The sequence below is a fragment of the Amblyomma mixtum genome, chromosome 2 (assembly GCF_055824585.1).
Source record: "Amblyomma mixtum isolate Tamu chromosome 2, ASM5582458v1, whole genome shotgun sequence".
Lineage (NCBI taxonomy): Eukaryota > Metazoa > Arthropoda > Arachnida > Ixodida > Ixodidae > Amblyomma > Amblyomma mixtum.
This window is the reverse complement of record NC_143013.1, coordinates 300,730,134-300,800,031: the sequence shown is the minus strand read 5'-3', so window position 1 is coordinate 300,800,031 and position 69,898 is coordinate 300,730,134. Positions and strand designations below refer to the sequence as shown.

The 69,898-nt window shown below is 47.4% G+C and overlaps 1 protein-coding gene and 1 pseudogene across 2 annotated transcripts; both read left to right on the top strand.

Moving 5' to 3' along the window:
• The first annotated feature begins 734 nt into the window (after nucleotides 1–734).
• LOC149364668 (peptidyl-prolyl cis-trans isomerase NIMA-interacting 1 pseudogene) lies at nucleotides 735–1,611 on the top strand (annotated as a pseudogene).
• Nucleotides 1,612–54,292: 52,681 nt separating this feature from the next.
• LOC149364667 (uncharacterized) lies at nucleotides 54,293–61,016 on the top strand. 2 transcript variants are annotated; one of them, XM_089574650.1, is made up of 3 exons: nucleotides 54,293–54,583; nucleotides 54,653–54,963; nucleotides 60,901–61,016. In XM_089574650.1, the coding sequence occupies exons 2-3, from the start codon at nucleotides 54,676–54,678 to the stop codon at nucleotides 60,976–60,978; spliced, it is 366 nt and encodes a 121-aa protein (XP_089430776.1). In that variant the 5' UTR covers nucleotides 54,293–54,583; nucleotides 54,653–54,675; the 3' UTR covers nucleotides 60,979–61,016. The 2 variants fall into 2 exon arrangements, with proteins under 2 accessions (XP_089430776.1, XP_089430775.1); XM_089574649.1 differs by having other exon boundaries at nucleotides 54,295–54,963.
• The last annotated feature ends 8,882 nt before the right edge of the window (nucleotides 61,017–69,898 follow it).

Below are 69,898 nucleotides of genomic sequence, written 5' to 3'. Positions count from 1 at the left end.
CCTTCCCTTGGAATTAAGTCTGTTACGCTCAAGGACCAGTGGTTATCTTGCCTTCGCATTACATGTCCTGCCCAAGCCCATTTATTCATCTGGTCGAATTTCGATGGAGGCGAAATTCTAGAGGCCCGTGTACTGTGCGATGTCAGTGCACGTGAAAGAACCGCAGGTGGTCGAAATTTCCGGAGCCCTCCACTACGACGTCCCCCATAGCCTTAGTCGCTTTTGAACGTTAAACCCCCCGAAACCAGAAACCAAACCAGATTTTGACAAGGATGTCAGTAACTCATGTTTGTTCCCTCACCCACTCTACCCTCTTCCTGTCTCTTAACGTTACACCTATCAATTGTCTTTCCATAACTCGCTGCATTTTCTTTAACTTCTTCTTCTTCTCTTCAGTAACTTAGGCTGAATCCTTTTAGTTAGTACCGGTAAGTACCGTAACATACAGCTGGACTGGACGAGACTCCTTTCGAGACAGTACTTTTGTTTTCTTGGTGAAAAATTGGTTTTAAGGAATGGAAAGCGTGCAGTAACTGTCTAATTTCGCAGGATATGCGAGACAGTTGCTGCGTCATTTCCTTTTCTCAAAACCACAAGATCTGCACGCTATATATAAATACGTCGAAGAAGACGACGACGACCGTCGGTTGCTACGGTAGCGTTACTTCCGGTCATTCTTGTTTCCTGTTTTGAGTACCCTTCGTTTTCTCCCCTTGCAGCACCTCATGGTTAAGATGGCAGGTAATTTGCCGAGTGGTTGGGAAATGCAAGTGAGCCGATCAACAGGCCAGCCGTACTACGTTAACCTGCTGACAAATGAAAGCCAGTGGGAGGTTCCAACCCAAGCTGCACAGGCTGCGCCCTTGGGACAGCGGCCTCAGGGCGAGGTGCAGTGTTCGCACCTGCTCGTCAAGCACCGGGACTCCCGTCGGCCCACTTCCTGGCGCGAAGCAGTCATCACCCGGAGCCGAGACGAGGCGGTCGGCCTCATCGAGGCCTACCGCGAACGCGTCGTGTCGGGTAAAGCGACCTTCGACGAGCTTGCTCGCCAGTTCAGCGACTGCAGCTCGGCGAAGAACAAGGGCGACCTGGGTATATTCGGTCGCGGCGCTATGCAGAAGCCTTTCGAAGACGCCGCGTTCGCGCTTCAAGTGGGTCAGCTGTCCGAGCCAGTGTTCACGGAATCTGGCGTCCACATTATACTCCTAACTGCCTGAGAGATTCGGCTGTTGCAGCTGCAGGGCAGGTACTTTTGCGCACGGGCCTGATTGTTTGTTGGCTGCATAAAAGTTCTATGCTTGCCACCTCATTAGTCTGTTCTGTTGTGCTGCTAAACTGCCGTTCTTTAAAGTGCACTGCTTGCTTATGAACAGGAAATAGGCCAGGTCGCACATGTTTTTTAAATATTTTTATTTCTTAAGCTTTCCTTTAATTTACATTCGCTATTTTTCGGGAAGAGATCAAGGAAGAAACAGTCAGGCAATATTCGCGAAAGCCGCTTAGTTTGTGGTTGGGATGTAGAGACAGCTTGCTGCGGTTTAGAGACAGCTAGCTGTGACCAATATCTTACGTCGTAGCCTTTATGCTATTAAATCAAGCAGATGCGCGTGTGTGTTCATGTGACAAAATTCGAGACTCGAGGATATTCTCAACGTTCAATGCTGTGTCTAAATAAAGTTGTTTCTATCACATGCAAGATTTTAGGAGCCGAGAAGCGTGGAAAGGGAAGGGTGAGGAACCGGTAGAGCTTCCACGGTGATAGTTAGAATGCAGGGAGAGGACCTGAAGAGAGTCAAGATAAGCATAAGCAGCGTAAGTTGCCAAGGAGATAACTAAGAAAAAAAATGTCAAAGGCCAGGTGAGCTGGCTGCATTATCTAGAGACCTCCGGGGCTTCAGGAGAGCAGTGGGGAGACTGCGTTGTTCAGCTCGGACTCAGAGGTACAACTTCTTGCGACGGGCAGGGCCGAAGTTTTCGCTGAAAGGCTGTGCTACGTATCCGCCTAGCGTCCAGTCTGGAATTTCGTGAGATTCATAGTTTTCGATGAATAAAGTTGTCCTCCTATTACTACGAGGTGTGGAAACTAAAAAAAAAAGAAATCTTGCTATGGTGAAGGCGACCATAACGACGAGAAGTGGAGAAGGAAGCGCGCAGCGTTTCTGGCTCTTGCTTAATTTTGTTGCCTTTGACCAGCTTTGACCTCGGCTGATAAGACATGGGTAGTCGCTGCGTTTACCGTATCATATGTATGTGTGTGCAGTCGTATCAGGGCAGAAAGTTGCAGTCGGTGGAGCTGCCATGCAACCGAAACGAATGTTGGATGCCGAGGAAGAGAGAGAGAAAATTCATAAACTACAGCCCTCCCTTTCCCTACTCGATCGACCTTAGATGCCGCCCTCTTAGCATTAAGCCCACGACCGGTGACCCTTCGGTGGATCCCTGGTCACATGGGCATCCCCGGCAATGAGCTGGCTCACCAGCTTGCCTGCGAAACTATACACCGGGCGCCGGGGATCCCTTGGACGAGCCCACCGACGGAGCAGGCGGTCAGGGCTTACAAACGTACTGTCGACGAATACTACGCGCAGCAAAAATTGGATTTAGCTGATTTACCACAGCCACATCCATCCTTATCGATCCGTGAAGCTCGCATTCTTCGCCGAATGCAGTTTAATCTCCTAAATACACCAGCCAAACTTTACCTATACCGGCACACTTCCACACCTCAGTGCCCAAACTGTCCACACACATATGCAGACATAGAACACTGCCTTACACAATGCCACGCAGCCTTCCAGTCCCCCGCCTATCCCTTCCCCCCACCCCCACCGTGGCCCATCTGGCTCGCCTCCCTGGATCTGAGACTGCAACATGCCCTCGTCGCCTTGGCCCATGCAGGATGTACTGAACGCCTAACAGAAAGGATGTTCGAATAAAAATGTCACACCACCACCATCCCGTCGTCAAGAGTATATGTGAACATGAAATACGCTGCAGGAGAGGCGTACTGTAATCTAGGAGGGCTCATGAATACCAACAGCCGCACAAAAGTCTAGAGAAGCGTCCCTCATCAGCCACTTTTCGTTCGTTTATCTTTTCTTCACTAGCGACAGCGCGCCCGGCTTTTATTTGTCGCTTTTTACGTATTGAGAGGCGTTAGAACAGCGGTCGACATGTGCCGAAGAGGAGGGGACGGTGTTAGTACGTGCTACCCAGAACGCTGGGACATCCGCCACGTCTGGACGCCGCCGTCACCACCTCCGCAGGCCACCACCACGAAGAACAAAAAATTAGTCATGGTCACTGGCCGTGCTGATAGATGGCTTCGCAGGACCTATGTTGCAGGGTTCACGTTGAAAATTGTTTTTTTTTTTTTAGGAAAGGAAATGGGGCAGTAATTGTTAAAGGCTACAGATTCAGCGCTCGTTTTTGCGTCTAACCTTTTTCTTCCTCGTCTATTTTGGTGCGTTTTGTTTATGAGACTCTTGGCACTCTTGGCTACGCTCGCCGCGCTGTCAACGCACAATCGACGGAAATTGCCCGTTGACGGCTAGTTGTAAATAGTATGACCAACCGCTGCGGCACGATTCCGCACGTGGTGGCGCTGTGTGTAGTTTATTTTTACGCAATTTTCTGGCTTATAATAATTCTGTTTTCTAAAAAAAATAGCATATTTGCTATCGCACGACGCTTATCTATCAGTCTCTCATAGCCTGAGTCGCTTTGGGACGTGAAACCCCATAAACCAACCAACCAAACCAAACCAGTGACGTAGTACTCTCCTTCAGTGTCCCTTTAAGGTTTTGCACCTGCGCCTTCTGCGTTTCGCCTCCATCAAAACAGGGCCGCCACGGTTGGTTTAGGCCCTGGGTGCTCCGGCTGAGTAGCCCAGGGCGCTCGGCTACTGGGCCGGAGCACCCGGGTTCGAACCCGACCGCGGCGGCAGTGTTTCGATAGAGGAGAAACGCAAAAGAAGCCTATGTGCTGTGCGATGTCAGTGCACGTCACAGATCCCCAGGTGGTCGAAATTATTTCGGAGACCTCCACTACGGCACCTCTTTCTCTCTTTCCTCTTTCATTTCCACCTTCCTCCCTTCCCTTACGGCGTGGTTCGGGTGTTCACCGAGATATGTGAGACAGCTAATGCGTCCTTTCCGTTCTTCAATATCAATTTTCATTTTTTTTACGATGCAGACCGGCAGAAACCAAGAGTATTGCTTTCATACTTGCATGAAAAAAAAGAAATTGTATCCCGATTAGAGATCTTCAAATCCCGGCTGAAGATATCTGCGAATATAACATTTGGTAGCTTTGGGGGACAGTAAATGTTGAGTATGTGCAATGGGCGGTCCTGTTTGCGTAGCGGAATGATCGCCACCTTTACATAGGAGAAATTAGCGCTAAGATCCACGTCAATCTGGGAGGCCGTGCAATGTTTATGTACGCAGGGGCACCTCTGCGCATCTTGCTGGTACACAGTGTAATTGGCGAGGGTGACGTCCTTTCCTGGCTCCTGAAGGGCCACCACAGCAGGTAATTCTGGGAAAGTTGTAAGGAAAAGGCGTAGATCGGCTCGCTTGGTGCGTGCCTTGAATCCGCGATAGTTCCACTGTAGAATTTGTATAGGGATCGGATTGGTTCACGGATGCTTCCTATTTCTAGATGCGCCCGCCATGATCAAGGATAGAGTTGAGAGTTTGGAAAGAGGAGGTTTGAGAGCGAAGGAGATTTTGTAGAAAAATGAGGCAGAGCTGTGCCTCAGTAACTCCACAAATTGTTTTAAAAAATTACGGTTTTTATCTGACTGACCCTCTGAATACAAAATGCTCAGGAGGTCGCTTCGATAAAGCTAAAGGAATACCGCGGCGCAAAAAAAAACAAAGACGAGAGGATGCAATAGACAAGACAGGCGCCAACTACCAACTGATTTATTATCTCGAAAAAGCGCTTATAACCATATGAAAAGATGCACAAAAACAACAAACACAAGAAGCGAAGAGAGGAAGCAAACAGGTTAAACCGCAGGCATAAAACCGTTCAAAAAGGCAATCTCTTCATCTTTTAGAGACACTGTCGGCTTGCTCACACACAGGGGGCCTCGTTGCCTAATCAAGTATGCCTCCATTATCTCTCTTTCCAACTTATATGTCTCTGCAGCCTTTAACTATGGCGCTTCATAAACTAGCTCAAATCAAAGTGTTGCTTCGATAAACATTCAGCCATCTGCGTTTTGTGACCATGTTGCGCCATTCACGCCGCACGCAAAGTAATCTTTCCAGAGGTAAATGCAGACGGGGAAAGAAGAGTAAAAATTTGGGACAGAGGTTCAATTTGGTGGCGATGCTTTTTACGCTTCAGATCGATGTAAAGGAAACCTGGCAGCTGCCATACTATCTCCATTTGAGGTTGCTTTCTCTTTACTGCATACTCGTTAGTTTCTTAATTTGCTTATCACACGTCCAACTCTGGGAGCACAGCATAATGTCCACGGCCGGTAATCTAGACCGAATGAAGATACAGGCCATAGTATTGGTTCAGGGGAGCTTGTTTGCACAGAAAAACAATACCACAAGGTGAAATGGGGAATAGAAGCGAGAAACAGTTGCTGCCAACCTGAATTGCTCTTCAGTTTGAGTCTTCGGCTAGTAATCGTTGACGGCGGCTCAGAGTATTTCTTTGCGCGGCAGGGCGATGTGTGATACGTAGCCTCGAATGGGCAGAGCAGAGTATACTGAAGACAATAAGCAAAAGAGAGAAACCTTTGGTGAGGATTCCACCAGTGTACGCGTGAGAACGAACCTACCAGAGTTGGATGATTTGTTTGTTGCAGAATGTGGCCAGGCTTTCTAGTTCAATTACTCTGACCTAATCAGGACCCCAGCGGATGAACACCAACAGTCACGATTGCCTCAAGCAATCTCCTTTCGAGCCACGCTGGTGGATCGCAGGAAAACCCGATCTGTTTTTTACAGCCTGCAACCACTGCGCATCTCGTTATCAGCAGGGGTTGTACAACTAATCAAGCTCATCAGCTTGTATTTCGCGCTCGACTATCCGACCTTATTTTGACTGCACCGGTTCGAGGAATGCACACTTAATTTTACTGGAATGTGCGCCATAATGATTGGTAGTACGATTCTCTTCTCTTGTCTTTACAGTGGGCCCATCTACCAGACTCAACGCCTTTTCTTTTTTGGTCGAGCGTCTACTATGCAACCAAGTGTGCACCGTGCGCAGACACAGACACATTGCGGCTCCGTTTCGACAACTGCAATGCGTAGAGGTCGCGTGTTTCCTTTACGTATCGTTTACGCAGTGAGCAAGGTCATATTATAGAGAGTCCGAGGTGGACGATTGCGAAATAAACAACAGAAGAGCAGCTGTGAGGGGAAACGTAGCGAATTTGAGAACCCCCTGATATGCGCTTATGTCATTGCGGTTACCTATAGGGTTTAAAACGCACTAAAATGCTACGACTGTACCAACCGGTACACAGTACCACTTTGTTGGCCCTTTGGGTACGATTAAACTTCCTGCTTTTTCTGTTGTTCATTTTGTGCCTCTCGTTTTAACATATGACGCCTTCTTTGACATGGCGGCTTGTACCGAAAACTTGTATGCTAAGCAAGGTTTCTTGGCCGACGCGAGGGATTGCGTTTCGCGGTTGTCTTACGCGTGAAAATGAATCGCGTGTGTCGCTTCCATCGTCGGAGCGTTTGAAGGAAAACAAAGGGGCGGGGAGAGAATGCACAGAGAGCTAAATGAAGCGAAACTGGGGAGGGGATGACGATCGCTTGAAACAAGCGAGGCGAGGAGATTAATCTCGCCGCCTGGGCAAGCACGGAGAGCTCGCATCGATCGTAACGGAATGCAAAGCGACGAATGAGGCGGGCACAGTGTCGGCACCGCGGATTTTGCGATGGATCATGCATCTAGTATAGATAAATAGGCGCTTGTGCGTTTTGTGACAAGCACGCGCACGAAACAAAACTGGAATAAAACCCTGCCTCTCTGCTAGTCGCTCCCCCGAGCGGCTGCAATACCTACGTTCACGAATGGACAGTGCAAAGGGTGTGACTCGATGCATGAACGCATGAATGTTCGCGAGCAGCCATTTTGCAGTGCGGAGCTCAGCGCTGTGGAAATTAGAAGGTTGAAGCGGGTTCTTGTTTTGTTCCTGAGTGTTGATATTTTTGTGATCGCCTTCGGTAGTCTGATTTTTTTTCATTCTGATTTTTCGCGGGATTTTTGCATTTCCCTGTCATTACTGTCAAGAAACGTATGTGCGAACAAAATAAATATATGGTCATCGAGGGGGATTCGGAGGTTGGCTCTCGTTTATAATCGTCCTATGTCTTTTTGCACCTACAGCTTACGGCACTTATATTCACACCTCTTATCTTTCTTTTGTGGTGACTGCATAATTAAACGGAACAGATTTTCTTTGCACAACGAAAACTTTCAAACAGCCTCTGTGTTAGCTGTTTTAAATGATAATGCCCTTTTATGCAATAGAACTCTGTGACCAATGCTGCGCTGGTTGGGCGCTTAGCGTTTGTCAGTCCCATTGTTCCGAACATAGGGCGGGCATGCATTGTTCTAGGTGGTCTTGCGTGTGCCTGTCTTTAATGTCGTTCTGCTGCAATAGCACACCCCCGTTGCGCCCCAAACTCATCCGCCAACGAAGTCGCGTCCGGTTTTCTCGCTCAGAACAAAAGAGGTCGGCGCCATTTGTTGCCGGATGCATTTTGTGTGACACGGAGAACTTGCATCCTCCTAATTTTAACGTGTCCGGGTCTTCGAAAAGTGAGGATTCGGAGCGCAGAAAAGTGATTTCTAACTTTAGGGCCAGCGGTATTTCTGATACTACCGCACGTGCCCGCAGTTACACAGTTGAATACGGATGCACACTTTTGACCTTGGTCCTTTGCGACGAATATGAGCAAAACTTACCCACCAAATTTTAGTGCTAGTTGGAGAATAAGGAGCCGATTAATGAGCAGGCAGTACCGTCGTCGTCGGTGTCTCCTCGACAGGCGTAACTAACTTTTAATGCGACAGAACGCACAGAGCGAATGAAGTGCTCTGTGATGCTTACATGCTATGCCTAACAAAAGACACACGCAAGTATTTACAGGGTGGCTGGCAAAGCTGAATCTCCCTCTCCTCCATTTTCAAGGCCCGCGCTAACAACTCATAATCCTTATAGCTCCATTCCCACAATGCAAGATCCGTGCACGAACCCGTCCACTGTTTTCTGATCATGCTGCCTCTGTTGCTCGGTATCTTGGGCCGTGAAGCCTATAAGCGGGACTCAGTCCGTGTCGCCGATGGATGCATCTCAGTCGTGTGAGCCAATGGACAAAACAGCAAGATCTGCTGTGACAGAGACAGGTGCGGTAAAGAGTCGTGTCCAGTTACAGGTCCGGAAACTTTCTCGAGATATACGCGCCCGATGAAGTGCACGTCACTAATAACCAAGATTGCCGTACCTCTTCAGCGAGCAGGCCGGTAGGATATACCCTGAACATCCGCTGCTAGTCTTTCGTTTTGGTTGGGCAAAGCGGTTGCCACTTTTTGTTTTCCATTAAGATGCGAATTTATTTAACCGTTTCATAGATTTCAAGCGAGAGCACGTTCAGTAACCACACTAGCTCTTTGCGCGATGTTCCCTTAAATCTGACGCTTGATCTATTTAGGCAGTGCCCTTTATCAACGGCTGGGCTGCCTCTGAGAGCGACAAGGACAAATTAGAAAACTGGGCTTATGTTTTTTCTCTATGTAGAGATTATTATAGATGAAAACTAGCGCGTACTCCAGTGCAGGCGTAATTTCTCCATTTGAAGATGATTTCGACAATGAACGCCATTCATGTACTGCACGCCCATTCGATGATATTGCGTTTGTGTCGACCAACCAGTGCAAGAAAATTTGGTTGTAATGACAGCGACATCTGCGGCTCAGATCTTAAGCAAGCTGGTTTAGGATGCCGAAGCTGTAGAATACCTAAAGTCTGAATCTACTCTGAAGATTACCGAAGAATCATCGAAAGTATATAGTGCCGAGTTAAGTGGGCAGCCAACATAAATAGTCGGAAGGATTAAGCCTACACCACCACGATAAACCATGAATGCCAAAACAGAAAGTAATCAATCATGCAATCTCTAATTAATGGTGCGCTCCCGCATAATTACGCAAGCACCTGTGCTCAAGGCCATTAGATGGTGGGAGCGGGAACATGTCGTTAATCTCCAGACGTACCAAGCGGTGCGCACTGAAGGAAGAAGCTTTTAAATTTAGAGCCACCAGATGTAAAGGTTTCAACACTGCTCAGACAGTTTTCAGGCCTTACATACTTTAAACTGTTATTGCGAGATGCTCTCCTGCATGTCACCCCCCCCCCCCCCCCCCCCCCCCCCCATGTTCCTGAGGCAGCGAAGTATGAACCGATATTTCATGGCAGGCCGCAAGGGTGTCGTTTAGGGGCACTTAGGGACGATTGAGGAACGCTGTTGAAAAGGTACTTAATTATCCGCTGTGCGCAATTTCGCGCAAACTCGCGCGAATGCTCCTCCTTGGAACGCTAAATTAACCTCAGAACAACGAGGTCGTTTCGCAATGTAGCCCTAAGCGAAGAGTCAGGCGCGGAATTCTGGCGCAGTTGCCGCACTGCTAGCAATGGTTCCTTAATATGCCGCGCTCTGCGGAGGAGCTCGAAGAGCAAACCAAGTGGTTGTTTGTGGGCTGACGACATTCTTTGGCAAGAAGATTGTGACTGTTATGACTAAAGGCCCCGTCGTCCAATGTCTGCACTTTTTCTATAGAGGCATAGTGCATGCCTACGGGCTGATAAGTTTTGACAAATTTTCATCAGCCGCTAAGTATAACGAATGTACTATGTAGCGCGTACAGCGCTATTTAAAAGTCAGCAGTGTTAAACAAAGAGAAAACGGGGCAGCACTTTTTAAGCGAAAAAACTGCTACGTTTTACTCTCCAGCGTTCACACATATATGCAAAAATGACAAACCTTTAGCCATTAAACGTTAAGCCCCGCATAAATCTCGTTTTTATTTGCATGCACTCGTTATTTCTCATTGTTGTTGTTGTTCTTACTAATTGCTGAGAAACTGCTTCGTTATCTTTTACTGAACCTTCGTGCCTAATTATTTATGCAAAAGCATAATAACCCTTGCGGCACGTTTTCTGCGCAGTAAGAGTTGGCTCTATGTTACTGCTTGCCTTTCATTAAAATTTTCTACCTGGCCATTCAAATGAAATGAAATCTTTATTTGCCATGAAATACAGATGGGGGACTGTAGAAAATAAAGCTGTCCTTGGACAGCTTGACGGTCCACAAACCCTTATTTCGGCAGGGTGTCGGCAGCAATTAACATATTCTTGATATCTAAACATATACATACATATTTAATATGATACGGATATAGTACTCATAGCAAACGAAAACAGAAAACAACAAATAAGAAGAGAAAAAAAACAGCGTAACTCACCGCTACAAGTCCAAAAGAAAACAACAGCAAGGCTAGATAACATTACATAGAAACCAAATACATCTGCCGGAGGTCCTTGTAGGCTGCCGTGAAGGGGTCAAAACGGACCGAATTATAATAATTCAAAAGCATTGGTATTGTGTACTGAAGGCACTGTTTCCCGTAACTTGAACCTGACATCGGTACTGATAAAACCTCGAAGTGTCTTGTAAAGTAACTTGGAGTTCTATCCTGTAATTGGGATATAGGTTACGTATATTGTTTATTCGTATATTACGCCCAGACGAAGACAAGTCCCCTTGTCAAAACGTTGGCTCGAAACCTGAGGTATTCCCCTCCCTTGTTCATTTTGTGATCGCCAAGGACCATCTACCACACCCTCTCTCTACCATGTATATTATATACGTATATTATATTACGTATATTACGTATGTTCCCTTCGCTTCTTTCTTCACAACGCCTTTTTTCCTCTATGTCGGGACTATTGCGGATGCTGTGTGCAGTGCACAGTTTGCCCGGCGTTTGAAGTTGTCTTCTTATACAATACTCGAGCCCACATCCACGTATTATTTTCTGTGCGCGTACGTGCGCTCTTTTTTGTCTATTTGTTTTTTTCGGGTTAAATATTCGCACACATTCGAAGTACGCAAAAAGAACGAAGACCACTGCTACGGGCCATAGTGTAACCACAGTGTTTTTTTTATGTTGTATGTAATAATGGTAGTATTCATATTGAAAAAAAAAAAAAAGCAGTGCACGAAAGGCAGAAGACCAGAAGAAAGGAAGGCACAGGACGAGCGCTGTCTTGTTTCTTTCTTCTGGTCCTCTGTTTTTTGTGCGCTTTTTTTTTTCCAATATGAGCTTATACCAACTCGCCCAACTGAACATTCTACTAAATGGTAGCATTAACGACACACGTCAAGATTAGAAAGCAACGCAGCCGAACAGGAACACTCTCGACGAGGTATTAATGTGATTCACCCGTAGGAATAACATTATCTAAAGAAGAAAAACACCAGCATGCTTCAGTCACCTAGCTGGCACTGACCTGCAGGTGAGCTGAACGAGATTCGTAACACGGTTATTAAGCTGTGATATCAAAATTACCCCAGGCGATGCCGCTTTTCCCTGGAGAGCTGCTTGCGATCGTCGAGCGCAACACGACATCAGGGCGATATAATGTTCCTCCGTGACAGCTTATCTAGGAGAAGTGTGACGCTTTCTTGATGGGAACGAGACAGCTCATGTCGTATAGATCATAGTCCTGGCGTATAAATGGGCGCTTGGAGAAGCTAGCGCTCAAAACCTTCTCTCGGTTTTGCCAATCCGCCGTTTGTCATGCCGCACACAGCAAGGATGTCTCGCTCGGTGACAGCTTAATACGAGTTCCGTGCACTTGGGACGCAGAACTATCTGTCTTTATTTTTCGGCTCTTCAGTCTTCCTTCTTCAAAATAGCAGCAGCGGACTATGTTTTGATGATAATGATGTCCTCAAGCTTAACGGTACATACCCACGGTGGGGTATGGCCATACTGGTTGGTTGGCCTCCAATAAAATGGCATATACCCATTACGTGGGAGTGGCCAAGACAAAGTCGGTTAACTGCTGGAAAGAGGAGCGTTTATAGAGGAGGAAAAGGAGTAGTAATAGGGTATGACCAGAATGCTTAGCGGATGTTTTATGCTGCTCATCTTCTTTTTTCATCTTCATTGTTCTTTTTTGCCTCTTGTGCCCATTGTTTTTTTTTCTCTGCTGCTGTTTGAACTTTCAACGTTTCGTCCTTGGGCTAATTAAAATTGGGCCGATCGAGTAACTTCTGTGTAAGAGAAATAAAAGAGTACAAAAAACTGCCCAGCCAACGTTTTTAGAGCCCGCAATAGTGGCCACGAACCTTGTACAGTAAAAAAAAAAAAAGAAGAGGTCGCGTTACCGTGCAAGTAAAGTATAAAGCTCCTCGTGCGTTTTCACATGAAAAAATAAAATAATAAAAAATCGAGGAGAGCGGAATGCTTCTTGAGGGGAGAAACCAAGGCCATGCAGAAATGAAGACAAGTTAGACGACATGGAAGCTAGACGGTATGCAAAAATTGGGTTTTGTGCGAAGTAGGCTTGTGGAGAGTCGCGTACATAATACACCGTACAGTAATGGCCTCTGTTGCGCTTTAAGTTTACAAAATAATTGAAGAAATGGTGATCACTGGTTCAAGCGTAAGAGGAAAAGGAATGCAACAGTTGACTCAAGTCGAGGAATAACAAGAGGCTTGATAGGCGAGCTGAGAGCGCGGAAATTTCGTGCACTCAGTGGAGTATTATTTAGCTACCCTTGACCAGCGGGGAGAGGCTTCCTCGAGGCTTCAAAATTTCTCCTTTCATGTTCCTTTAAGAAAAACCGAGGACAAATTAAGGTGAGTCTGAGTCGATAGATCAGCGCATTGTAACGACACATATGATACTTTAACCGAAAACAAAGCTTTTATTAGCCAGATAAGGCTTAAAATGGAAGCATAGGTGTGTGGCCACCATCAGCCCATTTCGCAAGTAAAGTGCGGTGCGTCGATACAGTCAGGAGAGATGCTTCCCCCTTTCTGGTATTCCTTCAGGGCGGCGAACTGGACTACAGATGGCGACAGTGGCAGTAGACGTTGACAACAAAGGCTGTTGTGTGCGTGGTGACAGTGATAGGCCAGGTAATATCTTAAACTCCGTAATTAAATCAATAATTAATGGTCCCTATGGTGAAGAAGTTGATGGCAGAATAATGACAAGGCTAACCCCACCTGTACCTTAAAGCAAAATCAATAAGCCTCATCCGCTGAATAAGATCAATGGACTTTGAGATACGGTCACTATACTTATTGTACTGAAGGCGTTTGCGTACTTGACGGCAAGACCCTTAGCATTGCTGCTGCGTGGCATCGGCCCTAAACTGAATGAAAAGATTACAGCTGATGAAAAGAAAAATGAAGTTTAACAGTGCCAGTGTGAGAGCGCGTTTCGGGGCGAACACTTTCACTTTCCACATAAAAACTCTTCGGGTCTGCTTGCCGGACACATTAGTCACTTCGCTTGGCTGTGAGTGCAGTTCGAGATTGAGAATTAATGAGAGTAAGAGCACGCGATGCGATCGGGGCATGCGCATCATTCAAAAAGAAAAGCAGGGAAAGTGTAGTAAATAAGTCTAAAACACACGATAGGAATGCCGCAAACACTCGCATGATCGACAGGAAAGTATCGAGGCAAAGTGGTCTGCGAATTCTTGAGCTGCACAGCATGACCGGTGGTCACGGACGATCGCGCTAGTTCTATGCAGCAACGCATACATGTTGAACTTACGCAAAAACTTTACTACTTGTGTAAGCGTGGGCAAGCAGTACATCTATGACAGCCTTACAATAGATATGTTTCCGATAGGTATAAATTAATTGACACATGATCGAGAATATATTGTGATCAGAAGCATCCCCCAAGAAAAAAAGCGTAGGGAACTTAAAGAAACAGCAAGTAAAGCTGCAGTGTGTTTGGATCTCTTTGATCAGCTAGCCCCCAGCTTGCACAGAACTAGCGCAACGGGGTACGCCGCTTTCAGCTTAACACAAGACTGCGAAAATTGCGAGCTGCACAAGGCAAATTAGAAGTGGAAGAGACAGCTTGTATCCGGGATAGACGGGGGAGTGGGGGTGAGTTTTCTGGAGGGAGATCACAGGGAAGCCGGTCCGCAGGGGCCATTCACTAATGGCTGGTTTAGAAACCACGAAAATGTGGCTCTTCGCTCGTGTTGACGATAGCGAAAGGCTCAGCAGGAAACCTCGAGGCTTTCGAAGCGCGCGATCATTTCCGGGCGTTTTGTTTTCGGTTGCACTTCACTGGGAAGCGGGCTTCTCTTGGCGCGGCCATTATGGCGCGCAGAAAGTTTGGCGCGAGATTGATGGCCTGCAGTTCGCCTCTCAGTTTAGCTTCTCGCCAAGTTTGAATCACTTGTAATGGATGTACTGCGCTTCACTGTTTGTGTGCATCTTTTACCAGTTGTCTATGCTGTGCAGATTTGTTCTCGGAGCAGCATCTTATGTCTGAAATATTGTGCGGCTGCAAATGCTCAAAGATTCACTTGAAGTAATCGGGAGCAGAAGAAATGGGAATAGGGCTATCGCAGTAGAGACAGTTAGTTTGAAGATGCTTAAAAGAAATGGTACAAAAAAAAAGTGGCACAGTTTTAACGCAGTTAAAATAAGTAGACATGCGAAAGCATGTGTTCATTCTTCTCCACTTCTGTCTGGCATCTGCATGTGCACGCAGCCGCGTTTCTCGCTCTTCATCATCACACCCTCTCTCCACTCGGCTGCAGCTGACGCGACGCACTCCTCCCATATTGGCTACAGCTAGCACGACACTTCTTCGAACTAACCCCAGCGTACCCGAGTCACTCCCAGGCTTCACACAAGATTATTGGTTGGGTTTTACCCGGTAAAATAGTGCTTTCGCACCAAAAACAATGTAGCCTGATTCATAACGTGGATTGTGAACCGCGAAGTCCAAGCATAGTTATCTCCAATAACTAGTGTCGTCAGCAAAGTGGCTGCATCCACGAGATGTGCGAAAAAGGCCAGCCTTAAAAACAGCTTATGCATTCCATATTCAAAGTGAAGAGGACGATAAATGCGATGGGAAAATTTTTCTTGAAGTAAATGAAAACATCGTGCAGGTGATGGACTAAATCACCTTGTGAAACACTTATATTTTCTGACATTTTCACAGAAGTATAAAGACGAGAGGCAATAATTGGCTTTGCATGCTGCAATGCTCGCAGTATAGCTATACGATTGCCAACAGTGAAACGAGCGCAGTTTTTCTGCACGCGGTTTAGTTAAGTTTTAAACATATAGGCTTTTCATGTTATCCGTGTATTGTACTAAGGCGCGGGATGACGCTGCGCTAAACTTAAAAAAAAATGATATAGGAAAAATTAGAACACATAGGAGAAGCCAGTTAGTGCTCATGTTTTAGCTTAAAAAAGAAGAACAGCCCTACCTCATCAGTCTTCCAAGTCTTCTAAGTCTTCATGTTCGCTGCGCACAAGTCAAGCGCAAAGAAGAAATTTGCAAGCTGCTGTGTTTCGCTAGCTCTGTAGTGGAATATTTAGACGTAAACGTAAAGCAAACCTAAGTTTTCTTTTTTGCCTCAATGATAATTAAGTAGCATGAGTTTGATGCTTCTCATGAGGACAAGGCAGTAGGCAGCTGCTAATGGCTAGACTGCTAATTTTCCATCGAGAAGCAACACAAATAAAAATTAAACTATTTCCCTGCGCTTTGCTTAGCTTAAATGGCCGTTGGGTTCTTTCAAGCGTATATCCAAGCTTATCTTATAGCAAAGGAAAAAAAGAAGCACCGAAATGTCTTCCTCAGGAGCTCGACAAGAAACAGAATGATTCAAGTAGGCGCCTACTTTACGATGCGTAAAAGAAGTGGTTTTCGCCACATTAATTACGCCGTTACCTGAATCATGGCTCAATGGCGGGAGACGTCCGTTGCACGGCCATTTATGAAAGGCGACAGCCAGTGGCATTGGGAAAAGATCATCAGCCGATGCACCGAAGGCGCCATTTCGCGCATCTTCGTGTCTGCGCCATGCACATTTCCTTACGGAGTTATTATATCCCACATCATAGCCCGTGAAGAGGTGCTGTGCTTGTCAGATTAGAGTCGCTGCACCGCTGACCTCTTTAGCGCTACGGATAATACCAGCCTCAGATGATGAGAGCTCAGATGATGATGAGAGATGATGAGAGATGATGAGAGATGATGAGAGATGAGAGCTTCAGATGATGACATCAGTAACCCCGGCCGCGCCAGACTTTTGTTGGAGCGCGGGTGCAAACAGCGCTCGTAAAGTAAAGTCATGCAGGATGGCTCCGTCAACAGCCAACTGGGTCACAAATGCTAAAAAAAAAAAAAACCTGCGCGCTAATATGGCGGCACCCACACACATGCACAGTCGAGACTGAAGCTATAGACCAGAACACGAAAGTAATTTGGGTGCCGCCACTGATGACGCTGATGATGATGCCATGGCTCTTCCCTTTGGAATGGGTGGTCACATCTGGTGTGTTGAAAGCGTTGTGGGGCCATCTGTTGAACGCGGAGAGACACACAACTTTTGAGCTGCCACGTGAGTTAGTAGTATTGTTATATATTATGCTATTGTTTTATGTTATATTGACTTTCCTTTTCCTTTACAGGGCGCTCATAGACAGAGTAACGTTGGTGCTCTGTAGTCACGCACGCACGAAAAATAAAAGGCTCTTCGGGTATAAGGGGGTCATTCACGCTCGTTAGAGGCGTTAGTTTTATTCTAGGGCACCTAAATAAAGAACTGGGAATTAAATGAAAAAAAAAAACGCTCTGTGTGAGCCTCATTTAGCTTCCTCAACGAGTTTGTTTACGCGGCGGGAGGCACTACTCACTTCGTCTTCTCGTGTACTTGTGTTTCTCGCGCACTCTTCCTTTTGCGGGAACTTGGGCGTGCAGTGCTGAACGGCGCGGCGGCGAGGTCGTTAGCGATTCGGACGGAGGAACGTCGGACAAGCCCCGTCTTGACTTCTCCAACGCTTCGCGCGCAAAGCCTCTTGGCCTCCGTCCCTTTTACGCGAGGTGCAAGGAAAGGGGAATTCACGCTGACTCATGCTTTCCCAAAGGATTACCGCACCGAGAGGCAGCGGTGCAGGAACTGCATGGGTTACACTTCTTCGGGGACCGCTTTGCGGCAAGGCGGTTTGCTGCAGGCGTGCCATTTAGAAAACACCCAGGAAAATTCAGCGCGAGCTGAACGAATTACGCTAGCACGGCTTCTTTTAATAGTGCCGCGAACTTTTTATTTATTCGTTTACACAATTTGTGATAGCTTATCTTGCAGTATTCGTCTGTACCGCTACGTAAGTATCTCACCACGATTCAACGCAGTGCTTTATCTATGCGTGCGCTGAAAAAAAAAAGAAGGTGCCGTTAAAAAATTGCGATGTGCTCTTACTGTGAATTCAGAGGGCTGTATTTTTTTAACAAATATTTTTTGGATTCATATTTTTCCGTGTCTTTGTAGCATTGTTAGCTGCAGATTCCGAAGTCATGACTGAGTGTTATTTAAGCAATGCCATTCGCTCACTTCGCAGTGGCGCTCGCCTATGTAGATTAAGCACGAAAGGCATCCTTGCAATTTACATCCTGTGGACGATGAGCCACGCATTATGCAGGGCTGTGGATCAGATTCCAGGTATGCGGTTCTGAAATGTGCGCCAAACTGTCAGTTCAAGGGTGCTTTTGCGTTACGGTCTGAACTGAAATTCCGCCGTAGTGATCGGGAATCTAACCACCGAACTTGTTCTCTGTTACCGAGCGGCTGAGCTGCTGTGGGAAGTCAGAAGACAGCCAACGAGTTAAAAACGTGCAACGCGCGTTCTTTTTAAAATTTCACAGCGACTCCACAAACCTACACCATTTCCATTGGAAAATATGGCAAGATGCGTAGTTTTGAGGTACAGGAAACCCAAGCTGAAGTTTGGCTGCGCGGCGACAGCGCCGCGCTTCTCCCCTAGCGGAGAATTCAGGCACGACGCCACCGTGGCGCTCTGGCTTACCTTGTTTGTGTTTCTCTGGTGCGCGTGTTTTCTTTCTCCGCGTGCTGCTCCCGCCCGTGTCTCCCGGTTCCTCGCGGGAGACGGGGTGGGGTGATATCAGAAGATGCCTGACAGCTGAACAGTGCGCTGATTATATTCATCGGTCGGCCGTTTTAGGGTTGCCTGAAGTTACGCACAGCTGCCTAAAGGCGGGGAAGGTTCTTGGTTGTCTCGCTTGCTTTTCTTAAAGGAAGCATTCGCTTACAGGCGCGATAGTGTGCACAGAAATTTCCGCACGTGGAAATTTCCGCGTAGTGGTTCCTGAGGTTAGCTTAAAAATTTTGCACGTCGAGTGCAGGCAACGACGTACAGGAGGGCTTAAGATTAACAGATTTTCTTTAGATATACGTTACGACCATACGGCAGTAGCGGGTAGGCAAGCACGACAACTACAGGAACGGCATTGCGTTACCTTATTGGCCGTGCAAGCCGATACACACAAATTCAGCAGGAGAGCTTGTCGACCTGCCCGATCATTTACGTGCAGCAGCTCGGAGAGGGCGCTGAACGCTGCAATCCCCAGTGCCCTCTGGCTCGGGTTGTTTCCTCTATACAACGATGAAGACCAACCACACGACGACAGAGAGCCAATGTCGGGAAGTTCACGCCTTATAGCCTAGGCTCCCCTTTCGCACTGTCCCCCTTTTTTTCCTTTGAAGTGTGCAGAAGAAGGATAGAAACATTTTCGTCCTTGTTTGCTACTGTAGTCAGTTTAGGACTGAACAAATGCGCTGCAAAAAAGAATCACCAAAGAGTATTCTATGAATAAGAGAAAACGCCTTTCCAAAAGACAGAAGAACAGGCAGCGACTTCGGTGCTTCGTATGCTACGTTTACTTTCAAAGAGGTGCTTTGTTAAAAGCCCTTTCTTTGTCCAGCTGGAAATTGCAATGATGCCCAAAAAGAAGAGAAAGGTAAAAATTGGGGAAGGTAGAAAAAGGGAAGGAGGAACAGAAAACACGTCCGCAGCATCACCACACACAAAGCCTTAGACACAATGGCGGCGCCCTTTGTGATCGCGTGTTGTGATCGCAGCCCTTATAGTTTACATTCCACGCCGCTGATCGACTGTGAGATTAGAGGTTGCCGTCGTCATCATAGGAGAAAAAAAGCGGCGTTACCCAAATGCCTGCAGCCAGGCTGCACAATAGCCTCATCGTGCTAGTGCGAAGCGGCAAATGTTATTTTCGCGCAGCTCACTTACCGCAGTATAAGAGAGCACCAGACAATCTGGAACAAAACAATAAAAGAAGAAATGATAACGAAGTCGGTGTTGAAATAAGTGAAAGAAACCAACGAGCATGAAAGCGCAAAAAGTTTTCATAGCAAGACAGAGAAGAGAAGAGTTTTTTGTGAAAATTTTTCCGCTCACCGCAAGGTGTGCATAGACTGAATGCGTTCGCGACAATTCGCATATACCTTGAATTCCCAGGTTTGGCTTTTCAGACTTTGTAGGGGGATACTGTTCTTATAAAGAAAAAAAAATGACCTACGATTAAGTGTAGTTAGGCTATATGCGAATTAAATGTGCTAGCACTTCGGTTTTGGTGTTTCATTTCCACTGGAGGGAACACTTAGGATCCCCTTTTAGGGTTTGCCGCGATAGCGATTATGGTTTAATATCCCTATATGCGAAATCGATGATTATCTATTTACATGCATAGATCCCTGGGAGTACCCATACCTCTTCTGACGCAATGGTGCAGCGGTTAAGCGATGGGCTACTGCCCTGCGATTTCAGATGCTGCCACCGGTTAGGCTTGTGTTATGTAGCTTGCCCATCCTTAGCAATCTGGCGACCATTCATTAATTGAACTGCCGCCTGCCTCGGCGGGCAATTTGCTCACAATCCAGTGGCAAGATTGTGAAGACGTCACAAAGTCACGTGACCTAGGCGGCTTTCCTATAGCTATTTAGGGCAAATTGCTCAACACCCGGTGGACAGAGGAACGCCTTCGCCATCACACCCGCTGCACAGCCCAGTAGCAGTGTCGCTTCCAAGAGACTTTAAAAATCAGGTCATTGCACGTTCTCTAGTGAACAATGATGTAGTTATAGGAACACTGAATTGTTGTTTGTGAACTGTGTAACTTGAAAACCACCGTTATTCGACACATGGCTATTTCTAATTACAGTATTTACAGTGTTGAAAGCACTAGATTTCTTTCAGAACTTAAGAAACAAGGTGGGAAAGTGTAACCTTAAAAACACGGATTTAGGTGCGTCGCAATCATATTATGCGGGACATTCCTGAAAAAAAAAAAACAAATCGAGAGGGTGAGAAGAAAGCCTGAAGAGAAGATGTAGAAATTTGAGGCATTGTTTATTTTTTGGCATAAATTTCTGCCTTTATTTATGCAGAGGAATGGAAAGGGCTGTGCTTTTCAAGAAAAGAGGGCCGTTTTTCACAGAATGCAATATTCCGGCACGTATCCTAAGCCGCTTATCTCTGCAAGAAATCGCCTGATGCAATACCGAGCCCCCGCAAAAGAAATTGGCGTTGTTCTACCGACAATGCAACGGAAAATTGCACAAGATCATTTGTTGGTGCAGTTGAAAAGTTTCGTGCTCTCTTTGTTCGAGCGGTCATTTTTTCGCAAAACATGGTGCAAGAGAAGGATTCGAAAGCTAAAGGAAAGCGCATAAGCTTTAGCAGAAACGTTGCGCGAAGAACTGTAATTGGCAAGTCTTGAAGGACTGATTTTTTATCGTTATTAGTTGCGCAGTCTGTTGGGAGGAGTTGGGCTCCTTAGTTTATCCCTGTCGCGTCCGTATGTGTTCTTCAAGAAAGCTAGCTAGCAACAAGATGTTTTTGGCATTTGCTGATGAGATTTTTGCGGTTATTTTCTGTACCATGGTTTTCTGTCAGGTGGCTTAGTTTTTCATTTTGTTCAGAACTTTGCCTTTTGACGTAAGAGAACGAAAAGGGGATGGGTAGCCTAATAGGACTGCCTTTATCGTGGTTTTTATTTAAAACCCTATTATCGCCCTTTCTGTCTTGAAAGTCATTCGTCGAAATTTCCTGCGTCGTATTGTTCATGGAAGCAGCAAAGCTTCTAAACCAGTTGTAGTATTTAAGAGCTTCGGAGCTCCCTTCCACCATACAAACATATTAAACCTTGCGTTCGGAGCATGATGGCCTTAGCTGCCTATAGGCCATATAACGCAACACAGAACAACGCAACTCAAAATTCCCAGATATTTTTCAAGCAATATGCCAATGTTGCCGATAAAAAATCTCCCCCTTCTCGGATAAATAAATATGCATCTTCTGTGGGGGTACATATGTCCACACCTTCTTGTATCAAACATCACAAGTCAACAAATCAACATTTTTGGTATCAAAGATCGCAGCACATAAGGACAAATAAAAAATTTTTTCTAGATCTCAAACACACTTTTTTTTACTCATTCCTGTAATAAGATGTCGTTATGCATGCAAATCAAGAAATAGCAGTATTTTAAAAGCATTCATGTTTGGAAAGAAAGGAAACGAAGAAACACATTCTCTGGAGGTATGCCAGAGCTACCACAGAACACGAAGAAGGTAGCCTCGTTAAGAGCGAATTTACACGCTAATTTTGCGTGCCTGGCTAGAGGAAACACTAGGCAGCTTCTCGCAGAGGGTTTCAAATATAAGCTCCAGCATCCCAGCATCCAGCTCCCGGGCCACATTAATCGGGTCACAATAACCGAATTCCACTCCAAACACGATACTGCCACATATTAAGACACACCGATCAAAGGAGGTAGAAACATTACTTATACAATTATTCTGCTTTGTGCACGCAGCTATCGCTTTCCTGGTTAATGGGTCGGTACGCAGTCACATAAATATTAAATCAGGCAAATCTGTCAACACGAAGCAGATGTTTAGGAAGATAATGGTTACCATTAACATACACCGAAGCTCAGTCAGACAGCTTCCAAGGAAAGCTACACAAACTTTTCGAGCCTGTATAGTCTCAGAAACGAAGAAAAAAGTTCCAGGCAGGCCCCACAAATTGCAGTACATGGCGAGAATTGAAGAACGCCTGGAAGATAATAACCCAATTTTAACAGTTGCGTTCGCTTAGTATCTCGATGAAGTCCAATTATGTAATGGCAGTAAGATATGGAAACAGTAACAGCAAGGAATAGAAATTAACATGGCACATTTTGCGTTTATGGAACTGGAGATCTTAGCCTTGTTTGTTCAGATGCTGAATCCACGTAAACTGAATGGGGGGACACAAAAGAAGAGAAGTGCTAGCTGGTGTTTGTTCAAAAGCGGACACAGTGCAACTAGCCAGAAAAGGTTAGAAAGGGTTGAACCACGGTCATACTCAAAGGTCTAGTGATAGCATTTTGGCAACGGCTGGAGCCAAATTTGTAGGTCGCCGCGCTCATTTATGGTTGGACATCCCTTTTGGTAGAAATAGGTCAAGGTCAGATTTCGGGGTTTCCCCAGGCCAAGCTTTCGAAATGACCCGGACAAAATTTGGAGGTCGCAATCGTGTCGGGCACGGTGAATTATGGTCGGACATCGATTTTGTTCCGAATCAGTCCAAATCGGCCATGGTCAATCTGTCAAAGTGTCAGTCTGTTGCTATGCTATGTCCTCAAGGTTAAACCAATGTCAAATCGGGCACGGAATGGTGAGAGACTTTTGCGCTGAGTAGAGCTACCGCTTTAGAAAAGTACAAAGGAAGAGAAAGGATTCAGTGGACACATCACACGCAGTGTCCTTTCTTTTTCGTGCACTTGGCGCGCCAGTTCTGTTTGCCCCACGTAAATTGCTCTTCACTGCAAGCATTGCCAAGCTGAGGTGGAGCAGTCTTTACAAAGGAAGACAACAGGTACAGCTTAAACGGAACGACTGTTCCTGGTAAAATAGCGACGGCATCCGCTCTCCAAACGCCATACCACAAGTATCTTCGAGAGCCAGTTAGCTCTTAGTTAGCTCTTAGCAAAGGAGCTGCATACAGTAAACATCTCAGCAGAGTACTCCCCACACTCAGAAGTGGGTATATTGAGGCAAGATGTTCGACTGTCATTATCTGCTTAGACAGCATCGAGTATTTTAAGAGGTGAAGCTCGTATATCGTAGGATTGCAAAACAGAGGTCATCTAACAAAATACGCCCATCAGGTTTCTCTAGGCAAAGCACCTATCTGGAAGAGTTTCAGCGATGTTGCAGCTCTTGCAGCGACAAAAGAAATACGCGACTTTTCCACGACTGTTTACCCGGGGAAGGCTTCCAAACAGAAAAATACTATGGGGTAGGAAACTTTCTTTAATAGAGCGGCCTACCTTCGGGGCCACGCAGCAGTCGCCAGATATCAGCCGGGCCGAATGTTTACAGCGCAACGGACGTTCGAACTGAACAAAACAACATGCTGTACCAAAACCGCTTTAAAGAGCCCTAGTATTTCTTCCACTCACTGCTTAGCAAATAACCAGCGAATAGAAAATGCGCAAAACAAAGAAAGTGATGAGGAAGAGGTTGCTTGTCCCTTGAATAATGGGTTCACCAACGGAATGGCTTAAAGCCATGGTTGCAATATCTTTGTGCTGTTAAGGCAATCCCTTTGTCCATTCTTAACAATTCCGAGTGATGGCCGATTCAGTAGCGGAACGATTTATGGTGGAGAAATCGCCAAAGAGCTTTAGTATATCTGATATACTGTATTTTATTACTCGGAAGACTTTTGTTTCCTCGATTTCTCCTATGCCGGCCCGTATAACTTTGTTTGAACTTTCCCCCTCTTTTGTCGCTACAAATTTAGCTTTCCAGACATCAGCCGAATATATACGTTTTGAAATACACTGGTGTCCCTAATTTAATACTAAAGGCTGTGCCGAAGAGTGTTTTTGGCACAGAATTTTGTTTTATTTGTTTATTCGGAAAACGTTTCGCGCATCGATTCCCTGATACACTGTTTTCTTTGGTCGCATCATCTAACTCTTCTTGTAGAGCTAGATTGTTATATAGCACAACCTTAATTAGTTGGCAAAAGAAATCAATTAGAGTTTTGGGCTGCACACCTAAAAGGCGCATTCATTTTTACCTCGTGGACGCCGCGCAATATTCCTGATTTAGAAGTTCGTTCGAATGATGGTCAGCATATAAAACATTGAAGTAGATGCAATGAAACTTAATTTACTCCGAACCTGCAAAACTAAAGGCGAATAAGCTACCAAAATGTGCTGACATCGCACAAGTCTCATCATTTGTGTCCGCAGAGAAAAAACGAAGTCCACTTCCCCATTCCGCTACCATAGCTAAGGGAGGGAGGTGCTTTGTCAGCATTCAATTATTCCTTTCCCCTTGACTAGCGGTTATTGAGTGCATGTGACGTGGAGAGCCCAACTAAAAAGATGGACCATGAGGGGAAGTTCCTTTCAGTGGCCAGTTCTGCAACGTCAGCTAATGAGAGACGAAGCAGAAAAATCTTTTTCTTCTAGCAGAATTGACAACTAAAAAAAGAACAGGGTAGAAACAAAAAAGTCCGAATGGAAATGTTCAGCTTTACATCTTGCGAACCGTTCAACGCGTGGATTGCTACTGAAACGTTGTCAAGGATTTAACAAGCAAAAAATTAAAACATGACTAATCATTTTGCCTTCTTGCATTTGCGCTAGGCGCCCCACCTCTTGGTATTATACAGTGAATAATTTTGTTAATCTTTTGCAATGTTTCTAGCTATACGGTTCAGCGAGAACCGCCCGCCGAAGTGCCTCTTTCGAGCAATAAATCTTAATACTGGAGTTCTACTTCTACTTCTGACAAACCCTGAGATTCTCCTCGCTGCCTGTGAAACACTGTCGCTGTCTAAATGGCAATTCATGCGTGCCTCATTGAAGAAAAAGTGGTTTCAGGAACAATCTTAACTTTTATTCTCTCCCCCCACCCCTCCCCCCTCAATGCCAAGAATGTCCTGCGTTGGTCGCACTGTCTTTCTTGTAGGGCACAGAGTGATGAATGAATGTATTGCATCGCAAGGCTCCTCAGAGGCGGCTCCCCTTTTAGCTTTTTGGCTAGTCTGAATTAATTTGGCAAGTGGTCGGTTAATATTTTCTGCTTTTTGTAAAGTCCTTTGTAGTTTGTATTGTAGTTTTTCATATGACGGACAACCGATACCAAGCTGGCAGTCCGCTGCAAAGAAATGTCTGCAATGAAGAAGAAAAAAAAACGAATAAAATGAAAAATGCACGACTGAAATGTTAAGAGATGGAACGAAGGAAATGCGTGGTAAACTTGTGCAACAATCCCATTGTTTCCATGCTTAAGCAATGCTGGGTAGCTGCGGGAGGAAAGTAGTTGCAAGAAGTCTACGGAATCATGTGGAGAATGGTTACATAAAGGGTGACAAAAATATTAAGTTTATTCGCGTTTCCCGATTGGAATAAGCGATGCGAAAAGTTCGAATGATAGGAAAAGACAGAGAAGAAGGAAGGGTACTTGATTTCAGAAGTAACTATAGTTTTTATTCTTTCATTTCGTTCTTCAGATCGAATCGGGAGCACGCGATTTCGAGGCCTCCGCCGAGAGCATTGAGGGAGCTCCATGAAGCTTGAAACAGCGACACTTGGAACGTGTGTGATTGCAGGCTTTCAGCGGCGGCGCCAAGCTGCGAAGCTGCAAATCGAGCGTATGCAGCGCTTCGCCTCACTACTCGGGGATTTTCTGTAGCGGCATTTTTGCTTTCTTTTGAGCTCTGGAGATCCCAGGAGACCACGGCACAGCGCTGCGTGCTACCTGCGGTATACAGCCTAGCGGAACACATAGATGGCGGAAAATTGCAATCTCTGAGTTCGGAAAGAATTTGCGCTATATACAGTACTGCTTCCCGTTAAATTTATGCGCCTTTCGGATAAACTTTTAAAATATATGTGCCGATTCTCATCCTCAAAACGCAGTTTCTTTTCGCCCACTTCCTGGCTCTAGGTTTTTCACCTCCTTTTCACTTCTAAGGCTGCATGTAGCTCCTCGAACGTTGAGCTGCAGCATCGCGTTCCCGTCGCAGAAGTGGTAAGAGCAGTCCGGTACAAATTTTCAAACTTTTTTTTTTTGGTTTGATCTTGAAGGTTGTGAAGTGTGTGTTGTTTGGCATGATGGACTTTATTCAAATTTTAGTGAAATTTTAAGACCCAGTTAGACAGCGCGGCTGAGAGGCACACCAAGTCTCACAGCTGAATGCTTATGTTGAACGCAAGGTCTTTCTTGCCATGCATCCAAATGCCAGTTCACAGGCGGTGATGAATTTCCTAGATTAATGTAGAAATAGAGACGCGCATATTAATCCAAGCCGTTTTCTGAACTTACGTTGGACAGCAGAATTGTAGACGAGACTTCAAAAGGCGTACACGACAGTTGATCCTTGTTATTTAATTCAGGCGCATTGCATATGACACAAGAGGCAGTCTGCTCAGGTGTAGGTAAAGAAGCGGTTGTTTGCTTTTGGCCATTTGTGGCAGTAAAATGGGCGTCGTCATCATAGTAGCGAATTTCGCTGCTGTTTGGGCCAATTTCACGCGCGCAACCGTAAAGAGAACCATCGCGTCTTGGGCCGTTCTGCTGTTTGTTGCCCTGTGCTGCCCTTAGCTGTTAGTATGCATCTCAACTATTGTTCTCTCAGGACATTGGGATAATTCTCCGCATGCTTGTTCACTGGCTTGGATTGTTTTTTGTCATGACTGACTCGCTTCTGCATTTTTCACCAGCTCCTCTTACCAATCTCTTGGGGCTTGATTAGAGACCAACACAGATCTGTGACGTAAGTGAGATGCGGTGGCGGTGCTGTCGTCGGCTGAGGTCGGCTGAGTTGACTGGTGGTGTACAGTACGGTTAGCGCCCATAAGAATACATGTGACCAAAAGTTTTCGAAGCGGTTTTCTGACTTCACAGTGAATCTACGATATCACCCTTTCGTGAAGAATTACCAAGTGCATCCTAGAACAGATTTTGAGAGTATGAGCGGTTGTTTCAAAGACGGTGTATTTTTGAAATAGCGCGAGGTTTCCTTTATGTAACACCATTATGTATTATGTGGCTAAAAGAAAGTCATTCTTAATAAATTATAGGGCTTAAAATTTTAGAGAACTTAATGCACCCTTGAGAACTTTTGCTAACTTTGCATCTTTTCAAATTTTTGTTCTAGGACACTTTTTTTTAATTTTAATGTAAGTGAAATATATGAAATAGTTATAAATTGCCCAAGATGAAATCTGATTTAAATTTTGCTGTCAGCGGCTTTAAAAGTTTGCGAAGCATCTCACATTTGTGCAATTATTAGATTCTTTGATTTTCCCCCGTGGCAAGCATTTTTTTTTTTGCTTTACTTTCACGGCTGCCTCAAGGACAGGGCCTCAAAGCGATTGATGTCTAGGGAACGGACAACCCCTACCTCAGCCGTCAACGTGGCGCCGTTCACGCCTGGTTTCTTTCGAGTGTTGTTCGAAAATCCATATATCTGCGCCGAGACACATTAATGGACACTTTTTTTGGCACACCATTTTGTTGGAAACGCCAGCCGTCGAATATGCTTCAAAGCGTGGCCGACCTCCTTTGTGTGCATTAAATACTTGTGTGTTCTGGGATCTTGTCGGGTCGTCTTTGCCTTGCGCTTCTTCTAGTCTCGCTGACACAGCAAGTTATTTTTCTTTCCTACTAGCTCGTCATCATGGCCCGAGCAGGTGGCGCCACTGATGAGCCATACGTGCACTGCCGGTTGAAAACGGTAGTTTGGTTTCCTGGTTTCTACTTTAACGAGAAAAGCGAGACTGATAAAGCCTCTGCATAGCGTGATCGAAATAGAAGCGGCGTCTTTTAACCTCTCCTTCGAAAAGTAACGGGAAAAAAACTTACTCATGACTTGTTCATGCAAGACAACCTGTTAACCAGTTCGTTTTTTATTGCTCGTCAAAAATCATGTATATATTCATTTTTCTTTTTTTTTTGTTTACTCGATAAATTTATTGGCTGGCAGTGGTCTCGAAAGCTTTGTCCACTAGACGCATATGCCTACCCATCGCGTGGTGGCGCAGGTGGTTTATGTTGTGCACGAGGTGTTTTATTTTTCAGAATTTTTAACATTCTCATTGTTAATGAGATAAAGGTAAGGTTACATAGAGTTACCACGTATCAGTTACATACCACGTATCAGTGTACAAAGAAAGATATTGAATCGGGCACAAGTAAATTTCAGACTTCATACCTTGAAACATACAGTACATCATTAATCTTCTAGAAACGACCAGAACTGGATTGTTTCACTCTGTCACCAATTTTGTACGGCTGCGGCATTGACCGCTGTTTGTGCCATATGATACTGAACACGAGAAAGGATCACAGCTCAAAAACACCAGTCGGGAAGTGTTTACTTAGGCTACGTTGGCGCCTTGTCTTTTTGCCTTTCATAGAAAGCTTCAGGGCTGCGACAGCGAGACGCTTGCCGTAAAAAAAGAAATTGGCATTGAGCATACCCAGCCATATGGCTTTCCTACCATGGTAGTGCGATTGCGCAATGTGCGATTAGAAAACAATGATGGAAGAAAATTTCCTTACTCTCGATTGCCCATACTGATCTTATGCGCCGATTTGTTGGTACGAAGCAGTAATTCAACCATAATGCCTTCTTTTGTGGTTTTCATATAGGCATGAACGGTATAGAGTAACAAGGAAATGTTTAGCGAAACAACGAAGCTGTGAGATAGACTAGATTAGGCACTGATTTTTGCACCTTACATGTGACCTACAAAAATATCGTGCGTTCACGCCGTGCATCCTCCTGGTGTTACAGACGAGGTAGCAGCATCCCACCGCTGCCACCAGTTTGTTAGGGACGAGGTAGCATGGTCGTGTGCCGGAGAGTGAATGAGGGACGTCTGAGACGAGGCTGCTGGGAAAAGACAATGAAGAGGAATTTATACAGGAATATTTACAAGTGAGCTGCAGGAACGCTGCATCACGACAGCTCATCAGAAGACCATGATGACAAAAAGAGCTTCGGCCGTGCCGCTGCCGGCTTTTTAAGAGTTCTCTTCCCTAGGGTCCCTAGATGGGGGCCGGGTTTCACTGGCACCAATCACAGACACAGACGCACTCACTCACTCCCGAGAGATCACGCCGTCGTCACGCGCTGGGAGAGGGGAACGATGCCATCGCACAGACGTCGGAATGTCCTCGAGCGGCGTTTCCCGCGCATTCCGAACGCGCGTTCACACTCGGTGTAGGTGAAACGCTCGCTCCACCGGGCAGACGGACGCGGCTTCCGTGGCAATCCAGGCGCTCACCCAACGCGCGTCTCGGGGTTTGTCGGCGTTTCGCTGCTGCCATGTCGTTGTCTTCCCCACGACGAAGGCGAGACGTAACAGACTGCCCCGCCGGGGGAAGGAGATCCCGATGGACAGGGGACAGCATCCGCTGTCCGGAGGGATGTCGCTTGAGGCTGGTCTCAACCGGAGTCAGTTGTCTCTCGGCGGTTCTGGAGCTCAGCGCACCCTGAAGTCTTCCTTCGCATGTGCAGGTTCCCAAAGGGCACTGCAAAGTGACTCGTGCTCCGCTAGCGTTAGAACCACGCCGAAAACCCAACCGCTCAGTCCGCAAGCACGACACAATCCCCACTTAGTAATGCCAGGCTCTTTCCCTCTTACAAACCCAATCAATCCCTGGGAGTAGTTCCGCAGCACTGTGAAAATGCCCACAAATCGGCACATTACACCACAAAGCGCATCTCAATTTTAAACAAACAAAACCAATCGGTTCAAAATCCTACATCAGGAAGAAAAAGACCAGCAAACCGCAACTATGATGCTGACTCTTGCGCTAGGGACCTGAATTTAAGCTATCGGCATTACCTTTGAGACTCCCCTTTTTGTGATGTATTCCGATTAGTAATGACCACAACATTATTTCATTCTGCATAGCAGCATACTGCCGTCTCCTTGCATATCCCCGCAAAGATTCGCTCAACATCGGAGCCAAAGTCACCTTAATTTCCCCAAATTCCAAAAAAATCAAGCGACTCCAGGCGCTTATGCTAGTGGCCTAAATGGCCCGTCTGGCTAGCACTTCGCGTTTTAACGGACGCTGCTACACATGTGCATAACTAGTGCGTTTTGCGAAACCATCTTTGTCAAAAGAAGCGCTTTTAATGCAAACAACGCGTCCGAAACCTATTCCTGCTCAAAACTTCTTTTTTTCACTTTTTTTTTCTGCAAAACGCTTTTTGTCTGCAGGAATGGTTTAAGAAAGAAAAAGCAAACACCAGAGACATCCTCGGAATCCGCTGCTAACGAGCCGTGCCGCGGCTCAAAGGGGTCGCCTATTCTTCAACCGCGCCCTGCGCGGTCGCACACCAACAGTGGCTTTAGCAGCCGACAATTCTCAAAATTCGAAGGGCTTAACTGCGCTTCGACACCTGCGAGCCTCAGACGCCACGCGACACTGATTTGTTCCGCACCCCGGCCGCGTGTCTAAAACACCTGAGTAGCGTCTGAACATTTCAATGCGATGGGTTGACGGTCGCGCATGAAAGAAACGCCTGCGTGTACTCTCTCGATTCGGCAATGTCCTTCGACTGGAACGCGTTCTGCGGCGTTCCCTCGTGAGGTAGCAGGGTGTTCTTCTCTGTGGGCGGCTGCAAGTTTCACGCGTTCTGCTACCGCAGCGTCGCCACAATGGGTCAGGTGGCTTTCGCGCTGTCTGTACACGCCTAGCCAGTCTGGCCTTTGTACGGCGCTTATCGCATCTGGCGTGCCGCGATGACAGTCTTGGAGCATTACATGGCTGACCGGCCTTCACCCTTATGATGCTTTGGGCCCGTCCTTTGTCCTTTCTGTCCAGACTGCCCTTTCGCATGGCTCTCCTTGCGCGCGGTCGCCTTCCGGAAACTTTTTTAGCTGTTCCGTCCTGCGCGTCTCCCTTTCTCGCGGGGCACTCAGCCTTCTCATCAGCTTTTTGACTCAGCAGCGAGCCGCCTTTTCTACTAGAATTCGAACTATCGGCTCGCTCTTTCGATGAGTCACTGCGTGTCGCAGCACTTAAGTGTCCCGACTGCCCTTTAATTTCTGCTGGGCATAACTTGCTCCCCTGAGGCTTGCTAATCGATCCTAATACCCTAACGCTCTTACCCGGAACTTGAACTATGAGACGCTGTTCGGCTAACGTAGCGTTATTGTCCTGGGTACTACCTTCTCGATCGCAGCAATCAGCCTCCTTCCCGGAAAGTGCATGCTTGTCTGGGCTCAAAACCAACGCATTGCCCCTTTCCTTATTTTTAGCAGTGCCTACATTATCGCCCGAGCCCTCATGGCTGGCGGATCTGCACTCTTCCTCGTTGCTAGTCTTAGTGCCTACATTATCGCCCGAGCCCTCATGGCTGGCGGATCTGCACTCTTCCTCATTGCTAGCCTTAGTGCCTATATTATCCTCCGAGCCCTCATGGCTGGCGGATCTGCACTCTTCCTCATTGCTAGCCTTAGTGTCTACATTATCCCCCGAGCCCTCGCGGCTTGTGGATCTGCACTCTTCGCTAGCTGCTTGACCGAACTCCTCGGTCCTCGCTGCCGAAGTGGCCTTTCTTTCCTGGACCAAACCTGTCCTATGCCGCCACTTCTGCACAGCACTCGTGTCATCCGGGGACTGAGCGGAGCTTCTAACTCGGTCCCTGACACTATCGCGGTGTAGCTTACCACCGTCAATTTGAACTTCCAAATCTGCCTCCGCGGGAATTCGAAAGTATCGGAGGAGCGCACTTTTGGTTATCGCATAGTTGTGGGCATCCTCGTCAGTCAACCTCGCCCAGACATTACAAGGTTGACATGGGAGGAATCCCATCAACACAACTGGCCAATAATCCTCATCTAGCTGCTCCTCCATGCAAATTCTCTCAAAATTTTCTAGAAAAGTTCTGAAATTTTCGCCTTTTCTCAAAAAACTTAAGCGAGATCGCGTTCTCATACTTCTGATGGCATTAAGTTCACGCGTGAGTTCCCGCATCTCTCTTTCGTATTCCTCTTGCCGCTGCTCTCTTTCGCGTTCCTGTTCCCGCAGCTGTCTTTCGCGTTCCTGTCGCCGCTGCTCTCTTTCGCGTTCCTGTTCCCTTTTCTCTTGTTCTCTTATTGCCAATTCCCTCTCCTCAATGGTCTCAAGGCATTCCGCAAGCTCGTCATCTTCAGCCTCTAACGCAAGAATAGCCTTCAGCAGTTCTGGTTTTCTGAGTTTGTCTGATACCTCCAGACCCAACTCTTTCGCAAGCTCCAGTAACTTTGGTTTGCGCAGCGTCTTTAAATCCATGGCTGCTCCGAGTGCTGCTTCTCTACTGCCCGCTATTGTCTTGCTGCAACTAACCCAGCAGCAACGACAACCCAATTACCAGCTCTGTTCCTGACACTAACAAAAGCCTGGCAAAACTCAGCAGAAGAAAGTCCCGCACTCACCAAACCTCGCAGCCAAGAATCCAGCGTAGTCGTTCCGCTGCAGGCAACCAGTCATCACAAAGGGCTGTTGCACTGCCTCCGACTCGTCGTTCTGCTGCTCAGCGTCCCGTTGTCCGCAACTCTCCGCTGGCGTCCGCTGTTTCGCGTCCCACCGCTGCCAACCAGTTTGTTACAGACGAGGTAGCAGCATCCCACCGCTGCCACCAGTTTGTTAGGGACGAGGTAGCATGGTCGTGTGCCGGAGAGTGAATGAGGGACGTCTGAGACGAGGCTGCTGGGAAAAGACAATGAAGAGGAATTTATACAGGAATATTTACAAGTGAGCTGCAGGAACGCTGCATCACGACAGCTCATCAGAAGACCATGATGACAAAAAGAGCTTCGGCCGTGCCGCTGCCGGCTTTTTAAGAGTTCTCTTCCCTAGGGTCCCTAGATGGGGGCCGGGTTTCACTGGCACCAATCACAGACACAGACGCACTCACTCACTCCCGAGAGATCACGCCGTCGTCACGCGCTGGGAGAGGGGAACGATGCCATCGCACAGACGTCGGAATGTCCTCGAGCGGCGTTTCCCGCGCATTCCGAACGCGCGTTCACACTCGGTGTAGGTGAAACGCTCGCTCCACCGGGCAGACGGACGCGGCTTCCGTGGCAATCCAGGCGCCCACCCAACGCGCGTCTCGGGGTTTGTCGGCGTTTCGCTGCTGCCATGTCGTTGTCTTCCCCACGACGAAGGCGAGACGTAACACTGGTTAGAGTATGGTGCGCTCTTATGATACAATGATACAAGTGGTGCCAGGTTTTATTTCTAAGGAATCTAGAAAGTTCACGCAAACGTGCTTCATATAAAGCAACACCCTTGGTTCCTGCTGCCATAGCGAGCTTCTTTTGATGACACTCCTGCTCGGCAGACACAAAAAAGAAAAACTGGTTTTGAACATGCGACAAAACATTAGAAAGCAGCTAATGAAAGATTGTAAGTGATGGTTTTTACAACCGAATACATCATCTAGGAATGCACAAATGATAAGATAAAAATTGCTTCTTCTTTTCAAACTGTTTCGTATGTTACAAGTCGTGTAATTAGCTGGCAGCCTATGCTCAGCGGGGTTTGTGCAATGACAGAAAGCAGTCATGCGTTCTCTTCTTTACTGAAAGCTTGCAGGTAGCGGGGCTTTCAAGACTAATGTTCTTGAAGGAGCTGACGTTAGCGTTTTTTCAAGGAGACCTGAGGAAATGGAGATAAACTTGATGTCCTTCCATGGATGCCGTTGTTCGCAAGGTTTGAACGCAAGAATTTCGATTTCTTCGGTCTCCAGCAAGAAAGAAAAATAGGTCGGGGGTTGGCGACAAACGAAGAGAGCATCCAAAATGCGAAACAAACGGAAAGATGAGCGTCATTTCTGCGCTTGTTTGCCTTCGGAAAAGTGGAAAACACTCGGGTGCCTGCCGAGTAAGATAAATGTGCTCGAAAGATTTCGATAATTGAACGCAGAGACCGGGGCCGTGAGAAGAATAATCTCACCGACGGGTAGCGAACAAATAGCGCGTGTAATGCGGGATGGAAGTTGTCTCCAGGTTTCTGCGCGCTTTTGAATCTTGTTCAGCAGAATAAGGTTTTTTTTTTTTACCTTATCTCATTTATTGCTGCCAGACCATCTCGCGGCCGATACATTTCACGACAGCGTTTATATTCTTGGTCAAACAAAACTTAAAGAAGCGTGGCGCTCACAGTTTCTGACCTCTGTAGGGACTACTTAAGAAAAGGGATTCATTTATGTAAACGCTCAAATATTCCTCATAAGAATTTCATAGTAAGTCAATAGACCTAGGAGTTGGTTATTGGCATTTCTGCAAGAGATGAGGGCTCACACTCCCAGATGTACTTCTGGGAGTAGATGGAGTGCAATGATTGCAGATAGAACATGCTCAACATCACATATCAGAGGCGAACTTGCCAAGTCTGGGGCTGACGTAAGCAAGAAAAAGTTTGCGCGTTTGGTACTTGGGCTATCAGCAACATCCTCGGCATAGTTACAATTTAGGTCCGTTCTGTAGTTCCCTGAGAAGACGATGCGATCAGTCGCTGTAGTGTCGGTCTCCGCTGTGCATCCCTCGGGACGTTGCGAGAGAAAATGCGGTCGATCATGGATGAAGGCGAAATTCTAGAGGCCCGTGCTCTGTGTGCGATGTCAGTGCACGTTAAAGAGCCTCACGTGGTTGAAATTTCCGGAGCCCTTCACTACGGCGTCCCTGATAGCCTGAGTCGCTTTGGGAGGTTAAACTCCCATAAGAGATAGAGAGGTGCCGTAATGAAGGAAATGAAAATTGGATTCGAGGAAAGGAAATGCGGCAGTAACTGTCTCATATATCTCGGTGTGCACCCCCAACTCCCGATTATAGGTCGCCGGTTCGAATTCCTGCCTCAAGCTTGGCTCTATCTTGTAAATTTATGCTGCACGAAACACTGAACCGTATGACACCATTCTGACATTCTGCTGCACACGGTTGGCATCATACGATTTTTTGCCAACGCGCGGTGCCGACAACTGCAACTGTAGCTACAGCTGCAGCTGCAACTGCAGCTGCAGCTACAACTACAACTGCAACTACAACTACAACTACAACTACAACTACAACTACAACTACAACTACAACTACAACTACAACTGCAACTACAACTACAACTACAACTACAACCACTACAACAACTACTACGACGCCGACGGCTTTTCGACTGAATGAGCTGTATACGCTGTCGCGTAAAAGTGGTTCCTGATCGAAGGCATTGTTTCGGAGTCCTGTAAAATTATGCGATCAGAGTTAGCTTCGCTCATAGTAGACGCTTGGAATGCGTGCCCGCTCACTGCGTTTTCAATGGCCAGCAGTGAGCCGTCGAAACGCCACAACTACGGGGTCGAGGGATTCCGAGTGTGGTCGTTTATACGTCATTTTGCGGCTCTTCGGTATGGCCGCCGTTTGTAGAGTTCCTGTTTGAAAACTACAATCTTGGCATTTGATTCCTTACGCATTCACTTCTATCAGAGTTGCCATTTCTTTTTTTTTAGGGCAATCACGGGACATACTACGATAAAAGTTTTTATGGAGCAAAAAACTCAGTCGCAGTTTCCCTTTAACAGTGTATGTAAAGATTAAAATTCAGCTTCACTTCACACAACCCTTCTCAATATATTTAAAAATGAGTCTTTCTCTGTTAAACCCTCCGCAAAGTACCTGTGCACCTCGGCATCATATGGGTGCAACACTTTGAGCTGGGAAATCGCGCTTAAGCCTTGATGCGTGAAGACAGTCCCACGTGAATACCCAGGTCCCGATACTTGCAGCCGAGGTGGGCTCCAAGGCAGAACAACCTTCATTTCTGACAAAAGGCTGAGGTGTATTGTCTTCCACATTACGAAGAAGCTCGACGCATAAGCTTTACGATAACGCGCAATGTGTGACGCAAGGCGCGATTGTGGAGAGCCGCTGGAAAAAACTCGTTCAGTTCGCTGCATACCGCGAAACGAGCTTCCGAGTGCCTGCCTCACTGCCGGTGATCATACCTTGCATTCGGAGTTCCTGGTTTTATTATCCTGCCGCAGGAAGGAATATGCACGCCGTTGCGTCCTATCTGGTGGGGCCATTTTCTCCAAGACATCTGGGTTACGCCATCTCTCTGGCACCCAAGTAGTGCTCTCGCCTTTGATGTCCCCCGGACATTGACTTTTGATGCTCCAGACGCGGCTAAGCTTATTCAGGAGGTTCCATCATCTTGTTTACCCAACCTATGCTCATTCTCTCCCTCTCTTTCTCCCCCTCTCCTTGTTTCTGTGCTTCTAAATTACGTATGTAGTCTTTGTTCTGTAATACTGCTATCAGTGCTGGAACTCTGCTTCTCTTTGTAAAACAGAGGACACGGTGCATATAATCAAACATTTTTTTTTCGCTTGATGATGTTAACTGTCTCTGCGTCCGTGACTTTCATTAGCTTTTTCTGCGCAACTTCTGGTTATTGCAGCCGGTGTGTAATTTGCTGTCATGCAGTCAAAGTCTGTAAACGCGAGTTTCAGTGCTTTTACTAACAAGCTTTGCTCTTAAGAATGTAAGCTCGGACATATCATCCTTGGCATTCTTGAAAAGGTCTAGAAATGAGAAGTGTCAGCTGAAAAAGCTAAATGCAAAGTTGTAGGAGAAAAAAATGTGCAATGAAGCATTTAATCTCTCGGGAGGTGCAATGCGATTTTGGCATTTATAATCACTTTACATTGAGCATGAAACAACTACTGATACGAGCTCAAAAATTTTTCAAGCCTAGACCTTAAATCATGGATATTAACTGAAAGAAACGCTATAGTTTGCTGCGAAACAGGAACATGAAGCGCATAGGAGATTACTGACTGCTGACCCGAAAGACGCGGGTTCGTTCCCGGCCTCTGTGGTTGAATTTGGATGGAGGCAAAATTCTAAAGGCCCATGTACTGTGCGATGTCAGTTCAAGTTAAATAACCCCAGGCGGATATCTGCTATTAAGCGTCTACGTGCAACAAAAAAAAAAGGGGGGGGTGGGGGGGAGGTAAGCAAGCCTACCGAAAACACGTCACATCTGCCGGAGAGCGGCGGATCTCCGACAAGGCGTAATATCTGCCCGCACAGCAGGAGCAGGCACTAGACCACACGAAAAACAGAACGGCTTCAGGAAGATGAATTGGGGCAAAACAAGATCCCAGAGCCAATCTCTGTCGCCAAGAACAAGGGTTGAAGAAGCAAGCCAGTTCTTCACGTAAAAGCAAAAACAGCCATGGCTGCTAAAGAGCGCCACACCACCTCGAGGTCAGGGAGCTTATGCCAGAAGCCTCGAGGGACTAAAAGACGGGCACCAAATTCTCAGGAGGGAAAGAAAAAGAGCGTTATCCTGTACATCGCTTTTGTGGTAGACGCTTTATTATGGAACACACGAATGTAGTTCAGAAAAGCTCAAAGAACCATCGAGGCATGACAGAAGGCAGATCAGAAAGAAGCGTCATGAAAAGAGAAGGAATTCGTCCCGAACAAGAAGTCCAGCTCTGATAAATGACGAGAAGAAAGGAAAGCAGGCCCTTTTGTCTTGACAACAGAGGCCGCGGTATTGCAGTGATGCCGAGACTTGTTCGCAATAGCCACAGCGTTGCCATGTAGGTGGCTCAACGCGAGCCCCCTGAAGTGCTGTTTGCCTCGGCTAGTAATATAACAGCTCATCCGCCATTCAGTCACAGGCAGTCTAAAGCATGGGAATCTGTGCGATTCATTGGTGGTTTGATTGACTGGTTAATCAATTTTAACGTGCCATAGCGGCACTGTGGAGGATGAGACACGCTATAATTCACAGTTCCGAACTGGTTTCGACCATCTGCTGGCATTTAAAGTACTACACTGAAATCGTGTTAGTCGGGCATGGACGTGCAGAGTCATATAGGACAAGTTGCACTGGGGTGCAGTGTATTAACAGAGCGCCTAGCGAAGGTCGAGTGCAGAAGTGGGCGAGCCTGATGAACCAGGCTTTCGAGGGGTGAGGCAATAAAAGAGGCAGAGAGCGACCCTTGAGGTTCTTGTTTGGCAGACGCACCTCGAGATGACCAGGAGAAGCCTACGTCCTGTAGGGCATTTGATATGTATGACAGCGGTCATTCGTTACGACACTTTTGTCGCTACCGTGTCCTCCCGAACAGTTATGCGCAGGCTGTCTCCAGCTAAAAGAAATTTCATGACAGAGAAAACTCGATGTATGTGAGTTTGGAAGAATTATTAAATTAGTGTCCATAGTTTTAAAGCTCCCCTGAAGAAGCGCTTGTAAAAGCTGCCTTTCATTATCTTTGTGGGGTTTCCTTTGTTTTCGTCGGATGGCCGTTTCCTTTGCCTTTTGGAAGCAAGAGTGCGTTTGGTTTTGTGTGGTGCCGCCGGGGAACGACGTGTCCAGTCTCAATCTTTATGCAACACGCAGATACTTACTTCTTATATTTTTTTTTATAGCTTACTCGTGAAGAAGTTTTGCTCTCCTAGCGCAGATGGAAGACGGCAAGTAATTAGCTATTTCAAATTGAAATTGAGAATTGGTTTTGAGCAAAGGGTATGGCGCAGTAACTGTCTCACATACCTCGTTGAACACGCGAACAGAGCCTTAAGGGAAGGGATAAAGGAGGAAGTGAAAAATTAAAGAGGCGCCGTAAAGGAGGTCTCTGGAATAATTTCGACCACCTTGGGATCTTTAAAGTGCACTGACATTGCACCTCCGCAACAGAGCGAACAATGTATTATTGATATGAGTGATGGCGATGTCCCAAAGAATCGCAGATACGCACGGACAAAGCTGATAGAAGGATATTCTAACGGTTGCACTGATTGTGTTTAGAGTACACGATTAAAGGGATCTTAAAATGATTTTTATGGCTATGTTATAGTGCAACATATTTGTAGAGGTGGATTCTGTGGGTATTCGAGTCAAATCTGAAAGCTCTGCGTGGACCCTATAATTTAGAAATAATTTTTAAAATCGCTGCTCGCAGTAACTCGCTACCAGTTAGGGCGACACACCTCACCGCACGTCCCCTTCCCCGCTTACTTCAGTGGGCAGATGGGGCGAGCTTGAAGGCTGGTTCTTCTGCCCACTGACATAATTGGAGTTGGGGACTCTTGGTGAGGAGTGTCGCCCTAATTGGTTGCGAGTCACTGCGAGCAGCGATTTTAAAGATTATTTCTAAATTGTAGGGTTCACGCAGAGCTTTCAGATTTGACTCGAATACCCACAAAGACAACCTCTATACAGAACTTTTGCACTAGAATATGCCAATAGAAATCATTTCAAGGTCTCTTTTAAGCTCCATTTTAGAGAGCGATATTGTGAAATAGTGCCACTGAAGAAAAGAGCTGGCACCTGGCAATCTATAGCTACATCGCTCTGCCGTAGGAATCCTCTCAAGAAAAGGTCATTTTCGAGACTTGCGCGCGTTTAAACAACCTAGCTCGCGCATTCCTTGCAAATCGAATCCTCTTTACTTTATCGGGGAGAGCACCTCTCTAAACCATCCTTTAAAACAGATGCACGCAATAAATGTCTTGTTTTGTCCGCAAATATGTAAAATCGTGAAAAGCCGGCTGGAAGCCTTAATGGCATATCATGAGATTGCAACGTTTCACATGATGTAGCGCGGTGTTACAGTCCATACTTTCTTCCAAACGAGATTCGATGCCTTTTCTTTTCTCGCTTCGATGCAAACAGCGTTGGGATTTCCGTGTGTCTGTTCAACAGGAAAGAAAATACGACAAGACCACAGTGGCAGCCACCCGCATTTACATGAATTATTCGACGCATTCAGCAGTATTCCTTTGCAGATGATAGTGAGCGGGTCCCCTGTATCCTAAATTTATGCGCATTCAGATTTAGAGTCCAGTGAAAGCATATCTGAGGTAGCATTTTTCTGTGGTCCACTTTGTTAAAGTTAATAAGTATGCACATGTTGCGGCTACATCAGATTGCAACGCAGTACGGCATCTGCGTACCGCGTACCACACATCATATACTTTTTCTTCTAAAACGTGAATTTATTTATTCCTAGAAAAGAGAGAAATTCGACTCGGCTAGGAAGCAATCAGTTGTTCGCGACGAAATGGTTACGGAAGAAAAAAACCACACGTTTGCAATGGCTACGAAACAACCTTCTATTCAAGTGATGACAGGTGCAAGAACGAGAAAGAGGGCTGTAGAGAACAGGAAAGCAAACGTCATCGTTGTTCACATTCTTTTTGGCAACCCTAAAAGCAATATAGGCACAAGAACAATTACATATACTGCATATGCTTCTTTAGCACCTCACTAAAGGGGGAGCAAGAGTACAAGTCGAAAAAAGTGCAGACCTTCCATGCAGTGTGAAGCCCGCTCCAACGCTTCGGTGGTTTCAAAACATGGACGCGTTAGTAAGCAAAGCAAGAGCTTAAGGAAAGTAGTGCTTGAAATATGCTATCGACACATTGTGAGATCTACGTAGTACGCTGTGGATGCTGTGTACATCTGTAAATAAGCACACGCCTAGCACATGCCTACTCCTTGCGCGACATACTGTATCTTGATAGAAACGAAAGTTATACTTAAATAAGTCGCGTAGGTTTAAAGTTATTTAGAACTCGGCGAATAAATCTGCAGTGGTTAATCGCATAATGCAGAATGATGAAATGAGACGTGCCTACATCAGAAGCGTCGTTGCGTTACCCATATAATTTAGATGCTTCTAAACGGAGCCATTTTTCCCTTTTGTGAATGAAAAATTTTGCCTGAATAGTTCCGGTCCTCAGTAGCCGCGGACTTGGATGCCTTGTCGTGCTGCATCTCCCATTTAGTAAACTGCTAGGTGGGCGCGTTAAGGGCGCTATTTTCTGGGCCGTTTTTGCAGAAATTCAGCAAAAAAATCGCATGAACATGCACAAAGTTTCTGCGTCATTCTTTATTGTTTAGGACTGCTACAAATTCGCTTTTCCAGCTCTCCCTTTTCTTTGTTCTAGTTTAAGTTAACAAGGACGTACAAAGGCACTTTGAATGATCTTACTGATTACAGTGATTTTCAGCAATGAGTTTGAAGCTGTTTTCTTGTTTTACTGCATGAAGTAAACGGGAGCTCTAGGAGCAACCTGCCTCTAGAAGACTAGGGAGGAATATGAAAGAATAAGGAAAAGCGCAATGCAAGTCACGTAATAATTCAGAAGTACAGCATCCGGAATCGTGGAACAAACAAGATGGAAAGTCTTCTGGGACGAAGCATCATGTATTGGCTATCACCTGGGTGAACTACCGTCGAGGTTCTAAAGATTGCCTGATGCTTCATTTAAGAGACTTGGAACAAGAACGTTCACAAATAGCAGCCTCATCAGAAGCCGACAAAATGCCCTTCAAGTTTATACATGTTCGGCGCTTGGAAGGGCCTTACTTGTCTCTCGTTTCCTTCTCCTTTTTTGTGTGGTCTGTTTTTCGTCGAACTGACTGGCCCATGATTGGTGCACTCAGGTAACAGGAGGAGAGACGTGAAAGTGGGAAGCCATTGATGGGTCCAACGGAACCGAATCTCATCCCGCGTCGAGTTTCTGCCGACATCTGCGCGTAACGAGGGCTGCTATTGAAACGAAGCGGATGCAGACAGGCCAAATGAAACACGACTATCTCGTGGAGAAGAATGAAGTAGTAAGCCACCAACTTCTCGGTTGTCGTCGCTTTTGTTGCTCTTCTCGTTAACCACCGGCCCGACAACAGCAGTAAAATAATAAAAAAAGGTAATGTATGTGAACGCAACAAACATGGACCTCCATTTCGGTCGTTTTGCTAAGCTCCTGTTGCAGCTGAAAAGGACGGCAGGGATAGGCACTGGCTCTGGAAAGGCAGCATGGGCTGCTATTGCTTTCCAAGCCGTTTCATACAAACGGGCCAGTGTTTCTCTATTAATCTTCATTATCCTTCTTTTGGGGGGGAGCTGCTTTCGTGCCTCTTGTTTCCGTGCGTACCGCAAAGCGCTGTGTTGCGCTTGTATGGAAGCAAAGTGGGTCCGCATCGAAGCCTTCTTTTCTTTCGAAGCTTTCAGGTGCGAAATTTTACATGAGATATCCAACTACCATAAAGAATACAGTCTTAAAATTTCATTTCGATCGATGAACATCGAAAAATCGCCGGAGTTGTCCTTTAAGGCGAACATATAAATTTTCTGCTGACCTACAAACTTTTGGGAGTCTGACTATCTTGAAAGAATGCAAGACTTAACTATGCGTAGTAGATTTTTTTTTTCTCGCGCAGGTAAAAAATGCGCTACATTTTGCTTTCTGTGGACGAAAATTACCGCAGAAAGCAAAACTTGAGGCTTTTCTGTAAAACACTACTGAGGTATGGAAATCGTATTTGACAAACGAATCTTCCATTCACGCCAGTTTTTGGAAGCCTAACAATTTTAGGAAGTTGCGCAGTTAAAAATGTTTGGTGCGCTCGATGCTCGCTTGTAAAGCGTTATGCTTGTCAAGCACAGGTCAAGAAAACAGCCGGGCAAAAGTACAAAGTGAGCCAGATTTCTGCGAAGCTAGAATCGCAGTTGAAAGTATCGTGACGGAACGCAGCGTCGCGGTATTAGAGGCGGTGAACGCGCACTCCGAGGATCCGGCCGCCCAGGTTAGCTCTACCCCAAATGACACCAGGGACGCGGACGCGAGTTCAGGATTGTTGGAAATCACTCTAATTCCAAAAACTCGGTCTCAAGCGAGCTGCGAAAAAGAGCATTTCGTTCAGCAGGGGGCGGTTGGTGAGGACAGACGTCAGATCGGCGAGCGAGTGAAAGGAGGAAGTCTGGCGTCGCCGCAACCGCACACTGTGTCGGGCATAGGGTATGAAGTGCCCCATAGCGTTGATAGTGGCAGGAGCGTTCCATCCGAGGCAAAGAACGAAGGTTGGCCTGATGGGCCGACGGGACCGAGCGCCACGCATTTGTTGAACGCACTCGACGTGTGTCCAACCAGGTCCTTGGAGGACAAGGAGATGCGTGGCGAGTTGCCACAAAACATATTCGGATCAAGCGACTGCGAGAGAGCTCATGCAGCCTCAGACTATGCCACGAAGCCGGCAAGCGCCGATCAGGCACGGAGCGGCGGTTTCAAAGTTTGCTCGTGCAGTAAAGGTGCAGATGGCCCCAAGCGAAGTAGAGTAGCAGGAGGCAGGTGCGTAGCTTTCGCACTGAAAGTCTGCTCGTGTAACAGTACGTTCCGTGCTGCAGTACGCTTGATCAAGTGTAGTAAAACCGGCCTCACTGGTACGGTTAGACAAGGCAGGGGCTATGCTCCTTATGCAGCGCGCGGCTCGTACCAGCGCGCCAGAGAGAGCGGGCCCTCAGGTGCGTCGTGTAGTCAGGGGTTTGGACCCATCAAGGACCGGGACGTTTTTGATCCTGGAGGGTACCAGCTTTTGAGCTCTCGCCCCGTTGTGGCACCAGCCTAATGAGTGAGTTACCGTTTAGGCGTTAATTGTGTTACTGACAACACGTGGTGGCTCGAATGGACACAGGGACGCTCGGTGCGACTAAGGAGGCTCACGTGGCCACTTACGGACATCGTACGAGTGCTAGTGAACGCTCCAGTCGCGAGTGTCGGTGCGTATGTGTGCTCATTCGCGAGCAGGATGATGATGATGAAAACTTTATTGATAACAAGGGAGTTTTGGACACGTCGGTCCTTGGGCCCCCGCACGGCCCCACTGCACTCAAACGTTCATGTCCCGGAGGCTCATGACGCTGGCAGCCCGGCCGGTGGCGATGGCTTGCTTGGCCGGGTCCTCGGAGCGCAGTAGGGTCTCCCAAGCCTCCCAAGTGGTAAGGTGCTCCAGGCCCCGCGGGGGAGGATCCGCCGGGCAGAGGAAAAGAATATGGTCGAGGGTGGCTTTGGGGTGGTGGCAGAGGGTACAGGAAGGGTTCGTGTGGACTGGGTGATATCGCGAGCGTATATAAGGGGAGGGCAAAGTGCGTGTTTGGAGCCGCCTCCAAAGTGTCTGATGGTAATTGTCGAGGGAGGGATGAGGTGGGGGGTAGAGCCGACGCTCGGCTTTGTAGGCCTGCGTCATTTCACTGAATGAGTGCATGCGCTCCCGCGAGAACCCCAGGTCGGAGGCCGCCGGTGCCCGGTTGAGAGAAGCTCGGGCTAAAGCGTTGGCGGCCTCGTTTCCGGGATTCCCGGAGTGGGCAGGCACCCATATCAGCAGGACGACAGTGAGCATGCAAGTGAACTGAGTAGCCTATCAACTTGGACTCCGTTTTACGGCGCACAGCAAGCGTGTCACCGCGTGTATTTGAGTGCGCAATTTGCTTGTGTTGTTTTGGTGCTCGTGTGCATTTTTTTTGCTGTTTGGTTTTGTTGGTGCCAGTGTTGGTGTAGCTGCGGCATGTCACCCACAGGGTGGTTTTGTGACCCGTACCGATCCCTTTGTTATAATTCTAAAAGTGGCATTTGAGCCCTTTGTAGAATCTTGGGAAGGGCGTGTAAGGTATCGGTAGCGTTCGCGGGGGTCATTGGAACGCGGCTGGGGGCACTCAAAGCGGAGCGTCTCCTATTTGGAACGCGGCCGCTCGCGAACGCGCCAAGAAGTACGGGTGTCCACCCCGCCCCGCGGTACCGATTCGCGCACGTGCTGGCACGAAGGTGTATTTGTGTTTGTTTTTATTTTGTCGTGGAGAGGGTGCTTCATCTTACGGGAGCTGGAGGGCTGGCCAGGCTCTAGATAAACCAATCAGGTGAACATCGTAACATGATTGGAAGGCACCAAATGTGGGCCGGGCCTTTAGGTCTTTAAAACCGGGCCCCGGAGCTGGAAGCGGGGTTCTGCGCTAAGGTGAGATGCAACGCATCTTCGGCAACGCCGAGTAGGGGCCTCCCCTAGTATTAGCCAGATCCACTATTTTTGTTGTTTGTCCTTTTGCTGCTTAATGTCTCGAGTACCTAAACTTGTATATGCATTGTAAATACTGTACATAAAATTTGAAATGTTCGCCTTACCCCTGCGTCTCAACTGAACACAAGACCGTCTCTGACGGGCACCCCTGGTGCGAAGAGCTTCAGTCTTCGAGTTAAAACCAACCCGTCTCTGGCGGGGCACCCCTGGTGCAAGGAGAGTAGAAGAACCTGATCTTTACTCGAAGAAAAAAAGAGAGGTACTCCACTGTCTCCTTCACGCAGCAGTTGCACGTCTTGCCTGTTGCGTAGACAGGCATATAAGGAAGAGTGATAGTCATAAAAGTCTGTATTCTGTGCCCCTCCGTGGAGTCACAAAACGAGAGGCAGCGTGAAAAAAAAGGAGGATCATCTAGACGAAAGCATTTCTGAGTTGAAGCAGCACGCGCAGTACAAGACCTGCCATGACGACCTTATATGTCAGCAAAACAGGCCGAGTAAGATGTCGGCGCCTGAGTACGCCCGGAGAGAAAAAGTGCTCATCCAATTCGAGATCTGAGGTAACCGGCCACGAAACGATGCCGTGCGGGCAGGAAAATCGGGTCTTTTCTGCAGGAGCGTTCCAGAGAAACACATTCAGATCCTCTGAAGATGGTATGTGAACCGAATTTTTAAAAAATGCGACCAATAAGGAAGAGAGAGATACAAGAGAGTCATAGATGAGGTGAAAGTCTAAGGATGATTCGAGGCTGTAAAGTTTCTTTTGGTAATAACAGTACAAGGAGGAGGAGAGAGAGAGAGAGATAGAAAGAATCACATATCAGGTGAAAGTCACACTACAGCAAATCATACGAGGCTACTAGGTTTGTTGTAATAATAACAACACAGTAAATAACACTCTGGAAAAGTAATATCAATTTAATCTGCTGGAATTTACAATCCGCACATGGAACGCAGAAAAAGAGGTGATCGCTGTGGGGAGACCTGTGATATCTTCCACATGGTGTGGGCATGTACTCAAATCCCCACCTCCCCCCTTCCCCTGCCCCTTCCAGAGAGGCATGGGAGACTGCCCTCCTCAACTGCTCCTCGCTTGAGTCCCAAAGGGCTTTGGTGGAACGGGCGAGAGACGAGGCCTCGTCATGCGGTGTCCCGGACTAGGGACGCCGACCATGTAGCGGGGCCACTCTGTGGCTCCCAAAGTCTATTTTAGCAATTAAAAGTTTTCACCACCACCATGCGGATTATCAATCAGATAATTTCTGAATTATCTCAATTATGATAATTTCTAAATTATCAATCAGATAATTTCTTGATATACACAGGACTTCGCCGGGTTTTTTCGCTAATGTGGATTTTAATACTATCTCAATAAAAAAGGTGGTCAAGGGTATTGCTGATGATATATTTAGTCACTGGAGGTAAATGCATGCCGTCGAACAAGAGACGCAACAAAATACGGTGGCATGGCATTGCGTCTCGTCACATAAAAATAAAAAAAGATGCTTCGAATGACTTGTTACTAATATCGGCAAAACATAGAATTTTCAAACTTCCTGGCACATTGCCTCGTGCATGGACCGCTGAACTACCTCGCGGTTTGGGGGGCAGCTTCTTAAAGCAGTTAGCAAAATATTTTTTCATACAGCCCAGCCGAACCTTGATGACATTCCCTGCATTTAGGCACGAACATAAAGAATAATAGTATAGTCAGAAATAAAAGCTGGTAACATCCCCTCCAAATCTCAAATGATGCACAGAAAGGAAAAAAAGGAAGTAAATTGAGACAAGGTGTCTTCAAAGGCGACGCCTTAAGCACAGGAAGAAAAAGAGACGTCAGGAGGAATTAAGACAGACGCCGAACGTGGTTAGACCCAAGGTGACGATGGCCGCCAGGAAAGAAGCTCGCCGGAAGTGTGGTCTCGGCAAATGGAAGACGCATGCGTATCGCAGAAGGTAATAAAGGCAGACAGCTGATCAGCGAAATGTCAGCGTCGCCTCCAGTAATGCGTCGCCGCTCAGCTTCCGGTGCCGTTGCTGTCGCCTTTCGGGTGAACTCAGAAGACACGCGCTTCTCGAGTGGCATATCGAAGTGGAGAGCCGGGAAGTCTTCTCACGGGGTGAGACAGCGAACGCACTATATTTCGTCGCGCGCTATCCAGAGGGCGATGAGGAAGACCGCGAGAAGAGTGGGAAAGGAGGAAGGGTGGAAGACCTGCGTTGTATGGCTGGACGAACTCAATTTGGCGCTAGCATTAGGAGCCACCGGTGCGAGGGAAAGCAGCTTCGAGGGCGGGATTAAAAGTGTTGGGATAGCCGCTTCTTGAGACGAAGCCGGTTTGTACTAGGCGGTGTGTAGGTACGTGAAAGCATTGGTTTACGTACGTGAAAGCGAATGCAGTAAACATATGACGAACATTGACACATCCCCTTAGAGCGACACAATTTTGCACACATTTTTTAATAGCCAGTTTTGGCACTAGTGGAAATTTTAGGGATTCGCAAGACTATCTTGTTGAGAAAGTCTAGAGCCCATGTAGATGCTTTACCATGAAGATCCCACTCCTGTGGTTCTGGAAACACTCTGATAATGTGTATAAGGAATATATTTGGTACGCCGAGATAGGGCTCTAATTCCCCCTTACAGGATTCCTGAACCAGCACCGTCCCCGCTTTGAGTTGTTGATCGTTCACTCTCGCACTGCCATATGCTAGCCATCCCGGTTAGCTCACCTGGTAGAGCGACTGTCCCGGACAGGCTGTAGTCCGGGGTTCAAACACCGTACGATGAAAAATTACTCTTCAACGAAGAAGTTTCTGCGAAAGCCGTGTAGCTTTCTTCTGTGTCAGTATGACTGCGGCTTGGCAGAATGCTAATCAGTCATTCCTCCCTTATAACAAATCTGCTCCACCTCGGGTGATTTCTGTAATCATCGAACTAACTTCATAGCTCTTAACATTCAGGCTACAACCTGCGATTTGCATTTCTAATGACTTGTTTCTGAGGCACTAAAACAGCTCTGAAAGTAATTTCCAGAAACTAACAAAGCCTAGGCACAAGAAGACACATTTCTAAAGCCGTCCTCGAATTGAAAATCCGGGAGAATTAGCAGATTTAAGTTTTTTCACTAAAATAGCTGCGTTTCGTGAAAACATAGTCCACTTTTTTTTGCAATGTAGCGAGGCACTAGAGCATTGCCAGCTTATACTGCACACTTTTAAACTCGTTTCGGTCATTAACCCATTTCGGGCAGGTCCGCAATGCCAGTGCACTTAGCTGAAAAATGAATTTAGGAAACCGCTGAGCTGTAATGAAACCAGGGCAACGTATTTCTGCAACACGCTATTCGTCTGGATTTCTTCTCTCATTCTGCTGTTAACGCACTCTAGCAAACACTCCATAAACAATGCTGTTTTTTATGACACTCGGAAAGAAATAGCAACTAACGAACGTCGTGGCCTGCTCATTATACCTCGAGGAAAGTACTTCTGTGCACAGAGACTCTTTATCTTACTTATTGCATTCCAGTATGGTTTATGTATCTCAATGCTTGTTTTCCGATGGATCTCAGTTTTCTTTCAATACAAATGCGGTTCCCGGCTGCGCTGGCCGAGAATTCGCGGAAACGTCGAGGAGATAGGTGGCAAGATTTGTCTCCACGCTTCCAGCGCCTGGCTTCGTTCCGCCCCACGACACCGTCCCGCAGGAGAGGCCAGTTGTGTATTTTCAGGCTGAAAGATGTTAACTTTTTTTCCGTGCTGAATGATAGTAAGATGCGGACAGAGCACGCAGCGATGGTTACGATCAAAATATACAAATATGTATGATCCTTGTGCAGTGAAAATATATTGAAATTGTACCTCATACCTCACGCGGTGGTTACTTCTTATTCCTTTCGTATTTTTTTCTTGTTAAAGTAGAATGTTCGTTGAAATTATTAGTCAACTAGGTCATTGTTAATAAACTACAGCTGCATCCAGCGATAGTAACGGAATGTAATGTTGTAAAGAACAACCGTGTATTACCCGTTGTATTCGAAAGTCAACTCGTTAGGCTCGCCTGGGACACCCACGAAAAAAAAAAAAGATGTAATCGGTTAGAAGATAGGACTCTTTAAAGATCGAGGAGCGAGTTACATGACACACAAAAATAGCGCAGGAACAGAACAGGGACAAGCAAAGGCACACACAGTAGCGCTCGTGTGTGTCCTTGCTTGTCCCTGTTCTGTTCCTGGGCTAATTTTGTTTGACATGTGTTACCAACAAGTCCAAACTGCCACCTTAATAGAGTTACATAAGTCCTCGCGTTTACAACCAGCAGGTCCCCATTGCGAAACTTTGCTTAGGAAAGAAAAGGAGGAAAAAGTGACAAACTAGAATGAAATTACAGAGCACGCAAGGAGCCAGTTGTGTATCGAGCCAGAATAACATGAGTATTTCTCTGCGCTACTGTGGCCGCTTATGGCGATTGATCGAATGCCACAGCAATAAATGCGAGCAAGATAGACGAACATTGCTGCAGCACCCTGCCATGAATTAGGTCCGGGCCTAGTTCTTGGACCGCATAAACGGTGCAAAAAGAAAAAAAAGAAACATCGAAAGATCAGAGCACATAGTCTGTGTACAGATTGCGGCTTTTCTTTCTTTTTTTTTTTTTACTCCTCTTCCCTGACCGTCACATTGGACGCTAGCAGTTCCGAGGTCGCCCCTCGATAGCTTTGAGAGTGGGCCATGAGGCATGAAATACTGCTGCTCCGAGCGTGGATGACTGCCGGCTTTCAGCGGCGGCGTGCCGGCACATCGTTGGAAGCTGCAAATGGAGCGTCACAAACAGTGCTTTGCCTTTCTGCACCGGAGCTCTCTTCGCCTGAACTTGCTCCCCGATCGGGTTCCAGGGTGTCCCAGGCGCTACAGAGATGGGGAGGCGTAAGCGAATAGGGCAAAATAAAAACAAACTCGCTCCAACTACGCGACCAGTATTTGCTCCCTTTCGCCTCTCTTTGTGAAATCAGCTACACTCACCATGCTTGGGATGCTGTTGTTCTTCGCCCTATTTTTATTTCCACCCTTTTGACCTTGGCACTTGCATCTCTGAAGGTTATTGGCTGCAGTGACGAGGTGCTGTTGCTTTGAGTGCCGTAAAAGATTTTTTATTTGAAATCAATCGATATAGCTACGACATCCAGTTCGTTACTAGGGCGTACGAGCTTGTCATTACTACAGGGCCAGCTATTTCGGCGGTCGCGGTTGCCGTAAGTGGTGCGCTACTTTTGTGAGACAAGCCTTCATGTCGAAACATCCGCCAGCGTCTTATAAGGCTGTCCGGTCTCTTTCGTCAAGAAGTTCATGTTGCCTCCTGTTCCAAAATGGGAGTATTTTAACGAAATCACTCAGGGGCGATAATTTCTCGCACTGATCTGCACCTAGGTGTAATAAATGTGAACTGAAAGATTATTACAGCTCTTGCTGTGCCATGTCGTTTGCTGCCTGCAGGGGAAAAAAAAAAACAAGAAATGCTTTGAAGAAAACGTTGAGTAATTCCTACTCTGGGGACGATAGGTTAGTCAGCATGTGAACTGAAATTGCGATGCTAGAGTCTTGTCACGAGAAATCTCTTATGTCACCAAGTAATGTTTGAAAAGTGTAGCACGGGTTGGCAGAAAGGTGTGCGGATGAGACTAGGAAATTTGCGGGGATACGGTGGCCGCAAATGGCTAAAGACTGGATTAATTGGAGAGACACGGGAGAGGCCTTTGCCCTCCAGTGGGTGTAGTCAAGCTGATGATGTTGATGACGTTTATTTTCTCAGGATGATTGGTATACTTTGTCGATATACACGATCGATGTATTCCAGCAGTGCTCCTAAAACTTTTTGTTTTCTACGTTTTGTTTTGCTGTGCTAAATTATTTTGTGCTTTTTGTTACCATGAATAAATAAATGAATGAATGAACGAAAAAATAAATAGCAGCAATACCACCCACAGTTAATGCATCCTGAAGTACGCAGTGGCTTCGTGTTCGGATTTTTAACTTGTAACTTTGTTTCGGCGACGGCGTTCAGTGAGTTAGTTTCAGCTGTGCCAGAGACTGTCGCTTCATGCGGTTTACGCAACAGCGAAATGGTAGGCGTTAGGCGTTTCTGAGCGCTCCATGCTGTTGTCGTCCTGAATAGTACTACGCAAAAATATTAAGAGGTAACTCCACAAACTTGCGCATCTCTAATATTTCTGAGGGCAAAGTGTAGATCCTCCGTGTGTGTTGCGTCGTGCTGACCTTGCTGAAATTGCTTGCGCCGGAAAACTCTGCAAGCGGCCTGACAGCATCTGATAAGAACTTGTGGCAAGGACGTTGTCCGTTTATTTTTTTTTTTTCTAGCCCGCTACAGCACTGCGTACGATGTGTTAAAAAGCACGTACGGACCAAAGACGACGAGATACAAGAAGTAGTTTCTTTTTTTTTTCAATTCGCATGTGATGTGGCCTGGACGCTCTTATGTGCACATATGGACAAGCAGAACCTTCTTTCCGGCTTGGATTTTAAGTAAGCGACTTAAAAGCTTAATGATACCTCGCGGTAATTGCTAAGAACCTGCGAGCTCACAGACGCTCAGTGTGAAATCGGGTATGAATGAGACATGAATTAAAATGCATGAGGTAGGTAGGACTCCAAAAAGGTGCCGTTCATTAATGTTAAAAAGTTCGTAAAAGGTTTCTGTTTGACGGCCACTCAGCCGGAGTTCCCGGGTTCAAACCCGGCCGCGGCGACCGCCTTTCGATGGCGGCGAAACGCAAAGGCTCCCGTGTGCTGTACTTTGTAAGTGAAAGCTAGAGTGAAAAATTTGCCGATGATTACGTTACTTCCTAATGCGAAATTAGAGCGCAGCTCGTCAGCAGTTCCAGCTTTTCGAAAAACTGAGCCAAAGAATTCGACGCCGGCGACGGTAAGCTTCTGCTTCGTCGGCACGCAACTCTGAATTCTGACGGCAATGGCGCTGGGCCTCTGCTCTGGCAGCTCGTTTAGCAGCAGCGGCCGACGAAGGACTTTCACCGGTTGCCTCGCTCATGGCTCAGAAAGAACTGGCAGAGAATAAACTATTTACATAGGCAGGCGGTTCGCAGTGGCGAACGGCGGCGGCTATGCGTTTTGGCTCGGGCGGTGCACATATCGAGACCCGCCGCCACCAATCCGGCGCTCTGATTACCGCCGCACAAGGGTGGCATTGGAGGAGGAGCGAAGAGAGCAATTAAGTTATCGGGAGGTCGCGGGAGATGGCGCCAGGAGCGCGCGCAACTAGAGCAGCGCGCTGCTCCGGCTGCGGAGCTGGTTACGAGGGAGAACGGCGACGGTGACGCCGCGAAACAAAAGAACGGGCGCGATAAAGCTGCGCTCTAAAAAAATTGATATTGGTTGCTGAGGGAAGGAAATGGCGCAGTAATTGTCATATTTTGGTGGACACCCGAACCGCGCCGTAAAAGAAGGACGGCAGCTGTGAGTGAAAGAAGGAAGAGAGAAAGAGGTGCCGTAGCGGAGGGCTTTGGAATAATTTCGACCACCTGGGGATCTTTAACGTGCACTGACATCGGTTGGTTGGTTGGTTGCAACTAAGAAAAGGATGAAAAGGAAAAGTGCACGGGCCTGCCAACTGGCTCAAGCCGAGCCACCACCGCTGCCACGTGCAGATAGAAGAGAGTTTAGAGATAAGAGGACAGAGTAAAAGAGAGAGTAAAGGCGCGCGTCGCAAAAACCGCGTCCGCCGGAACGGACGCTGGCTGAAAAAACAGATACAAGGCCGCAGCCCGAAGGCTGCAAACCCCTGACATCGCACAGCACACGGGCGTCTTTTAAGGCGAAAGCCTTTAATGGCTCACACTGTCGTGACCAGGACGTGTTAGCAAATTTGTCCGCGTTTAAGATTCGTCGAAATGGTCGTGACTTCACTGCGCACGAATTTTGACGGGTGTCCACCGAAATATGTGAGACAGTTACTGCGCAATTTTCTTCTTCAAATACAATTTTCGACCCGTGTCCACCGAGATATGTGAGACAGTTACTGCGTAGTTTCCTTTCCTCAAATACAATTTTCATTTTCTTCATTACGGGCCCTCTTTCTCTTTCTTCTTTCACTCCACTTCCTCCCTTCCTGTACGGTGCGGTTCAGGTGTCCACCGAGATGACAGAGAATTACAGCGGCATTTCTTTTCCTCAAAAAGCGTTGCGTTCAAAGGGCAACGCACCGCGCCGAACGGGTGGTGGCATTCCGTGGACTCCCTGGCAGCGCTACAACACGTTGTCGCGTTCCACTCCTAAAGGGAAAGATTAAGAGTCATTAATTGGCAGGTAATTGATGCACCAACAGAATGTGAAGTGAACAATCGCGTAGCAGAATGCAGCACTCATCAGGCTGTCGCCTTTCACCACTTTAGCCGCTAAAGTTCCTCGTAATTTTTTGAATTTCGCCTCCAACGAAATGCAGCCGCTGTGGTCGGGTTCGAACCCCGGAACTGCGGTTTAGTAGACGAGCGCCTTAACCGCGGAGCTGTTGTACTCAGTATATAGTGGTCGCAGCTGTTGTTGCGACTGGGAGAAGATGAAATGGAAAGTGCACGGGCCTGCCGACTGGCTCGAGCCGAGCCACCACCGCTGCCACGTGCACCTGAACCTCGCCGTAAGGGAAGGGATAGAGGGACTGAGAGAAGAAAAGAAGGAAGAGGTGCCTTAGTGTAAGGGTCTAGAATAATTTCGACCACCTGGGAATCTTTAACGTGCGCTGACATCGCACAGCACACGGGCACCTCTTGCGTTCCACCACCACCGAAACGCGGCCGCCGCGGTTGGCTTCTAACCCGGGTACTCTGACTCTGTAGGCGAGTGCCTTAACCACTGAGCCACTGCGGTGGGTCGGGTGCTTTTGCCTATGTTTTTGTTTTTTTGTGAATGCCAAGAATAATCACAGATGAAAACGGTCGAAAAGCCATCGGCGTAGCTATAGTAGTCGGTACCACGCGTGGGAAAAAAATCTTTTCATGCCAACTGATTGCCCAGAATGTTCCGGATGGTCTCATACGATTCAGCGTTTCGTGTGGCATAGTCTTACTAGTTTCAGCCTATGCGAGCGGCAGGGATTTGCACCGGCGACCTATAATCGAGGGAACTGGTGATCTATAAGTATTATGCGCGGCTCGGGTGTCTACGAAGTAGAGTCAGACTGCTAATCGTCATTTCCTAACCTCAAAAAAAAAAACAATTCTCGATTGTGCAACGGGCACGGCGTCGCGCCGAACGGACAATGGCGTTCCGTGGACTTCCTGGCAGCGCTGCAAGACGCTGTCGCGTTTCACACTCAAAGGCGAAGTTTGAGCGTCCTCCTAATTTTTTTCTTTCTCTTCTTGCGCGCTGTAATGAGCATGCGCCAGCGTTCTATCGTGCGCGCACGTGAATTAGACACGTAATCATAGCTTCTCTGGCAACACTAGTACGCCGGTCGAGCTTTCTCTGGAACATCCTATCATCGAGAGGCAGATGCTGTTCTGAGGCTGACAAGTCGAGAGTCTGGTGAGCTGCTCGTGATATAGACAGTTCTATCTGGTTCGGCGTGCTCAGGTGGTAACATGAGCAGTGCAGCTTCATCGTATTCGGAGGATTGGATGACTCCAGCGGCGGAGAGTACGGACGCCGCTTGCACACTGCATGGCTTCCACTATGACGTGGCCTGGCGATTGGCGTGCTTCCTGGAGCCCCTGCCTCTGAGCTGGTACTGCGCCTACAGCGGCCGAGTTTGCTCACACATGGTGATGCTCCCCTGCTGCCACGTCACCTGCGCCGGCTGCTACGCTCAGAGTGCCACGAGGTGCTGCGCGTTGGACGCCCGGGCCTTCCGCCAGCAAGCTGTCGCCGCCATGGTCTACTCCAGCCAGGACGAAGTGGCTCGACACGTAAGCTGTGAACATTGGCATTTTGTGGCCTAGGCCTCAACATTTCCCACCGCAGTGGCTCACGATTAGTTTAGTTCATGGGCTTGAACGTCCCTAAGCGACTGTGGCTATGGGGAACGCCGTCGTTAATAACTCCGGAAATTTCGACCACCTGGTGTTCCTTAACGTAGTTACATTGACATCGCACAGTACGCGGGCCTCTACCAGCCATGGTGGCTCAGTGGTTATGGCGCTCGGCTGCTGACCCGAAAGACGCGGGTTCAGTCTCAGCCGCACTGGTCGAATTTTGATGGAGGCAAAATTCTAGAGGCCTGTGTACTGTGCGATGTCAGTGCACGTTAAAGAACCTCAGGTGGTCGAAATTTCCGGAGCCCTTCACTACGGCGTCTCTCATAGCCTAAGTTGCTTTGGGACGTTAAACCTCCAATAATTTCGCCTCCATCTAAATTCGGCAGCCGCGACTGGGACCGATCCCGCGTAGTTGCTCAAGAATCACGGCGTTCGGACTCTGGACGCGTCTTGGCTTGAATCCGAGACACGTCGGCAGCTCTTCATTGGAGCCGAAGTGCAACGATGTCTGTGTGTTCGATGTGCGAGCACGTTAAAGAACCCCAGTCGGCAAACAGTCTTCAAAGTCCACGCATAGCTTCGTGACGTTGAATCTCACCTCGAGGTGTCAGCCATTGGAACATCTCGCCTTCACGCGTTAAAACAGGGCAAACTAAGCGGGTTACCTCAAACGTGCCATGGCAATTGTGTGTAGGCTACAGAAGGCTATACAGCTTCGGATAATGAACAGAATGAACGGTTTTATTCGCATCAATGGAGTAATCGTATGGGACGCAAGCTTTCTCTTCCGTTCTTTCTCAAGTCTAACCGTCCATGCTCACCAAATGAGATGGATGAGTTGTTACAACACTCGACTATTTAGCCGGAGTACCCGGGTTCAATTCCGGCCGCTGCGTCCGCCTTTAGGTGGAGGCGAAGAGCACGTTAAAAAGCCCCATGTGGTCTACAATGATACGGAGCGCTCCACTGCAGCGTCCCTCTAAGCCCATGTATCGCTTATGGTCATTGGAAGTCACATGTCAAAACATGCAATTTTAGAGCGAAAGCTGTGATAGCTGAGCTAAAACCAAACTAATTTGGAAGTACATGCGCAGGACAACGGTATAACGCACCGACATCACACTCGAAACTCTGTAGGTTAAACACAACCTTTTCGTTTTTCTTTTTTTACAGCGAAAGATGTTTTGGCTTCATACAAGCAATTTAGTGGCTACAGCGGAAGCCGTGACGCGTAGCGCATTATAGCGCAGTGCTTTATAACGTAACGCTTTCGAGGTTTAGGTGTCCACCGTGAAGCGAGACACTTGCTGAGGCGTTCCGTTCCTCAAAAGTCTGTGGACACTTAGCTTAAACTTCGCCTTTGAATGGAACGCGACATGTTGCAGCGCTTCCAGGGAGTCCACGGAACGCCATCGTCCGCTCAGCGCGACGCAGCGCTGCTTTGTCCGTTGGAAACAAGTTTAACGCAACGCATTTTTGAGGAAAGAAAATGGCGCAGTAATTGTCTCACATCTCGGGGGACACCCGCAGCCTCCGATTATACTATAGGTCGCCAGTTCCAACTTTTGCTGCAAGCTAACATAGCCAGTTAGTTTATGCTGCATGAAACGCTCAATCGTATGACACCATCCGGAACATTCTGCAGGAAACGGTTGGCATGATACGAGTTTTTTAAGGCGGAAGCCTTTAATGCCTTATCGTTGTAAGCAGAAGTTGTCGACAGAAATGTCACGCTTTTCAATTGGTCGAAGTGGTCGTGACGTCACAGTGCGCGAATTTCAAACTGGGCCAACTGTACTTTGGCTAGTAACCATGCAACCAATTAAAGGGATGGTATAGCGATGTTCCAAGTAAATGGGTCTGAGTTAGGTTAATTACTTAATTAACCAATTAGCCTAATTAGCCTTTCTAGTGAGACCAGATAAATAAATAAAATCGAGTAGGAAATTGGTCAAGTTGGGGAATCGAAACTGGGTCTCCAGAGTGCGAGACGAGCACGCTACCACTCCGCCATGCCAGCTCGATGGTTTAGAATGAACAAAGGCGCCTCTAGTGAATACGGGGTCTCCGTTCACTCCCATCTTCCTCCCTTCCCTTAAGGCGAGGTTAAGGTGTCCACCGATATACGCGAGACAGATGCATTTCCTTTCCTCAAAAACCAATTTATCGACGAGCAGGGTGTACAGCCGAACGGGCGATGGCGTTCTGTGGACTCCCTGACAGCGTTTCAAGACGCAGTCGCGTTCCACTCAGAGGCAAAGCTTAGCGTCTTAATCACACATCAATGACATAAGCAGCAACCCCGCGTCTAAGGCTTCCGCCTCACCGCACTTTAGGTCGACACAGTGCTCCCCTGAATTTTTTCCGACGTGCGCTGCGCACTTCGACTACTATTACGACGTCAACGGCTTTTCGACCGAACGAGCTGCATACACTGTCGCGTAAAACTAACGGATGGCTCTCTCTCTCTTCGTTCACTGCCTCCCGTCGATCGAAAAGAGGGAAACCATACCAGCGTCTTTCGCTCGGTCGAAACGCATCCGTCGCGGTCAACTTTCCGGGAGCTCCGGGAGGCGCACACAAGCAGAAGAGGTCGCGATTGCTCTCGCGGCCTCACGTTTCAATTCAAAATACATATCGACGACTCGCGAGGGGCCTTTCGGAACTTTGCAAAAGGCTGCACTCCCTTCTTAGCGTATCGAATCTACCAAAATTGCATACGGGATACGGACCCCGCACACCTTTACCTCACATGCATGGGCCCCTGCTCATCGGGGGTTGAGAGGAAACGAGGCATTAGACGCAGCCGCCCGCGCGCTCTCTCACCGTGCTGTTTTCTCCTCCCCACTCGATGAGGAACCCGATTTTAATCCGGTCTATACCTTCACATATAATATGACGTACTATCAAGATAGGCATCGCCTTTACCCTCGCCCATGTAAAGGCCTCCTCAAGAAGGCGGATGCGCGGCTCCGTCTCCGCCGTCTCACTAGTACAGTGCTGTGCCCAGCAGCACTAAAACACTGATCACTCCTTTAGCGGCAGCTGCCTTGCACTTATAGCGCCCGGCGACGCTATAAAGCGCAGGCGGTGAGGTCGGCGTTCCCGCGATAGAAGACAATAAACATGGACAGCCCGTGCTCGGAGCGCACGCCCGGCACGGGCTGTTCGGAACTAGAAGCCTGCCACGCTGGTCATTTTGCTCTGGTGCTCCGCTGCGACCCCGCAAGTCTTCAACACACTGTAGAGCTGTGTCTTCGGACACATATCACATGGTGTGGGCCTGCCCTTCCAACCCGGCTATTCCCGCCATCCCCAACCCAACCCGGGAGGACGGGGAGGCGACCCTGCTCGGCTGCCACGACCTACAGGCCCAACAAGCCTTAGTCGGGCGCGCGCGGGCGGCGGCCACCACCACTGGGGTCCCAAACTAGGCATCTCCACGTAGTGCTTGTAAGGATCGGTCCCTTACGGGCTGATCCAAGAATACCTCCTGTCCCTTCCTAATAAATGTTTTTACCAGCACCAGGTTTGCATCTGGGTACTCCAGCTAAGTAGCGAGCGCCCCAACCCATACTCTAACTACTGAGCCATCGCAGCGGGCTGAGCCCAATGGTACAAACTAGCAAACACCTTCATTTGTAGACACCTCCCGTAAAGTGGCGGGCTTCCAAAGCCCCTCGGCTTTCTTCGAGAACCAGAGATGTCTTAAACGAGCTCCAAATACTATTGCTTCCCGCTTACTCTGCGTGTCTGTTCACGTTATCGCCGAAGTTAGCTTTGCCGACTACGCATGAGTTTATTCTAAAATATAATGATGACAGTGCGAAAACGGATCCACGGAGTACGACTTGTGCGACTGCATTGTTGAGACCGTCGGTCGGAGTCATCCCTGAAATTTCAAAGGACTCAAACCAGCACCGTGAGGAGGACAAAGGGGGAGGGAAAGAAAGATAGAAGAAAGAGGTGGTGGTCAAAATCATTTATCGCCTATTAAGTTTTTTAAAAGGTGATTGCGGTAGGGCCGTATTGGTCCTTTCCCCTCACAATACTAGCTGGAGCGCCTATTTCGGGGCCCCATTGGCAAGCAACGCAGTCCCCGTCCTTTGAACCGTGGCCTTTCGGGTTTTGAGGTCTTGTCGGCCGAGGGCCGCCTCCCAGTCCTTTCAAATGGGGTTGGGGGGATAGATGGGTTTTATTGACACACCAAAACCATGCGGAAGGTGTCAGCCACCTCCCCACAGAAATGGCACGCGCCTTCAAAGGAAGTGTTGAAAAGTTTAAGCACCGCCGGGCACAGTCCAGTGTTGGAATTTTAATGAGGAGGCTGAGGGCGCTGACGATCCATCCAGTCCCTTACTAGGGGCCGGGTAGCGCCGGTGTTCCTCCTTGTAGTAATCGGTGATGTGTTTGAATGTAAGGGCCAGATTGTCTGATTGGGAGTAGGCTTCCAAGGACAGGGAGATAGCCCGGGGAGAGAGTGCGCGGGCGGCCTGATCGGCCTGTTCATTTCCCGGGAGTCCCTGGTGACTGGGGGCCCAAATCAGGTTACGTGGAGTTGGATATTCGCATCGGCAACTATATTGCAGTATGCGCCAGGCACGCGAAGAAGCTCAACCCACCTCATAGTTCTGAAAGGCCCCTCGCGAGTCGGTGAAGATGTGTTTCGACTAGGGATTAATGAGAGCCGGAGCAATGGCAATCTCCTCCGTGTGCGTTGCGCTTTAGGCTTTGAAAGTGGCCCTGTAAACTGTGTTTGTGTTGTGTACGACGGCGGCCGTGTACAAACCCCAGTCGGGTGAGCTGGCAACTTCCACGTAATACACGTGTTGTTAGTTACCATAGTATCACGCCAACACTTCCGCACGCGCCTGCCGACGACCGCTATGGTCTTCTCTGGACATGTTGCGGGGAAGGGGTTGGACCCAGAGGTAGGGTGTCCAGGGTTCTGGCACTCTCTCTCTTTCCTCAATGTGTTAAGTCGTGTTTGATGTGTAGGTGGTCCAAGAAGCGCCGTATTAGAGGGCTCCGCCGGAGAATCGGAAAACCGGGGCGCCTCTCTCGCACCCGCCGCGGTGGCTCATTGGTTAACGCGCTCGTTTACCGAGCCGGAGTACCCGGGTTCGAACCCGAACGCAGCGGCCGTGTTTCGATGGAGGCGGAACGCAAAAGGCGCCCGTGTGCTGTGCGATGTCAGTGCACGTTAAAGATCCACAGGTGGTCGCAACTATTCTGGAGACCTCCACTATGGTACCTCTTACTTCCTGTCTTCCACTCCCTCCTCTATTTCTCTCATTACGGCTCGGTTCGGGTGTCCACCGAGATATGTGAGACAGTACTGTGTTATTTCCTTTCCTCAAAAAACCAATTCTCCCTAGAAAGCACTTCCGTGCTAACCCACCTTGGTAGCCCAGTGGTTACAGCACTCAGCTACTGAGCCGGAGTACCCGGGTTCCAACCCGACCGCGGTGGTAACGTTTCGATGGAGGCGGAACGCAAAAGGCGCCCGTGTGCTGTGCGGTGTTAGTGCACGTCAAAGATCCCCAGGTGGTCCAAATTATGGAGCCCTCCACTACGGCGCCTCTTCCTTCCTTTTTTTCAGTCCCTCCTTTATCCCTTCTCTTACGGCGCGGTTCAGTGTACACCGAGATATGTGAGACCGATACTGCGTATTTCGTTTTCCAAAAACCAATTTTCCAACGTTTCTCCTGCTAGCAACACAGTATGACGTTTTACTTTTCAGAGCATCTGACAGCCTCTGTGAGGCCTAGTCACTGCTTACTCATGCTTCTCGCACTGCCTATCGACTGTGTCACCAGCAGACGATGTGAAGGAAAACAATTCTTTTTCCTTTTTTGATACTTGCAGATACAGCGCTGGAACGCTGAAAGAGGCTGCGGCGTTACAGGAGTGTCATTCCAGATCCTGGAACACTTCCATAAGTAGAACCTGCGCCTCGCCATCAGTTGCTCCTGACGCAACCATTGGACGTTAGGCTGTAGCCCCGAGAATTCGCCGTGGCAAAAGCACAGGGACTGCGTCGACGGACTGATGGCTGCCTGCAGCGCAGCGTTGGTCTGAACACAGACCGAAATATTCTTTTTCTTGTAAATCTGTCAGGCAGGTGGCGCGTACTGCTTCCTGCAAATAATTATTTTCGAATTTTCTAACCTGATCGTGAAACGGCATTGCTGGCTGTTAAAATTAATGCAGCCTGCTGTATGAAAGCGCTGACATCATATGTGCCGTTTATTTCGTATGACGGAGATGAAAATAAAATAATAATGGTAAAGCGTATTTAGACTCCCTCGAGTGGCTTTTTCAAGATCCTCGTACGGCGACTTTGCGATGGCTCTCATGTGGCGGCAAGCAAAGCAGGATGATTTGGCGCTCATAGGAAGGGGAATGCCTGCATTGTCATCTTCGCATCCCATAACGTTCTTTGCGTCATAAGTGAAAGACCGACCGCGCATATTAATGAGCTGCATGTGAATTGCTGGCACACTGAGGTAAGTTGCAGTCTCTGCTAGTTTCTGTTCTGCGATAGTGAAAGCACTGAATTCCGTCTGTGCTGTGCTGCATTGGAGATGGAGTGGAGATTTAATGCTCTGAAGCTATCAAGACAGGCTGGGCATCATTCGACAATGAGAGTCCCCCTCAGTTGCTGTTTTGCTCAGTTAGCAGCGTCGGCGAAATGCCACTCTGAAACCTCCACTGCCCTGTGCGCCCAGAAGATGCCTCCTCTGGAGCGATGCCTGGTCAGTGCAACTCTGGTCGCCCACCGGTAAAGGTGCATCTTCCACCAGCCCGCCGCCGCCTTTGAGATGCTCCACTCACCCAGCCCTTCACTGACCTCCAGCCTCCAGGAGCCCACTGCGAAATCATGTTCAGAGACGCAACGAGAAGGCAGCCTTTGTAGAAACGAAACGCAAAACCAATACTGCTAACTCAGATTGTGGCATGTAATCGTTCGATCACCTGTGCGTGATTTTATTTCCCTGGACACTTAAGGTTGTGGTGAAATTTCAATAGCGCAAACGCTGCTTTGGCCGAAGAGCGCCACGGTACAAACCGTTTGTCTGCACACTGTGTAGTCACACTCCTTTTCCAAGTGTATCACCGCAGAGAAGCCGAGGTAAAGCTTTTATCCATGGAAACTCTGTGGATTCCCGGCGGCACTGGAGATAGAACCTCGCGCATCCCGCATACGAGGCGGATGCGCTAACCACTTAGCCACATCGTTGCTGCTGCGTGCGCATACTTTTAGCGTCCTTCCACCGCTAACAGTCAGTCAGGCAGAAGAGCCTCTGGTAGCTGGTAGTATTTCAACAGGTTCGTGGCCTACATATGCTATACTAAATGTCAACCTACAAGCTTGGTGAGCGTCGAGTTTGGTGACGTAGGGTCAAGGGCGAAAATATCGTAGGGTTTTAACGCAGTCGAACAGAGTAGACATGCGAAGCGTACCATAGTATCGCGTCAACACTTCCGCACGCGCCTGCCGACGACCGCTATGGTCAGCAATAAACGTCTCTGGCTGCCGGACAGACATAAACATAGCCAGAGGGAGCCGCAGGGTCTATTTTGACTAAGAACAAAATTTGCGTGCAGTTGCCCTCATTGTGCTTTTAATGCGATAAACGATAGCAATCTGTAGTTGCACTTCCACATGCGTAAATCACATGATGAAAACTCGCTTGTCGATAGAGGTAGCAGTAGTAGTCTGGAGGTGCCTTACTGAACGCTTTAAGTTTGGTTTGGTTTAGTTTATGGGTTTTAACGTCCCAAAGTGACTCAGGCTATGAGGGACGTCGTAGTGAAGGGCACCGGTAATTTCGACCACCTGGGCTTCTTTAACCTGCACTGACATCACACAGTACACGGGACTCTAGAATTTCGCCTCCACCAAAATCCAACCGCCGCGGCAGGGAACGAACCCGCGTCTTTCGGGTCAGCAGCCGAGCACCAAAACCACTGAGCCACCGCGGCGGCTACTTTAAGTCCCATTAAGCGTGAATAAAATAGGAAGAAAACTACAGGGCTTTAATCCCATCTTACTCACTCCTTTATATTCCTCATTTGACTCCGTTAAACGAACCTTCGTGAGTTCTGAAAAACAAGCGGTCGAGCCATTGTCATTTTCTTCCCGGTTTTCATGTGAAGCCATTGGATGACAGTGACTAATGGAGGCGAATAATACTGAGGAATGGCGCTAGTACTGTGACTAAACTCGAGCCGCACAATAGATTCCAATGAATAATTTATCTTCATTTGAGGAGAACAGTGTATGGTATTAACCAGGCTCTCTGTTTTCCTGCAAAGTTTATTAAGATATATTTGTGACGAAGAGTTCAAACGAGCTCAAGAAAAAAGTGAAAACACGAACCGAGCGGAAGAAAAACAGAAAATGAGCCAGATGCTGAGTCTAAAATGGTGGTGGTGGTTGAAACATTTATTGCCAAGCAATGCAGAAAATGAACGGCAGTCATTTGAAACAGTTGAAGTAATCACTTGAAAGATCATTGAAGACGAAACACAAATCATGATTCAAGTAACAAAAGTGCACAAGGAAGGTGAGGAGTTGAAATGATACATTTGACATTTTTCAGGATCATTCATAGTTGCGACTCTCGAAACAGGGCGTTTTGGTGGACAGACTGTCTTACTTTTTTTTCTCAATCGATTTTGTATTAAAATTTCTTGTGCGTTAATAATACAATACGTGAGCTTAAACCTATTGCCTGCGTTGGAAGTTATGGTAAGGAAACACAGAGGAAGGCACGCAGCAATAGCGTCTTGACCGCAGGTTTATTTGGCCGTACGAATGAGTGCGAGAGGGAAGGCGAGAGGGAGAGGAGAGAGGAAAATAAGATGGCACGCTGCAGAAGCTTCCCGAGAACTAGCTTGAGTTAGAACCAGAGCTGCAAGAACTATCGCGTTGCGCCACCGCTGTTAGGGCGAGCGAAGGAGTGCGAGGGAGAATGTGAGAGGTGCAGAGCAGCCCCCCTTGTATGTGAATACGTCAAGACAAAATCAAACGGCGAATGAATACAAGAAACAACGTTGAAAAGAAAATATCACACTGCTGACACAGGTGGTGCATCCCATTGTATGATCACCTGATAAGTGCAAACCTTCCTTGAGAAAATCGACACAAAAACAGCGCGTGACGTAAAAGCTTGGTTCTCTCACGTTCTCAATAGAAGAGAGCAAATAAAATTCCGCTCTAATTTATGTGAAGATGATACACAATGCGACAAAAAAAAAATTGCTGGCGGTGTAGTATTGCTAAGCACGAAATAATGCGCGAAATCACAGTTTTTTGTAGGTGAACACCAACGGCATGTACATGAACGCTATTTAGGTGTCTACTGGCCAAGGAAGCCAGTTATGCAAATCATCTTTTTCATCGTCAATGCCAATTTACCCAGTGTGCGCCGGGGGCATATGCTGCAGTGCCGCGTTTCTGCAGCAATGTTGTCAATGCCAACGCGTATTGCTCTAACAACGTGTTTTTGCTACAACGTTGTCCACGCCAACGCATGCAGCACATCTCTCTCTGTCGCTACCACCACACAGCTCAAAGCTCGAATATTAGTTTAAGAGTAGTATTAGGTGACGAAGACGAAGTGCAATGCCTCTCGCGTAGTGAGGTTTTGAAACCCCATTCAGCCTTGGTCTCTCGAGGATTTCCAGGCGTAATAGACGCAAAAGAAGGGCAGTTCATGGTGTAACGATTCGTTCCCTGTAAGGTTGAGCGGGCATCTGTGGATCATAGATGCGAAAGGCCTAACAATGCTGATAAATTTCATTGCTTATTCGTCGACACCTTAAGAATCTGTAGCGCTAAGCTAACAAGGCTTAGTCCGACTCAGTGTGGAACACCGTGACAAAGAAGAAAGAAAAATAAGAAAAAAATCCCTAGTCCCGCAGTTAGTTGGAGCACGGGCAAAAATATACCTGCTGCCATCCAACCCTTCATTACCCAGTCACATCAGTAAATAGTAATCGTTTGTACGGTCTTTTTATTCTTCTGTGCTAGTGTTAACGCTTCCAAATTTAGTAGAGGTATATCTCACTGACTAGCCTGAGCTACTCCTTGCTTATGCACGTACTGGGCACACAGAAAAAGAAAAGTAGTCGGCGCCAGTATTAACGAAAAGGCAGCGTCCTTCAGAAACGATCATTTTAATGATGAAATGTTGGCGCGCCTCCTGTTAGCGACAGGAACAAACTTATGGTGCGGGAGCAATCGGAGGGATGTCGTTCACTAATTCGAAGCAACCAGTTTTAGGAGAACGTAGCGCTACGTGCTATCTCGAAGCTGGCCCGCAAACTTTGTTCTGTTAAAGCCTGTAAATCCCCTGTGCACTGCGCGTTGGAGGCGTAGTCCATAAGTTCGCCGTGAAGCCATTATCCTCGGACAGATACAAGCATCGCCAGCCAGGAATGATGACATCGATTACGGCGAGTTTCATTACGCCGGTCAGGCTGCGCTGGGCTCTCACAGCTCCCGCAGTCGTTCGCTTGCATAGGGGCAGGCAGGGCCGTTTGCAGCGTACGCGAATGCGCGCTGTCGTCTGGCACGAGGAATGCACAAGGGAGGAATGTTGGCCGGGATTCGGCATGCCGTTATAAGGTTGATAACTATGGATAGCTTGTACGGATAACGTGAAATGCCTTGACAGAGCCACTCGTGATGGCAACTGTAGTTACGAATTTTTTTGTGTACAAACCATACACCCTATTTACCCGAATATTGAAGCAATTTTCTTCCCAAACAATCCCTGAAGTTTTAAGGACGCGTTCATTACGTGAGTTAAAATATTCATGGAAAAGTTGAAGCGCTAAAAACGGGAAAGAAGTAGGCTGGTGCAATAAATACTCCATCCATAAATAATTCATCTTCCAAATAACATAAAGCGCTCACTCAGCATCACGAACGGCGCACTGAGAGGCTAAGCTTGCAAAGAATTTGTCTGCGGGCGTTCTCGTTTATGTTAGACGATTCGTTAAGCTCTAATGGTGTCTTTGCATGACTGGAAAAGCCATTTATTTGCCAAAAGCCAGCAGCGGAAATCAGCGCTAGGCTTACCTGCTCTCTCCACAACGCTGATGAAACGAAGTGAGAGAGGAGGAGACTACAGATGGCGCAGCGTACTGAAGATGCAGATCATTAAGCGAAAGAAAAACACGGCCGACAATGATTTGGGGAAGGCTCGGAAACTTTCTAGACACGGATCCACAAGGGTTGCCTGAGCCCTTTGCACAGGAAATGACGAGCCAGGAAATAAGAAACGGATGCGTAGAACGGAAGCTTAGAACGCCAGCCGAATCCGAGGAGAGTTGTCAGAGGTTCTGTACGAATGGATCACCGGTAGGGGCATCGAGGCAGAGCATTCATCGCTGATTTCGGCCCTCGTCGGCTGTAGGGAGGGATGGCAACTAAGGCTCCGTCCCTTCGTAGCGCGCCTGATGGTAAGCCCGGTGTGTCCCAACGGGACTGGACAACGGCTGCCCGTGCGGCATTCGAACGAAGACTTTTTTTCTGAAGGCGGTGAGGTGTCACAGAGAATGCCAAGCGACTAAAAGAAGGTCTCCAGACGGAAGTGGGGCTATCTGAGCACTGGTGATGTAATGGATGAAAAAAAAGAAGCCGACAGAAGAGAAGGAACGGTTCTAAACCGTGAGGTCTCCTGAGTACTGTAGTCGTTATCTGCTGGGGCTTAGTACCCTACGCTGGGAGTAATCTATAGGCAGGTAGCGGAGCTGCAGCAGATCTGCTGCGTGGTTGATCGTCGCATTGTCATAATTCATTGTCGAATGTTATATTTAAAAGAAAATGAAAGGAAAGAGAGCTTGGGCAACGTAAAATCATACGGCGGAGTTCGGTGACCCGCGTCAGCATATTTTTAGGTGTGGCGGATATTTACGCTTTAAAAAAAAACACAATCATCATGGGTGTTCATAGTTACAAGGAAAGACCTTCCGACCCATGATTTGTGCAGGTATGAGGTTTGAATAACACATGCATGGGGCTGTGGCTTTACACGGCTTGTGGAGTGCCATCCCTGTCTTCCCACTTATATAAGTTTGCTTCTCTACTAATTTGCTTGTGCTCTCATATCCGGCTTGTTGTTTCGAGTGCACTTCGAATAAAGAAGGTTGCATAGTTGCATGCGAGTGCATAGGCCTTTCCTTATGAATATACTACACGTAGGTAAAGAGAAAATCTAACACACGTAATACGGGCTCATTAGGTTGTAAGTGGAAAGAAAGTATGGTTAAAGTAAACTGAGACATGCTAAGTACACTAGAGCTGTATAAAGCGCACTCTTAATTGTGTGCAGAGAAAGAAATGTACTTAAAAACACTTAATTACTTCGGGCATATGTGCGGAGTGGAAGTGCGCGGTCACATGCAAGTAAATGCTGAGGAAATGTTTCCAAGAATCCATCTGTTCTCAGTGCTTCCCAGAATGTTTGCTTGAATAGGGGACTACATTAACAAGTCAAGAATTTCTCCGGCGGCACACGCCTTGATTGCAGGATTCAGTTTTCACAAAAATTCTGCCCGCAGTGCGAACTCAAAGCGTTGCTAAGATTTGATCACCTGACTGCGGTTGTTGTGAGCTGCATTAAGGAAAGCGGTGCTCTCCATTTGCTGCAGGCAGCACACCATCAACGTTTTGTTTACCGCGCAAGTCTGAACCACAGTTACAGTGACGCTGCAGTTGTGATTCGCTGCAAAAGCAAACCATTGTTACTTCTCGGTTGGACATCCGATAATAATAACTGTACCATGGGCACCAAATAGCGCACTACCCAAGAATACGAAATTCGGTAGAGAATAAGTGCTCTCCACTATCTGATGTTCATGCCACATTCTGTTGACTCGATTGAATCGTACCTTTGAATCAGAAGAAAAACAATAATGCAAGACAAGCATCGAGTCTTTTCTCCTGTCGCCACCGCCTCACCAGAAAGTGCGCACAGTGTTCATCTACTTTCTTAACCACTTGTAAAACACTCACATTGGTCACCAGGTGAACGTGGAGGTTTCAATCAGCGACAAACTGCTCTGACGGCTGCACTTTTTACCTGCAAGCAATTCCCATACTCCGGCTGTTTTCCTGTATATAGACTGCCTTCAATATTTAGTAATTGGCCTTGTGACGTGTAGTGAGTGCTTTCGCGGCGTTGTAATAGCAGTGGTGAAGGATATTAGGAAAGAGATGAATCGTATTGAACTGTAATTCGTTAAACGAGGGTTTAATGGGCGCTTTTTTTAACTATTACAGCTTGGCGCCTGGTTGTAGTTACTGATTTATTTCATCACGCTAGCCATATTCTTTTAAATGTGAGCGCCTTGCTTTCACTGGTCTGCCTGTACTTTGTCCGTGCAGCGTGGAGAGCCACCCAGTAAGCGAACTAGCTGCTCGTATCGTTTCCTTTCGCCTTGTGCGTCAAGCAAAGGCGTCACGATGGTGTCGCGCTAATGCTGTGCCGTATTATTAGCGTGTTAGCGTACTGAAGTAGTAGTGGGCCACTGAAAAGTATGAGAAAAAGGGCTGCTCAAAGGCTGTCTACCGAGCAAGTGCTGCCTATAGGACGGAAAAGCAGACCCAAACCACAAGAAATAGGGGCCACTATGGCCCAGTACAGCATGCCCACTCGTGCGGAGGGACGGTCTACTGACAGCGTGTCGTTTCGTAGCCAGTTTACCGACATGATGCGTCGCCCCAGAGATATACCTGGTAGGCAGGAAAGTACCAAGATAGGAAGCAGACTGCCTGTGCAGCAATTTCTGGGGAAATTTTGGCGCAGCTGCCACTCAAGGTTCCCAGAATTCCCGCTAAAACTGAGTCTCCCGGTCGATAACTCCAGGTTTAATAAGTATTTTCAATAAGGAAGTGACTGCAGCTTTTTCGCATGGCAAACCGCATTCTTGTGGGAAGCTACTCGATAGTAGCTAGGCTGCTCAAGATGGTGTATCTAGACTGCCTGAAACTTGAGAAGGCGGCGGGCGTTCTGAAGGGCTTTCAGATACATTTCGCTTTATTTTTAAAAAACAGCCAATAAAATGGGTGCATGTTTGAGCGGTGAAGATCGTTATACATGCTATTACTATTTTTTTTATGTGCGCTGCGTGGGAAATAGGGAATCGGACAATTAAGCCTGCAGGCCTACGATGGAGTGCGCTCTCCTGTTTAAGGCATGAACGCTCTCCGTCTCAAGGAATGCCGCTGCGAGATTCCTGGAGCAATCTACTCCGGGAACGGCACTGTGTCTGCCGCCCTGTTTTTGCCTTTTTTTTACAGCAGCGCCTAAAGCGAGGGGCTCTCAAAAATTGGAGGGGACGCCAAAGCTCCGCCTTAAGGAAGAGTTTTCATCATTTAAATCTGCCCCACGCAACGCGCCAGAACGCCATGACGCGTCTTATAGACTGCCGTCGGGCTGCCAGTGTTATGGACCTCAGGAACATAAACACTTGAGTGCAGTGGGGCCGTGCGGGGACGCTGGGGCGTGCCCCAAATTCCTGGTACAATAAAGTTTTTTTTCTCTCTCTCTCTGCTTCATCTGGAAAAAAATAAAAGTTTTATCTTGTTTTTTATGGTCTTTTCGCCAAATGTTTTTTTGTGTTTATGTGGATGGAGCAGGTCAGTATTTCATCGTCGTTTCTGCACCACTATGAACAATATTCTGTTGATATAAGTGATAATGAAATGCAAAATAAACTAATGAGCAGTAGGGAAGAGGTGATTTATGAGTTTTGTAATCATTGCACAGGATGTGATTTCAGCACCAGCCCCATTCTTCCACCGCGGTATCAGCTTAACGCTTCTGTTTATAGCTGTGGTTGCTCC

Coding starts and splice junctions, on each gene's coding strand:
- LOC149364667 (XM_089574649.1), top strand. CDS start 54,640: ATGAGCAGTGCAGCTTCATCGTATTCGGAGGATTGGATGACTCCAGCG. Junction 54,964..60,900: donor AGGACGAAGTGGCTCGACAC/GTAAGCTGTGAA, acceptor TGATACTTGCAG/ATACAGCGCTGGAACGCTGA.